The sequence below is a fragment of the Trachypithecus francoisi genome, unplaced genomic scaffold (genome assembly GCF_009764315.1).
Source record: "Trachypithecus francoisi isolate TF-2019V2 unplaced genomic scaffold, Tfra_2.0 Lachesis_group8, whole genome shotgun sequence".
NCBI lineage: Eukaryota > Metazoa > Chordata > Mammalia > Primates > Cercopithecidae > Trachypithecus > Trachypithecus francoisi.
The window spans coordinates 59,578,068-59,650,156 of record NW_022681473.1 but is presented as its reverse complement, the minus strand read 5'-3'; the positions used below and the strand labels follow the sequence as shown (position 1 = coordinate 59,650,156).

Genomic DNA, 72,089 nt, shown 5'->3' with positions numbered 1-72,089 from the left:
CTCCTTTTCTTTCCTATTGTAATGCCTTTACCACTTTGTCCCTGCATTAAGACCTCACACTCTAAGCCAGGCATCATGTCAGTCTTTAAAGAGCAGGGACTTTGCATTACTTATTTCAGCAACCCCAGGGCAAGCTCCAGAAGCACCCTGAATCTAATTGGTAATCAGTAATGTTGGCTGAATAAGTAAACACTCATATGATTAGATTAAAAAATAAATAAGTGTATTAGTGTCTTAAAAGACTGAGAAACACAGGAAGGTGATAAGGCAGAGGCTAAATGTAAGCATAGGAATCATGTAGCAAACAGTGGCATGTCTTTTGAGGGGGTCACTGATTGAGCCTCAATATTCCTCACCTTTAGTGATACTCTAGGTGCTTCATGGCAGAAAGAGATCTGCTGAATCTCTGCCATAAGAGAAGGTGGTGAAATCCTGGATGTGTTCAGTAATAAGAGGGTTCCTTTGGTCCTTAGTAATCACTCTGCACTGCTTCTAGCAGGAAGAAAGTCTCCATCTATGGGATATGATCAGGCCCTCTCTCCTCAATCTCCTTCTTAACAGTGTCCTGAACTCTATGATAGTGGGAGGAAAAGAAGAGGCAAGAACTTACAGAAACTGTAGGGGAGGGAGGACACAGAAAGAGTGGGTCCATGATAATGACCTAATAAAAGAGGAAGATACAGAAATCAAACACTAGGAGGCAGAGCTCCACTCACAACATGGATAATAAAGTAAGCCTGGCACAGGGCAGTGTCCTCCTGGTCTCTGGGCTGTCTTTGATGATGTGCCCTTTAAAGTCTTGGGTCAGCCTGGAGGGAGACTCCAAAACACAGAAAGAACTAGGAAAGGGAGAAAATTCTCAGACTCTGGAAAGTCTGGGAATTTTCATTAAGAGTTTTCTGGAAAATTCAAGAAGATTCCACTACAGCTCTCCCTGCTCAGCCCCAGGAACTCCCTAAGTCTCCAGTTCAATCTCCATGACGACCTCCTGCCCTAGTGTGTGGGTAACAATGATGAAGAGGATTTTCTATTCAGAATGGCTGCACAGCAGTCTCTGAATGTCAAAGGGACATCAAATGCATCCTTTGAGGTCTGTGCAGCTAAAATTTTCCAAAGTTGTGAAACGTGAGTACTAGCTCCGGCAAGACTTGGGTAGAGGTAGCAAATCAGCTGTATCTACATGCACAATACATATGGTGAGGATGCCACCTAGGACCATTCCAAATGGCCCTGTGAATGCCTCAGGCTGACCATGAAGGCTTAAAGACATTGGTAGGTGTCTGTAGGCTCACAGATTAACTCTCGACCCTCCCCTAATCCTTTTCCATCTATATTCTTTTCTCTCCCTTTCCCCCACTCTCATAGAGTCCAGACCACTGATAAGAAGGAGATTAATGAGAGAGGGACAGGTCACATTTCACAGAAGAGCCTCCATGTCCACTAGCATCTAAATGGTAGAAGCCAGGAGGATAAAGTTTGTTTGAGGAGTCAGGCCAAGAGAGAACAACTATTCTAACGCAGAGGGAAATAAGCTTAAGACTACTAAGAAGTGTCAGACCAGAGGTATTGGGGGAGCCACACTAGACAAGCTGAGAAATAACCCCTGTCACAAGGGCTCTGAGAAGGGCAGAATTCAGCTGGTAATAGTCTTCTCCCAACTATAGACCCAGAAACTGACCTCATTTTCCACTGCTAAATTCCTGTGCACCAACTTGTCACTGTTTCTGTCATCTTCATCTGAAAAGAAAGTTTATTCTTGATACTTTCCCAGGGCGGTGATGGTGACTGTGAGCACCACTGGGCAAGCAGGATGTTATTACCAATTGGCAGGTCCCAGAGGACTCATAGACAACCTGGACAAAGCCTAAGTCAGTCCCCAGATTGGCTGGAAAGGCACAGAGCTAAGGATACATACAGCCCACAGGGATGGGTGATTGGGCAGAAAGGCCAAGTAGTGAGTGGTTCCTGCACATAACCACGTGGATCATGTCTGTGCAGTGTTAGTCATTACCCATAAGCCTGTACATCCTGACAGTGTGCTAGGAAACCTCATGCAGTGAGCTGGGAAATTTCACATTGCTCTGTGAGCTCAGACTCCTCATTCTCACAGAACAATCTTGGATCCCAGTAAATTCTTTAGTGGATGCTGTTGTTCAATGTGCTCATTCTTTCAGGTGCTGGGGGTGTCAGCTACTGGAAGTTCATAACTAAGTCACTCCCCTTTGGCCAAAGAGAGAGCCCTCGCCAAATGTTACTTTTCCTTCTCCAGCTCAGTTCACACCCAGTGACTGCTGATATAAGAATACAAAATCTTGACTCCCTTTCTTCAATCTTAAACAACACTGAAGAGTCATCCTAGCTCGAGAGGTCCCACTGGGTTGACTGAGTCATTTGAGACAACTAGATCATAGTTTAATTTCTTCTTCTGCCCCATTTTGCTCCTCTCACTCCCTAACAATCATTGTTCTCCTGTATGTTTCTCGATAAACTTCCTCCATGCAAATCTCTGCTTCAGAGTCTGTTTCTGAAAAAAGACAAATGCTGCCTGCCTCAGGTGAGTTGAGAATTTTGCCTCTTTTCTGTAGGATTGTGACAAACCCGGGGCCTCAACCCCATTGCCATGGTGCATGTGGGACAAATAGGGATTCTCCAACAGTCCATCCCAGGAAGTTCCCAATGAGATGGGCTGAGGCCTTCTCAATCTTATTTTTCCATCACCAAGCAGGTCTTTTCCTTGGTCCCATCTCTGTTAACCAGTAACAGCTTCCCACTGAAGTAACAGAGCTTCTCCACTACGTGGAGTGATGCTTCCCGCTCCCCCTAGTAGCCACATTCTCCTTGGGAATAAATAAGTAGATGGCAGATTGGTAGATTAGGTATCTACCAATTCCAGATAGTCTATTAGATGTTCATAAATATCTATATGATAAAATGGTTTTCGCTAGTCATGGGATGATATATATTAAGTACATAGGACCTCCCCAGTCTGGGGAGTTCAGAAAAGCCCACCCTATTCAAGTTAGTGCCCATAAGAATTGGTTAAAAGTGAAGGGAGGTGTGAGGATAGGCTGAGGATACAAACCTGTGAAGCAGGAGGAAAGGGACCCTGGTATTTTTGAAGACCTGAAAGGATTGCTAAAATTTGCGATTTTAGTACTCAGGAACTGAGCCTAGAGTTTAAGCAGGAACTGGAGCATGCTAGGTCTTTTAGGCCATATTAAAAGGCCATGGAACACCATAAAGAATTTTAAGCAGAGGATTGACACATGATCAAAATCTCATTAACAAAATATCATCCTATGAGAATGGATGAGAAGAGGTCAAGAGTAGATGGTGGGAGACCTGTTAAAAAGCAAATGCAACCATCTCTGGAAAGATGATACTCTTTTTTAACACTCTGAGGAAGTCCACCCTCACCCATTTTTTTCATCAACAATGGTAGTTGTCCTAAAGAGTGTTGGACCCTCCTAGACTCAGCTTTCCTCTGTTTTCTGAGAAAGTAAAAACCTGTTTCTCAAAGGTGAGAATTAAGTGTAAATGTATGAAGGTATATTTATAAGTTGGAAGACACAAACTGGCCCTTCCATTTTGCCTAATATGTTATAACTTTCCCTATACTCTATAGCAGCCCTATAATGACTATAAGAGAAATATTAATATAATGCAAACCACACGTCATTTTAAATTTTTAGTAGCCATCTTTAAAAAGTGAAAGAAAACATGTAAAATTGAATTTAATATGTTATTTTAGTTAGCATATCTAAAATAGAATCACTTTAACATATAACCCATATATTTTTTAAACTCTGAACTTTTTATTGGCCTCCTGCTCCCTAAACAGTACTCTGCCTCTGCTGGCTTAATGTCTTAGAACTTTGGTGTCATTGGTCTCAGACACCACTTTGCCGTCCACTATCTGGCGGGTGGTAGTCTTTTGGATGGTTTGCATGGAGTTGGGGCTGTCCAAGGCAACAACCAAGATTGAAGTCTTTGCTGTCTTCCAGCAGGTGGCGGTAGGTGGCCATCTCAGCCTCCAGCTTGCCCTTGATGTTCAGCAGGGCTTACTACTCCTGGGCCTAGCGCTGCCTCTCTGCTCAGGTCTGTGCCAGCTCCGACTCCAGGTGCAGCAGGATCCCGTTGAGCTGCTCCATCTGCAGGGCATACCGGGCCTCCAACTCCCTCAGGCTGTTCTCTAAGCTGGCTTTCAGATTTCTCATCCAGTCCAGGTCTATCTCCAAAGACTGGACTATATGTCTCAGTTCCATGAGCATCATCTCAGCAGCTCCAACCTTAGCGGACTGCGTGTGGTGCTCCCCTCAACCTGCCAAGACCAGTACTTGCCCAGCTTCTCTCAGTTCTTCCCAGCCAGCTCGTCGTATTGCGCCTAATGTCTGCCATGATCTTGGCGCGGTCCTGAGATTTGGGGGCATCTATCTCCATGGTCAATCCAGATCTGGCAATCTGGGCTTGTAGGCCTTTTACTTCCTCTTCGTGGTTCTTCATGAAGAGCAGCTCCTCCTTGACAGCCTCGGTCTCTGTCTCCAACTGCAGCTGAGTGACATTGGTGTTATCAATGACCTTGTGGAGCCCATGGAAGTCACTCTCCACAGACTGGCACATGACCAGCTCTGTCTCATACTTGATTCTAAAGTCAGGAGCCACAAGATGGGCATTTTTGATTTGCAGAATGATGTGGGCATTGTCCACAGTATTTGCGAAGATCTGAGCCCTTAGATACTCAAAGGTCTTGAAGTAACACCCCCAGTTTCTGACCCAGGGTCCCTGCCTCTCCAGATGCTCCTGGATTTTGCTCTCCAGCTTCCAATTCTCAGTCTCCAGGCTCCTCACTCTGTCTATCTAGGAGGCCAGGCAGTCGTTCAGGCCTTGCATGGTCTCCTTCTCATCCTGGATGCCTCCCATTCCTGCCAGACCCCTGGCCATCCCTGTGGCCAGGCCCCCAGACCTCAAGCCACCTAGAAGCTGGTGGACCAGAACGTGGAGATCAGGGAACCCGAGCCCCCAGCACCTGCATAGACGCTGGCCACACTGCTGACCTGCCGGGTCAGTTGGGCGGTTGGACTCACCCCAGGGACTGGTAGTTGGTACAGAAGGTGGAGCGAGCGGTGAAACTCCTGCTGTGCAGGTAGGAGAGTGAGAGAACAGGACTCAGGCTTTGCTGACAACCACTTTAACATGCAATCAATATTTTAAAGTGTGAAAGAGCTATTTTTTATTATTCATTCTTTTTGTACTAAGCCTTCAAAATCAGTAGTGCACTTTACAATTATAGTATGTTGCAATTTGAACTGGCCACATCTCAAGGGCTCAATAACCACATATGGCTCTTAACTACTGTATTGAACAGCAGAGTTATGGGAAACTAAACACTCCTTTTATTTTCCTTAGGATACAAGTTTAATCTTGGTGTTGGTTGCATGGCACCATGACTCTTGAGTTGGATTGGATGCAGAAATTTTTTTAATTTGTTCAATTTCTGGGTCAGGTCAAAATGACAGTTTTCATTTTCTTTTGCAATACTACCCATCAAAGTTTCTTTGGGGATTTCTTTTATTATGTTTTTAATTGACAGATTAAATTTCAAGTGTTTATTGTGTACAACATGTTTTAAAGTATATATACAGTGTGGAATAGTTAAATCTAGCTAATTAGCATATGCACTACCTCACATAGCTATCACTTGTGTGGTGAGAACACCACTAAATGTTCACTATCTTTTCATTTTTCAAGAATACAATATGTCATCATTAACTATAGTCACCATGCTGTGCAATAGATTTCTCGAACAGCCTCCTCTAATCTAACTGTAATTATTCAACTTTTGATGAACATCTCTCAATACCTCCTTCCCACCTAACTATCCAGACTCTGGTAACCACCTTTCTACTGTCTAAGACTTTATAGAAAACTTTTTCGAGGGGGGACGGAGCAAGATGGCCGAATAGGAACAGCACCAGTCTCCAACTCCCAGCGCGAGTGACACAGAAGACCGGTGATTTCTGCATTTTCAACTAAGGTACTGGGGTCATCTCACTGGGGAGTGCCAGACAATCAGTGCTGGTCAGCTGCTGCAGCCCGACCAATGAGAGCTGAAGCAGGGCGAGGCATCGCCTCACCTAGGAAGCGCAAGGGGGAAGGGAATCCCTTTTCCTAGCCAGAGGAACTGAGACACACAACGCCTGGAAAATCGGGTAACTCCCACGCCAATACTGCGCTTTAAGCAAACGGGCACACCAGGAGATTATACCCACACCTGGCCGGGAGGGTCCCATGCCCACGGAGCCTCCCTCATTGCTGACACAGCAGTCTGCGATCTAACCGCAAGTCAGTAGCGAGGCTGGGGGAGGGGCGCCAGCCATTGCTGAGGCTTAAGTAGGTAAACAAAGCCGCTGGGGAGCTCGAACTGGGTGGAGCTCACAGCAGCTCAAAGAAACCTGGCTGTCTCTGTAGACTCCACCTCTGGGGACAGGGCACAGATAAATAACAACAACAAAAAAGCAGCAGAACCTCTGCAGACGCAAACGACTCTGTCTGACAGCTTTGCAGAGAGCAGTGGATCTCCCAACACCAAGGCTGAGATCTGAGAATGGACAGACTGCCTGCTCAAGTGGGTCCCTGACCCCTGAGTAGCCTAACTGGGAGACATCCCCCACTAGGGGCAGTCTGACACCCCACACCTCACAGGGTGGAGTACATCCCTGAGAGGAAGCTTCCAAAGTAAGAATCAGACAAGTACACTCACTGTTCTATCTTCTGCAAACTCTGCTGCTGATACCCAGGCAAACAGGGTCTGGAGTGGACCTCAAGCAATCTCCAACAAACCTACAGCTGAGGGTCCTGACTGTCAGAAGGAAAACTATCAACAGGAAGGACACCTATACCAAAACCCCATCAGTATGTCACCATCATCAAAGACCAGAGACAGATAAAACCACAAAGATGGGGAAAAAGCAGGGCAGAAAGGCTGGAAATTCAAAAAATAAGAGTGCATCTCCCCTGCAAAGGAGTACAGCCCATCGCCAGCAACGGATCAAAGCTGATCAGAGAATGACTTTGACGAGATGAGAGAAGAAGGCTTCAGTCCATCAAACTTCTCAGAGCTAAAGGAGGATTTACGTACCCAGTGCAAAGAAACTAAAAATCTTGAAAAAAGAGTGGAAGAATTGACAGCTAGACTAATTAATGCAGAGAAGGTCATAAACGAAATGACAGACATGAAAACCATGACACGAGAAATACGTGACAAATCCACAAGCTTCAGTAACCGACTCGATCAACTGGAAGAAAGAGTATCAGCAATTGAGGATCAAATGAATGAAATGAAGCAAGAAGAGAAACCGAAAGAAAAAAGAAGAAAAAGAAATGAACAAAGCCTGCAAGAAGTATGGGATTATGTAAAAAGACCAAATCTACGTCTGATTGGGGTGCCTGAAAGTGAGGGGGAAAATGGAACCAAGTTGGAAAACACTCTTCAGGATATCATCCAGGAGAACTTCCCCAACCTAATAGGGCAGGCCAACATTCAAATTCAGGAAATACAGAGAACGCCACAAAGATACTCCTCCAGAAGAGCAACTCCAAGACACATAATTGCCAGATTCACCAAAGTTGAAATGAAGGAAAAAATCTTAAGGGCAGCCAGAGAGAAAGGTCGGGTTACCCACAAAGGGAAGCCCATCAGACTAACAGCAGATCTCTCGGCAGAAACTCTACAAGCCAGAAGAGAGTGGGGGCCAATATTCAACGTTCTTAAAGAAAAGAATTTTAAACCCAGAATTTCATATCCAGCCAAACTAAGTTTCATCAGTGAAGGACAAATAAAATCCTTTACAGATAAGCAAATGCTTAGAGATTTTGTCACCACCAGGCCTGCCTTACAAGAGACCTGAAGGAACCACTAAACATGGAAAGGAAAAACCAGTACCAGCCATTGCAAAAACATGCCAAAATGTAAAGACCATCGAGGCTAGGAAGAAACTGCATCAACTAACGAGCAAAATAACCAGTTAATATCATAATGGCAGGATCAAGTTCACACATAACAATATTAATCTTAAATGTAAATGGACTAAATGCTCCAATTAAAAGACACAGACTGGCAAACTGGATAAAGAGTCAAGACCCATCAGTCTGCTGTATTCAGGAGACCCATCTCATATGCAGAGACATACATAGGCTCAAAATAAAAGGATGGAGGAAGATCTACCAAGCAAATGGAGAACAAAAAAAAAGCAGGGGTTGCAATCCTAGTCTCTGATAAAACAGACTTTAAACCATCAAAGGTGAAAAGAGACAAAGAAGGCCATTACATAATGGTAAAGGAATCAATTCAACAGGAAGAGCTAACTATCCTAAATACATATGCACCCAATACAGAAGCACTCAGATTCATAAAGCAAGTCCTTAGAGACTTACAAAGAGACTTAGACTCCCATACAATAATAATTGGAGACTTCAACACTCCACTGTCAACATTAGACAGATCAAAGAGACAGAAAGTTAACAAGGATATCCAGGAATTGAACTCATTTCTGCACCAAGCGGACCTAATAGACATCTATAGAACTCTCCACCCCAAATCAACAGAATATACATTCTTCTCAGCACCACATCGCACTTATTCCAAAATTGACCACATAGTTGGAAGTAAAGAACTCCTCAGCAAATGTAAAAGAACAGAAATTATAACAAATTGTCTCTCAGACCACAGTGCAATTAAACTAGAACTCAGGACTAAGAAACTCAATCAAAACCGCTCAACTACATGGAAACTGAACAACCTGCTCCTGAATGACTACTGGGTACATAACGAAATGAAAGCAGAAATAAAGATGTTCTTTGAAACCAATGAGAACAAAGATACAACATACCAGAATCTCTGGGACACATTTAAAGCAGTATGTAGAGGGAAATTTATAGCACTAAATGCCCACAAGAGAAAGCTGGAAAGATCTAAAATTGACACTCTAACATCACAATTAAAAGAACTAGAGAAGCAAGAGCAAACACATTCAACAGCTAGCAGAAGGCAAGAAATAACTAAGATCAGAACAGAACTGAAGGAGATAGAGACACAAAAAAACACTCCAAAAAATCAATGAATCCAGGAGTTGGGTTTTTGAAAAGATCAACAAAATTGACAGACTGCTAGGAGGACTGCTAAAGAAGAAAAGAGAGAGGAATCAAATAGACACAATAAAAATTGATAAAGGGGATATCACCACTGACCCCACAGAAATAGAAATGACCATCAGAGATTACTATAAACACCTCTATGCAAATCAACTCGAAAATCTAGAAGAAATGGATAATTTCCTGGACACTTACACTCTCCCAAGATTAAACCAGGAAGAAGCTGAATCCCTGAATACACCAATAGCAGGCTCTGAAATTGAGGCAACAATTAATAGCCTACCCACCAAAAAAAGTCCAGGATCAGATAGATTTACAGCTGAATTCTACCAGAGGTACAAGGAGGAGCTGGTACCCTTCCTTCTGAAACTATTCCAATCAATAGAAAAAGAGGGAATCCTTCCTAACTCATTTTATGAGGCCAACATCATCCTGATACCAAAGCCTGGCAGAGACACAACAAAAAAAGAGAATTTTAGACCAATATCCCTGATGAACATCGATGCAAAAATCCTCAATAAAATACTGGCAAACCGGATCCAGCAGCACATCAAAAAGCTTATCCACCATGATCAAGTGGGCTTCATCCCTGGGATACAAGGCTGGTTCAACATTCGCAAATCAATAAATGTAATCCAGCATATAAACAGAACCAAAGACAAGAGCCACATGATTATCTCAATAGATGCAGAAAAGGCCTTTGACAAAATTCAACAGCCCTTCATGCTAAAAATGCTCAATAAATTCGGTATTGATGGAACGTACCTCAAAATAATAAGAGCTATTTATGACAAACCACAGCTAATATCATGCTGAATGGGCAAAAACTGGAAAAATTCCTTTGAAAACTGGCACAAGACAGGGATGCCCTCTCTCACCACTCCTGTTCAACATAGTCTTGGAAGTTCTGGCTAGGGCAATCAGGCAAGAGAAAGAAATCAAGGGTATTCAGTTAGGAAAAGAAGAAGTCAAATTGTCCCTGTTTGCAGATGACATGATTGTATATGTAGAAAACCCCATTGTCTCAGCCCAAAATCTCCTTAAGCTGATAAGCAACTTCAGCAAAGTCTCAGGATACAAAATTAATGTGCAAAAATCACAAGCATTCTTATACACCAGTAACAGACAAACAGAGAGCCAAATCAGGAATGAACTTCCATTCACAATTGCTTCAAAGACAATAAAATACCTAGGAATCCAATGCACAAGGGATGTAAAGGACCTCTTCAAGGAGAACTACAAATCACTGCTCAGTGAAATTAAAGAGGACACAAACAAATGGAAGAACATACCATGCTCATGGATAGGAAGAATCAATATCATGAAAATGGCCATACTGCCCAAGGTTATTTATAGATTCAATGCCATCCCCATCAAGCTACCAATGACTTTCTTCACAGAATTGGAAAAAACTGCTTTAAAGTTCATATGGAACCAAAAAAGAGCCCGCATTGCCAAGACAATCCTAAGTCAAAAGTACAAAGCTGGAGACGTCACACTACCTGACTTCAAACTATACTACAAGGCTACAGTAACCAAAACAGCATGGTACTGCTACCAAAAGAGAGATATAGACCAATGGAACAGAACAGAGTCCTCAGAGATAATATCACACATCTGCAGCCATCTGATCTTTGACAAACCTGAAAGAAACAAGAAATGGGGAAAGGATTCCCTATTTAATAAATGGTGCTGGGAAAATTGGCTAGCCATAAGTAGAAAGCTGAAACTGGATCCTTTCCTTACTCCTTATACGAAGATTAATTCAAGATGGATTAGAGACTTAAATGTTAGACCTAAAACCATAAAAACCCTAGAAGAAAACCTAGGTAATACCATTCAGCACATAGGCATGGGCAAGGACTTCATGTCTAAAACACCAAAAGCAACGGCAGCAAAAGCCAAAATTGACAAATGAGATCTGATTAGACTAAAGAGCTTCTGCACAGCAAAAGAAACTACCATCAGAGTGAACAGGCAACCTACAGAATGGGAGAAAATTTTTGCAATCTACTCATCTGACAAAGGGCTAATATCCAGAATCTACAAAGAACTCAAACACATTTACAAGAAAAAAAGAAACAACCCCATCAAAAAGTCGGGAAAGGATATGAACAGACATTTCTCAAAAGAAGACATCCATACAGCCAACAGACACATGAAAAAATGCTCATCATCACTGGCCATCAGAGAAATGCAAATCAAAACCACAATGAGATACCATCTCACACCAGTTAGAACGGCAATCATTAAAAAGTCAGGAAACAACAGGTGTTGGAGAGGATGTGGAGAAATAGGAACACTTTTACACTGTTGGTGGGATTGTAAACTAGTTCAACCATTATGGAAAACAGTATGGCAATTCCTCAAGGATCTAGAACTAGATGTACCATATGACCCAGCCATCCCAGTACTGGGTATATACCCAAAGGATTATAAATTATTCTACTACAAAGACACATGCACACGTATGTTTATTGCAACACTATTCACAATAGCAAAGACTTGGAATCAACCCAAATGCCCATCTGTGACAGACTGGATTAAGAAAATGTGGCACATATACACCATGGAATACAATGCAGCCATAAAAAAAGATGAGTTTGCGTCCTTTGTAGGGACATGGATGCAGCTGGAAACCATCATTCTTAGCAAACTATCACAAGAACAGAAAACCAAACACCGCATGTTCTCACTCATAGGTGGGAACTGAACAATGAGATCACTTGGACTCGGCAAGGGGAACATCACACACTGGGGCCTATCATGGGGAGGGGGAGGGGGGAGGGATTGCATTGGGGAGTTATACATGATAAAAATGATGAATTGATGGGTGCTGACGAGTTGATGGGTGCAGCACACCAACATGGCATCAGTATACATATGTAACAAACCTGCACGTTATGCACATGTGCCCTAGAACTTAAAGTATAATAAAAATAATAAATAAATAAATAAAATAAAAGAATACTAAAAAGAACATGGATATATATATATATATATTATATATAGTGTATGTGTGTATGTACTTACAGACATCACACACAGAAAAGCACAATCTATAACACATATGTAGCAATATCAGCCATGTACTTTTGTGTTCTATTTTACTTATAGTTGTAAGTTTCATTGAAGCACAATCAAAACCTCTATTTGACATGTAAAAACACATAATGAGTCTAATGATGAAACTCCTGAAAAGGTACCAAATGTAAAGTTGATTATAAATAAATGAGTGTTAGAGATTATAGGTATATTGTGCCTATATTTAAATGTCCTATCTGTTATCTGACAACCATTTTTCAAATTTAATAGAGTTGGAGGAATGTGTGGGTATAAGAAAAGCATGTAAATCTAACTATTGGTCTCTGTCCAGTTCATTATAATTATTGAGTAATTGTATTATATTTGATTAGTTCTGTAGCATTTTTTTAAATATTCAAATTTCTTACTTTCTTCACTAATTTGTTTCATTAACAATATAGTTTCATTTTAGACTGTGCTTTCTTCTCATATTTCATCAGCATATCTCTAATCCAGAGTAACAATGTTTACCTATGGTTCAGACATTTTTACACTGAAAATTGGTAATGCTTTTAAATAAAACACAGATATGTTTTTAGAAAAAAAAAAAAGAAAACTTTTTCATATTCTTCATTTGAGTGAGATCATGTGTATTTGTTTTTTTGGTCTTAATATTTCACTTAATATAATGTCCTCCAGACTCATCCATACCATAGCACATGACAGGATTTTGTTTCCCTTTATAGCAGAAAATTAAATCAGTATGTCAAAGAGATAACTATACTCCCATGTTTATTGCAGCACTGTTTCCAATAGCAACGTATGGAATCAACCTAATGCTATCAACAGATGAATGGGAGAAAGAATATATATATATATATTAGACTGGTCTTTCTGACTTCACAACGGGAAGACCTCATTTAGAACAGAGGTGATCAATAAATCCACAGTTAGCTTAGCTTAGCTCCTCACAGAATCTCTACCAGGGATTAGGACTTTTCAGCAACCTATAGCCCAGCCTCTTTGTCTTAGAGTAGACATTACTCTTCCCCTACCCCTACCTTAAACCAGTGAAGTTTTTTTCTTTTTTTTTTTTTGAACCAATGTGGCTATTCAGTAAAGAACTCCAAAATTTCTAGATACCTCCAAATGTGGTAATAGGAGCACCATTCTTTCATATAAGATGTATTTGGAAACTACAACTAGATGTTGTTAACAAAGGATGACGAAAGGTAGAATTGGAATTAGAAACAACTACAGCTTCAGATACACATCCAAATAAAAGCCTATTTATTCTGTTAGTCAGACTATACAGACTCACTTGTGGCCTGATTCCAAAGAAATAAGTCTATTTCTCTAGAGGCATTGGCTTTGTTTCCTGTTAGATATTATATTCTTTTTGCTGGGGCAATGAACAAAAGATAAAAATTGACCCCATGCCCAGTCTGAAGTTTTCTGAGGAGTATTGTGGCTTGAGCAGTGGAAACGGTTTTCTGTCCCAGACAGAGAAGCAGGAAAGAGCACTGAGAGCAAGAGCACTGAGATGGGAAGCCCAGGAGGGAGAAATCAAGGCAGCTGAGATTAATGGCCCTATCTTTTCTGGTGCTTCCATGGCAATCTTCTCTAGGAGGGGTGAATTATAGTTGATAACATAAACTCACTGAGTCTCCTAGTCTACAGCTGTCATAGACAGTAATGAAGGTATAGATTTAATTCAAGAACCTTCATTCTGAAAATCTCAGTTTTGTTTAAATGGGTAGTGTACAGTTCACATTAAGAAAAACTTTTCCCCATGGAAAAGCAGGGATACAGCGGATTTTGGGATATTGGCGATATTGGCAGAATCTGAATCTTCAACTCCAGCTCTGCTGCATTTCTACCAGAAGAATTACTTCTTCCTGCTTATATGGAACACCTGGGTCCCTACAAGACTCTCATCGTCATAATTTTCCTGGTTCCAAAGCAGATCTAGCAGCTCAAGGATGCTGTACTATAATTACTACTTGTGACTGTCTAATGCACCATCAGACTTCCCCACTCTGAGCTTCCAGAAGCTATTTTCCTGTCCAAAGCTCCACTCTGCCACTTCTCTCCCCACAGCCCACCAGGGCTAAGGCTATTTTAGGCATCTGAACCTAGAGCATAGGCCTATTCTTCAGGGAGGCATGGACAGAAAACCCAGAAGATAAAATCCAATATTGGGATAGTGCTGAACAGGAAGAAAGTTGAGGAAACATCTGGGAGACTTGAGGCATTATAAATAAAAACCGTATATATTTGAAAAACAAATATTTCCAGACTTAGGAGAGAGAGAACTTCATTTCAGACTTTAGGTATACTCTTAGAAAAATTATGTTTAAATGAGAATTACATAGTATCCATAAACCGGGGCCATTTTATTATAGCCAGTATACAAGAATGGGCTATAAAGCATAACATATTGCAGACATATCATTTCCCTAATACCTACATCACAGTGGCTTCAAAATTGGAATGGGCAAGTGGAATATTTGTTATTAATGATAAGAGCATGAAAATCCAACTCACTCACTGGACAGGTATAAGATTTGTCCAAATATGTGTGATAGTGAAGGAAAAATGCTTTGGAAAGCCTCTCAGTACCAGCAGTAGGAGTGAGGAAGCTGGAGAGGATGCAGGATGCTGAGACATAATCCTTTCTCTTTCTCACCTCACAAGGCTGGGCTCCAAGAATGAGATGGTGGGAAGACAATTGTGTTGCAGGCAATTGTGCATAACTGGGTGAGATTTTACCTATGTCACTTTGAACTTCTCTCTCTGTTCTCCAAAGGAAACCTTGGGTTGGGTATCAGCCTCACCTCCTCTGGCCAAGCTAGGACTGATCATAAATAATGCCTGAGAATAGAGATGGTTTCGTTACACACTACCTGTTACCTTCCAACTCTACTACCTCTTCCTAGAGAAAAGAAAAGATCCCAGGGAGACTCCTGCTGCAGTCTGATTTGTGTATTGTCTCTGTGCCTGAACCAGAGGCTCTCATTTGGGAAGAGTCTGAATTAGGAAGGATAATAAAGCAAAGAAAGGGGAAATTATGATAGGAAGGAGAGTGGCAGATGAAAGCGATAACACCAAGGAAAGAGACTATCACTCTTTTCTATTAAAAATGCTTCAGAAGCAGCGAGTAATAACCAAACAACTTTTCTCAGATGAAGTGCCAAGTGACACCTGATTTTGAGAGAAGTTGCAGAAGTTCTACCCCAAGAAGAAAAGTTGGACTAAGATAAGAACCCAACAGGACACTCTGGAGAAAATGTGTAATACAGCATTTGTGAACTCTGTTTATTTCATTTGATATTTTATAGGTAAACTGAGAATGAAGATTCTTGACACTGCTTTGAGCAAGGATTGCAAAGCAGTGAAGCCTCTGCACACAGTGTGGTCATGAATCACAAAGATAATTTACTAAGATAGCTGCTTGGACATGGTAGTTTCCTAGTTTATGATTATTGTGTCGTCTCTCTCAAACATACCAGATGGGATTGTTGCTACAATTTGGAGGGACAAGTGGCATTGAAACCTGGTAACCTTAAAGAATGTGATCACTGGAGTGGTATAGCCACGTATCTTCAATGGCTGTCCCTACGTGTTTCAGAAGGAATGCTTGTGGAGAGCCTCGTGGTGCACCCAGATTGAAATGGATATAAATCGGCTATGTTCAACTAAAAGTCCTATGGGGAACCCAATTGCTTGGAATTCCTACGTGATAACCCTCATATAAGCAATAGAACTTCTCAAGAAAATAAACTAGTGACAAAAATAACTAGAGAGACAGAGGAGGACTCAAATTCCATGGATACCTTATACCCCAAGATAAATAAGGTGTGCAATAATGGCCAGCCTATTATTCAGAGCGCAGCAGGGGAAGCAGCATGCTTGGGGAAATAATAATAATAAATAATTCAATGCATATAATTTAATGTGTACATACTCATTATACAAAAACTTTTATTAGTTAATTCGCTCTTCGAAAAAACAATAAAAAATAAATTAACACCATTTTCAAGGTAATAAAGCCAGAATCTATGAGTTTAGCCAAAGTTCACGAAATCTGAGTACACAAATTTAGCCAAATTATTTTATCTGAGAATACAATTCCCATTGTCCAGACTGTCTCAATCCTAATGGTCTTCACTATATAGAGGTTCATTTTGTGCTGGCTCAAAATAAGGCTCTGTGTTAGGTACTATAAGGATACATAATAGTATAAGATTTTATTGCTGTTTCTAATTAGTTATCAAAGAAAATGAGAGATAAGAGATCACTTATAAAATGTTCTACACATTTTGTTCAATACATTTTTATTTTAAATGTATCTGTATAAGAGACAGTAAAAGTAGCCATGCCGAATTTTAAAGATGAATAAAATACTCTCAACCTAAAAGAAGCTTATGACAGTGTCAGAGAAAGAAATACAGCCACACAAGATGCAAGAATAATGATTCCAGTTGGGAAGATCAGGAAAGGAAGACCTACTGTGGGAGGTGGCATTTGAATTAAACCTGGTAGGAAAGACGGGGTTTGGCAAATGGTGATAATGGTAAAAGAAGGCTGATCTGAGAAGCATCAAATAATTGAAAAGAGAGAGAGCAAAATGGGAATAATAATGAGAAATAATGAGCAGTTAGTGGCAGAGAAAACAAAGTTTAAGATAAGTCGAAAGTATGTTAGGGCTATTGTATAGGAGGCCTGTAATAAAAAAAAGTGCTGTAACATATAAAATTTTTTAAACACTGTAGAGATATTAATTTTAATACAAGTCATTCAGCAAAGATAAGCTTCTGTACAAGTAAAAGTAGGATAGTCCAGTTGGGACAGTTGTCAAACAATGCTTGGACAAATGACAAAATTGAAATCTTAATTTACATCCCCAAAACAGACAGATTAAGATTGTTAAATATTCCTTGAAGATACTGAACTATGTGGCATCATTAAGAAGGAAATGCCAAAATAGTAGAATACACTATTCTGTGAAAAACAAACCCTAGAACTTTCAGATCTGGGAAACTGTTGACAGCTTTGTCAGCCACAGCTCAGGAGGGAGGCTGCAGCAAACAGCAACAGAGGGAATGAACAGGATGGCTCATTCGAGCCTATGATGGGCAGTTCAAGGTGACATAGGAACCATGATTATAACGACAAGAAGATGATGAATAAAAGAACATAAAGCACTTCAAACAATACAACTCCCCCCCAACCTAAAAATCCTAAAACTTTGTCAACCTCATTTGCAAACCAAAAACTGAAGAAATTATAAGTAGAGAGAAAGAATGGAAATGCTGCCCTCAGAGAGGTATGGGAGAATTTTAGGAGCCAGGGAATAGCACATCTGTCTCAGGCGCCACGGAAGAGAGTTGGGATGTTCAGGGCAAGGCACTCAACCCCAAGTTGTTCCAGGGTCAACATCTGTACTTAACCCAATCCATGCCTTCATGGCATCCAAGCCAGGCAGCCATCTGCCAGGCTGAATCAGAGACAGGAAAGGAATCTGTGTCATTTGCAGTTCAGAAGACAGGCTGATCTTTTTAAGGGCATTATATAAAGTTTGTTTCTTTAGTGGTCAAACACTTCCATTCTAATACAGCTCCATTTGTCAAAGTCTTGGCAAGATTCTTCGTTGAAGATTAGTTCAGGAAAAATTCCGAAGTAACCATAGAATCCAGAAAAGGGAGGTTTCCTTTCAAGCAACAGAAAACAAAGATTCACAAATAAATGTGTTCATTGTTGCCTGAGATATTGAGAACAGAAGAATCAGAACTCAGGCCAGGATTTAAAAGTGAAATTTCCTTTCCAACATAAAAATAGTTCCTCATTTCCCAATTTTAATTAACAACTCTAAAGGTGGATCTAATCCTTTTTACTCTTATAACCTCTTCAGCAAGTTCTGGATTCCCTGCTTGATCTCCTTGGTTCTCACACCATAAACAATGGGGTTCAGAGCTGGGGGAATGAGGTGGTGCAAGATGTTGATCAGGATGGGGACATCGGGAGGAATTGTCTTCCTGGCCAGGTTAGTGATGACCAGAACCAGCAGGACTGTGCTGAAGTAGAAGATGAGGATGAAGTGGGAACCACACGTGCTCAAGGCCTTGGCCATAGCACCCTCAGCCTTGATCCTCAGCACAACTTTCAGTATAAAAGAATAGGAGATAACAATAAGGATAAGGTAAGAGCCCAACAGAGTCCAGCCTGCCACAAACTGGTACAGCTGATTGAAAGTGATGTCATCACAAGAGAGTTTGGACACAGACAGGCTAGTGCAGATGCAGTTCTTGATTATGTTTCCCACACAGTATCTGAGCCTAGCAGAAAGCATGGGAACAGGAAGAGAAACAAAGGCATTCCGGGCTATAACAAAGACCACAGCCCTAGCCACAAACTGGTCAGTGATGATAGATGGGTATCTCAATGGATGGCAGATGGCCACATAATGGTCATAGGCCATGACCATGAATGTGCAGGACTCCATGGTCAAAAAACTGTTCATGATGAACATCTGGAGGAAGCAGGCTGGAAAGCTGATTGACCTGAGTTCAAACCAGAAGATGGCCAGGACCTTGGGGATGACGGTGAGGCAGAGCAGGATGTCCAGCAGGGAGAGGAGGCTGAGCAGGTAGTACAGGGGCTGGTGCAGAGAGGCCTCCAGCTGGATGGTGATCAGGAGGGTGGTGTTAGCCCCCATGGCCAGGAGGAAGAGAAGGCTGAGGGTCAGGGACAGCGAGTGCTGCCAACTCTGGAAGTTGGGGAAGCAGATGAGGAGGAATTCAGAGACTGAAGCAGTGGAGTCATTGCTGGGTGATGCCATGTAAAGTTTCCTGATCAATCTGGAGACCCAGGGTACCTTAAAATGTAGGAGAGAAGTACAGAAACATAAAAAGTATGTGTTCTAAACATAATAGAGTGTGAGTTTCCACTGAGGCCCTGTATCTGTCCCAACAAAGTTTTTAAAATCACTGTCTTTGTCTTCCCTTATATTTAACCAAGTATGTATCATATGCCAGCCACAGTGTTTTATATTCTTTATCTCATTTCATCCTTTTAAAAAATACTAAGGAGTAATTAATATTGTTATCTTAATGTTACAGGTAACAAAATAGAGATAAAGGAAAATTGTAAGAAGAATCTTCTACCACCACACAGTTTAAAAACCAGCAATCACAAGTATCATCTATTGTCATGCATTTATATGATTTCAGTACACTTTACTAATTTTCACTTTACAATGATTTTCATTCATTCATTCATTCATTTCCCAACCCACTTATTCCAGTTCAGGGTTACAGGTGGTCCAAGCTTATCCCGGCAGCTTTGGGTTGCTTCCCAAAAGCTCAGGGAACCTGGACGACATTGCATTACAGGGAGCACTCACACACACAACCACTCAGTCACACTGGGAAAATTTAGACTTCAGCTGTACATCATTGGGATGTAGAAGGAAACTATTTGAGTCCCTGGAAAAAGTCCAGTCTGACATGGAGAGAATATCCAAACACCACACAGACAGTGGCCCCCGCCGGAAATCCATTTTTTTCCTATCAATGTTATAATGACACAACATTGTGTGAAATGACATTACATGAGGACCTGCTCTCATCAAATGAGCTGCAGTTCACTCATTTGATGGAATAGAAGTCAGGGAGTGAGTTTTAGGCAAGTAGATATATGCAGGAATCCACTTACCTGGTAAGTAAAATTACCTGTTCTTCCTTGTGACCAGGATCCAATTATCCTTAGCATATGTAATTTATATTCTGTAAACTCATCTGCTTTGATTATAGCTGTTTCTTTTGTGGGGTATCATTTGTTTTCCCTGACTCTAAGAAGGGTAACAGCAATGACTGTCACAGCCAAATAGACCGAAAGTAGCCAGGGAGTCATGGCAGGATAAGAGAGGGAGCCTAGCTTTGGGAGGCCAAGGCAGGCAGATCATGAGGTCAGGAGTTCAAGATCAGCCTGGCCAACACCGTGAAACCCCGTCTCTACTAAAAATACAGAAATTAGCTGGGTGTGGTGGTGCATGCCTGTAATCCCAGCTACTTGGGAGACTGAGGCAGAATTGTTTGAACCAGACCCAGTGGGTGGAGGTTGCAGTGAGCCCACTGTACTCCAGCCTAGAGACAGAGCGAGACTCCATCTCAAAAAAAAAGAGAAAAAAGAATAATGAGAGGGAGCCTAGGAAGCGTGTAATCAGCATAGCTACAATGACTGATCCTTCACCCCTGTCCCATTTGGCAGGTCTTCTCTAAGAGGATTGAGGTGTCCATGAGAAGACATTAGAAGACTCTAGCTGCCAGAGAAGATAATGGAAGTATTTATTTAATCCAAGAACTTTCACCTTGAATATTCCAGATTTTCTAAACATAAATTATACAATATACATTTTAAAAAATCTACCCATTGTAGTCCTTTGAAACAAATCAAGAATTCAGGAGTTAAAACCGGAGTAGGCAAAATTATGTATCAGATCTGCCCTGCATTTTTTTTTTTTTTTTACCTTTACTGTCCTACTTCAAGGGTGTATCAACTGCTAACTTTGTGTTATAATCTTTATTATTATTATTATTATTACACTTTAAGTTCTAGGGTACATGTGCACAACATGCAGGTGTGTTACATATGTATACATGGGCCATGTTGGTGTGCTGCACCCATCAACTCGTCAGCACCCATCAATTCGTCATTTACATCAGGTATAACTCCCAATGCAAACCCTCCCCCCTCCCCCCTCCCCATGATAGGCCCTGGTGTGTGATGTTCCCCTTCCCGAGTCCAAGTGATCTCATTGTTCAGTTCCCACCTATGAGTGAGAACATGCAGTGTTTGGTTTTCTGTTCTTGTGATAGTTCGCTAAGAATGATGGTTTCCAGCTGCATCCATGTCCCTACAAAGGACGCAAACTCATCCTTTTCTATGGCTGCATAGTATTCCATGGTGTATATGTGCCACATTTTCTTAATCCAGTCTGTCACAGATGGGCATTTGGGTTGATTCCAAGTCTTTGCTATTGTGAATAGTGCCGCAATAAACATACGTGTGCATGTGTCTTTATAGCAGCATGATTTATGATCCTTTGGGTATATACCCAGTAATGGAATGGCTGGGTCATACGGTACGTCTAGTTCTAGATCCTTGAGGAATCGCCATATTGTTTTCCATAATGGCTGAACTAGTTTACAATCCCACCAACAGTGTAAAAGTGTTCCTATTTCTCCACATCCTCTCCAGCACTTGTTGTTTCCTGACTTTTTAATGATTGCCATTCTAACTGGTGTGAGATGGTATCTCATTGGGGTTTGATTTGCATTTCTCCAATGGCCAGTGATGATGAGCATTTTTTCATGTGTCTGTTGGCTGTAAGAATGTCTTCTTTTGAGAAATGTCTGTTCATATTCTTTGCCCACTTTTTGATGGGTTTGTTTCTTTTTTTCTTGTAAATGTGTTTGAGTTCTTTGTAGATTCTGGATATTAGCCCTTTGTCAGATGAGTAGATTGCAAAAATTTTCTCCCATTCTGTAGGTTGCCTGTTCACTCTGATGGTAGTTTCTTTTGCTGTGCAGAAGGTCCTTAGTTTAATTAGATCCCATTTGTCAATTTTAGCTTTTGCTGCCGTTCCTTTTGGTGTTTTAGACATGAAGTCCTTGCCAATGCCTATGTCCTGAATGGTATTACCTAGGTTTTCCTCTAGAGTTTTTATGGTATTAGGTCTAACATTTAAGTCTCTAATCCATCTTGAATTAATTTTCATATAAGGAGTAAGGAAAGGATCCAGTTTCAGCTTTCTACTTATGGCTAGCCAATTTTCCCAGCACCATTTATTAAATAGGGAATCCTTTCCCCATTTCTTGTTTCTTTCAGGTTTGTCAAAGATCAGATGGCTGCAGATGTGTGATATTATCTCTGAGGACTCTGTTCTGTTCCATTGGTCTATATCTCTGTTTTGGCATCAGTACCATGCTGTTTTGGTTACTGTAGCATTGTAGAATAGTTTGAAGTCAGGTAGCGTGATGCCTCCAGCTTTGTTCTTTTGACTTAGCATTGTCTTGGCAATGCGGGGTCTTTTTTGGTTCCATATGAACTTTAAAGCAATTTTTTCCAATTCTGTGAAGAAAGTCATTGGTAGCTTGATGGGGATGGCATTGAATCTATAAATAACCTTGGGCAGTATGGCCATTTTCACGATATTGAGTCTTCCTATCCATGAGCATGGTATGTTCTTCCATTTGTTTGTGTCCTCTTTGAATTCACTGAGCAGTGGTTTGTAGTTCTCCTTGAAGAGGTCCTTTACATCCCTTGTGCATTGGATTCCTAGGTATTTTATTGTCTTTGAAGCAATTGTGAATGGAAGTTCATTCCTGATTTGGCTCTCTGTTTGTCTGTTACTGGTGTATAAGAGTGCTTGTGATTTTTGCACATTAATTTTGTATCCTGAGATTTTGCTGAAGTTGCTTATCAGCTTAAGGAGATTTTGGGCTGAGACAATGTAGTTTTCTACATATACAATCACGTCATCTTCAAACAGGGACAATTTGACTTCCTCTTTTCTTAACTGAATACCCTTGATTTCTTTCTCTTGCCTGATTGCCCTAGCCAGAACTTCCAACACTATGTTGAATAGGAGTGGTGAGAGAGGGCATCCCTGTCTTGTGCCAGCTTTCAAAGGGAATTTTTCCAGTTTTTGCCCATTCAGTATGATATTGGCTGTGGGTTTGTCATAAATAGCTCTTATTATTTTGAGGTACATTCCATCAATACCGAATTTATTGAGCGTTTTTAGCATGAAGGGCTGTTGAATTTTGTCAAAGGCCTTTTCTGCATCTATTGAGATAATCATGTGGTTTTTGTCTTTGGTTCTGTTTATATGCTGCATTACGTTTATTGACTTGCGAATGTTGAACCAGCCTTGCATCCCAGGGATGAAGCCCACTTGATCATGGTGGATAAGCTTTTTGATGTGCTGCTGGATCCGGTTTGCCAGTATTTTATTGAGGATTTTTGCATCGATGTTCATCAGGGATATTGGTCTAAAATTCTCTTTTTTTGTTGTGTCTCTGCCAGGCTTTGGTATCAGGATGATGTTGGCCTCATCAAATGAGTTAGGGAGGATTCCCCCTTTTTCTATTGATTGGAATAGTTTCAGAATGAATGGTACCAGCTCCTCCTTGTACCTCTGGTAGAATTCAGCTGTGAATCCATCTGGACCTGGACTTTTTTTGGTGGGTAGGCTATTAATTATTGCCTCAATTTCAGAGCCTGCTATTGGTCTATTCAGGGATTCAGCTTCTTCCTGGTTTAGTCTTGGAAGAGTGTAAGTATCCAGGAAATTATCCATTTCTTCTAGATTTTCTAGTTGGTTTGCGTAGAGGTGTTTATAGTATTCTCTGATGGTAGTTTGTTTTTCTGTGGGGTGTGTGGTGATATCTCCTTTATCATATTTTTATTGCGTCTATCTGATTCCTCTCTCTTTTCTTCTTTATTAGTCTTCCTAGCGGTCTGTCAATTTTGTTGATCTTTTCAAAAACCCAACTCCTGGATTCATTGATTTTTTTGGAGGGTTTTTTGTGTCTCTATCTCCTTCAGTTCTGCTCTGATCTTAGTTATTTCTTGCCTTCTGCTAGCTGTTGAATGTGTTTGCTCTTGCTTCTCTAGTTCTTTTAATTGTGATGTTAGAGTGTCCATTTTAGATCTTTCCTGCTTTCTCTTGTGGGCATTTAGTGCTATAAATTTCCCTCTACACACTGCTTTAAATGTGTCCCAGAGATTCTGGTATGTTGTATCTTTGTTCTCATTGGTTTCAAAGAACATCTTTATTTCTGCCTTCATTTCGTTATGTACCCAGTTGTCATTCAGGAGCAGGTTGTTCAGTTTCCATGTAGTTGAGAGGTTTTGATTGAGTTTCTTAGTCCTGAGTTCTAGTTTGATTGCACTGTGGTCTGAGAGACAGTTTGTTATAATTTCGGTTCTTGCACATTTGCTGAGGAGTGCTTTACTTCCAATTATGTGGTCAATTTTGGAATAAGTGCGATGTGGTGCTGAGAAGAATGTATATTCTGTTGATTTGAGGTGGAGAGTTCTATAGATGTCTATTAGGTCCGCTTGCTGCAGAGATGAGTTCAATTCCTGGATATCCTTGTTAACTTTCTGTCTCATTGATCTGTCTAATGTTGACAGTGGGATGTTGAAGTCTCCCATTATTATTGTATGGGAGTCTAAGTCTCTTTGTAAGTCTCTAAGGACTTGCTTTATGAATCTGGGTGCTTCTGTATTGGGTGCATATATATTTAGGAGAGTTAGCTCTTCCTGTTGAATTGATCCCTTTACCATTATGCAATGGCCTTCTTTGTCTCTTTTCATCTTTGATGGTTTAAAGTCTGTTTTATCAGAGACTAGGATTGCAACCCCTGCTTTTTTTTGTTCTCCATTTGCTTGCTAGATCTTCCTCCATCCCTTTATTTTGAGCCTATGTATGTCTCTGCATGTGAGATGGGTTTCCTGAATACAGCAGACTGATGGGTCTTGACTCTTTATCCAGTTTGCCAGTCTGTGTCTTTTAATTGGACCATTTAGTCCATTTACATTTAAGGTTAATATTGTTATGTGTGAACTTGGTCCTGCCATTATGATATTAACTGGTTATTTTGCTCGTTAGTTGATGCAGTTTCTTCCTAGCCTCGATGGTCTTTACATTTTGGCATGTTTTTGCAATGGCTGGTACTGGTTTTTCCTTTCCATGCTTAGTGGTTCCTTCAGGGTCTCTTGTAAGGCAGGCCTGGTGGTGACAAAATCTCTAAGCATTTGCTTATCTGTAAAGGATTTTATTTGTCCTTCACTGATGAAACTTAGTTTGGCTGGATATGAAATTCTGGGTTTAAAATTCTTTTCTTTAAGAATGTTGAATATTGGCCCCCACTCTCTTCTGGCTTGTAGAGTTTCTGCCGAGAGATCTGCTGTTAGTCTGATGGGCTTCCCTTTGTGGGTAACCTGACCTTTCTCTCTGGCTGCCCTTAAGATTTTTTCCTTCATTTCGACTTTGGTGAATCTGGCAATTATGTGTCTTGGAGTTCCTCTTCTCGAGGAGTATCTTTGTGGCATTCTCTGTATTTCCTGAATTTGAATGTTGACCTGCCCTATTAGGTTGGGGAAGTTCTCCTGGATGATATCCTGAAGAGTGTTCTCCAACTTGGTTCCATTTTCCCCCTCACTTTCAGGCACCCCAATCAGATGTAGATTTGGTCTTTTTACATAATCCCATACTTCTTGCAGGTTTTGTTCATTTCTTTTTCTTCTTTTTTCTTTTGGTTTCTGTTCTCACTTCATTTCATTCACTTGATCCTCAATCGCTGATACTCTTTCTTCCAGTTGATGGAGTCGGTTACTGAAGCTTGTGCATTTGTCACATATTTCTCCTGTCATGGTTTTCATGTCTGTCATCTCGTTTATGACCTTCTCTGCATTAATTAGTCTAGCTGTCAATTCTTCTACTCTTTTTTCAAGATTTTTAGTTTCTTTGCGCTTGGTATGTAATTCCTCCTTTAGCTCTGAGAAGTTTGATGGACTGAAGCCTTCTTCTCTCATCTCGTCAAAGTCATTCTCTGACCGGCTTTGATCCGTTGCTGGTGATGAGCTGCACTCCTTTGCAGGGGAGATGCGCTCTTACTTTTTGAATTTCCAGCTTTTCTGCCCTGCTTTTTCCCCATCTTTGTGGTTTTATCTGCCTCTGGTCTTTGATGATGGTGACGTACTGATGGGGTTTTGTTGTAGGTGTCCTTCCTGTTTGATAGTTTTCCTTCTAACAGTCAGGACCCTCAGCTGTAGGTCTGTTGGAGATTGCTTGAGGTCCACTCCAGACCCTGTTTGCCTGGGTATCAGCAGCAGAGGCTGCAGAAGATAGAATATTGCTGAACAGCGAGTGTATCTGTCTGATTCTTACTTTGGAAGCTTCCTCTCAGGGGTGTACTCCGCAGTGTGAGGTGTGGGGTGTCAGTCTGCCCCTAGTGGGTGATGTCTCCCAGCTAGGCTACTCAGGGGTCAGTGACTCACTTGAGCAGGCCGTCTGTCCCTTCTCTGATCTCAGCCTCCGTTTTGGGGGATCCACTGCTCTCTTCAAAGCCATTCGACAGAGTCGCTTGCGTCTGCAGAGGTGTCTGCTGCTTTTTTTGTTGTTGTTATTGTTGTTGTTGTTTAGCTGTGCCCTGTCCCCAGAGGTGGAGTCTACAGAGACAGGCAGGCTTCCTTGATCTGCTGTGAGCTCCACCCAGTTCCAGCTTCCCAGCGGCTTTGTTTACCTACTTAAGCCTCAACAATGGCGGGCGCCCCTCCCCCAGCCTCGCTGCTGCCTTGCAGTTAGAGCGCAGACTGCTCTGTTAGCAATGAGGGAGGCTCCGTGGGTGTGGGACCCTCCCGGCCAGGTGTGGGATATAATCTCCTGGTGTGCCAGTTTGCTTAAAGTGCAGTATTGTGGTGGGAATTACCCGATTTTCCAGGTGTTGTGTGTCTCAGTTCTCCTGGCTAGGAAAAGGGATTCCCTTCCCCCTTGTACTTCCCAGGTGAGGCGATGCCTCGCCCTGCTTCAGCTCTCGCTGGTCGGGCTGCAGCGGCTGACCAGCACCAATTGTCGGGCACTCCCTAGTGAGATGAACCCAGTACCTCAGTTGAAAATGCAGAAATCACCAGCCTTCTGTGTCGCTGGTGCTGGGAGTTGGAGACTGGAGCTGTTCCTATTCGGCCATCTTGCTTCGCCCCCTGCCCTGCATTTCAATATCTGATTAGGAAAATTACTCAGTGTGAATTTGAGAAATAAGATTGAACTAATTCACCTTATCTGTAAAGCCTTCTCCTTTCCAATAATCTCAAGTATAGCTACTCTGAATGGCTTGATCTATTTGAACAAGTGAGAAAACAGTGTTTTCTTAGTTCCTGGTCAGAATGCTAAAGACAGCAGTACATCACATAGATTAAGCAAAAATCACTATCTTTTGAGAACTTACCTAATTAATAGAGAAAATTGACTTGCAAACATTTATAATGCAGTACAGTTGTGGCTCTAATAATGACAATCATAAAATTAGGAGGCAATATTTCTGATAATGAAGCAGGTCTAAAAGTTAGCCTCAAGCAGAAACAAATGACAATTCTGGCTCTTATACTGATTGTGTAAACCTAAAAGCTATTTCAATTCCATATTGTTTTCTCACAAATGAAATAGAAAAAATAATATGTAACTTTAGGTGCTATTGTGGGAAGGAAAAGGGGCTGTCATATTCTGAAGTTCTGTTAGGTCAAAAGATGCAACAAGCTAAGAGCATCAAAGAACAAAAAAAAAAATGAGTTAACAGTTCCTGGGTGAGAATAAGGACTGTCCTTTTAGGCAAAGGTAAAAACAAAAAACCTGCCTCCATGGATGTTAATTAATGACTAGTAATGAAGCACTAGGGGCTACTGGATCCCAAGTTCTTTGGGGAAAAGGAGGCGGGAGAGTAGAGTATCAAAAGATGTTTAAAGGGAAGCAGTGGCAGCCTTGAGAGGATCCTTAGAAGTCTGTCTGATAGTAGGCATTGTCACATACACTGTAGGGAATCAGAATATTTGAAAAGGAACATGATATGCAATAGATGGTGTCTTAGACCACTTTAAGTGATAAAATAAAATACCATAAACTGGGTGGCTTATAAACAACAAGCATTCAAATTTCATAGTTCTGGAAGCTAAGAAGCATAAGATCAAAGTGCCAGCAGATTCAGTGTCTGGCTAGAGCTCATTTCTTAGTTCAGAGGTGGCACCTTCTCATTGTGTCCCAACATGGTGGAAGGGGCTAGTTAGCTCTCTACCATCTCTTTTATAGAGGTACCATTCTCAATCATGAGCCCTCATAACCTAATTACCTCACAAAGGTTCCACTTTCTAATACCATCACCTTGGAAGTGGGAGGGAGGTTAGGATTTCAACACAAGAATTTTCTGAGGACACAGACATTGAGATCATAGCAGATAGGTCAAAGGGGAATCACAGAAGGTAGGGAGGCTTTTTGGAGAGTCTGAAATAGTTCAAAGGACAAGTGATTAAGATCTGAACAGAAGTAATAACCATGTAAATGGAGAAGAAAGGATAATTTTGAGGGGTGAGGAGGGCTACAAGAAACTTTAGTGTAAGAAAGGTTAAGGGGACGGACAAAGGCTGGAGTCAGGTATGCCTCCCAGATTTTTTAGCGAATACAGGAAGACATATGTTCTTTTTGAGCTTCCTGTAGCACTGATAGATTCTTCCAGGTAATAATGTACTTTTAGCTTTCATAGTTACTTTGTAATTCCTTAACAGCTGGAATGATTTTTCCTCCCTCTCAATTTTTCTCAGTGAAACTGAGAACTCCTAATCTGAGAAATGAAGAATTGTTGGCCATCTGGGGCATTGTTTTGGCTCTTCGGTATGCCAACTCAATCAGTTCATACTCATAGACTGATTATTCACAAAGGAGTGGTCATTGTGGTTATTCATTCTAGGTGTCAATGAGCAAAACATGGTCTCTGACCATAAGTCATTAACAGTTTGGAAAAGTCAGACAGATTCTGAACTAACCAAAATGGTAATGGAAGATCTGAGCCCAGCTATGATTGCCTAGAAGGAGTAGTCACCTAGGTTCATAGATTAATTCAGACTAGGGAAGAAAAGAATATTATGACCTAGCTAGGCAAGAGGCTTGGCCTCATAGCTATGATGTAGTTAGGGGTCTTTGAGCCTACAGAAGTTTTGAGTCTGCAAGCCATAAAATGACTTAGCCTCAGCTCTGAGGGAAATCACAGCCATTGGTCAGTAATGCTTGTGCCAGAACCTAAGTACTGTGGCAAGGTTGCCATATACTACACTAGGCCTTATTGAAAGAGTTCTATCTCATTTTCACACCAGGCTCCTGGATTCCCTCTCCACTCATCAGCTTCCTCTTCCTCATAATTTCCTTGGCCTCACCTTGAGACTCACCAGCTTCAGAAGGCTGTACTGCTGCTATTTCTTGCTGTTTTCTACAAGAGCTGCAGAGGCTGATTTTATGAACCCTGACTCCACTAGTCCCTTCCCTCCACACTGCTCACAAGAGTTAGTGCCATTATTAGGCACCTGGTCCTAAGGCCTTATGGTCCATGTCCCAGGAGAGTATGTTGTGAAAGGTGTTCAGCATTGGGAGTAGAGTGAGGATGAACGAGTTCAAAGGCACTTGGGAAGTCTAATTAACGAAAATGGCATTATCTAGGTAAAATAAGCCAGACACAGAAAGAAAAATATTGCAAAATCTCACATTATGTGTGAAATCTTAAAAAGTCAAATTCATAGAAGCAAAGAGTAGATTGGTGGTTACCAAGGAGCAGGGAGAGAGGGAAATGGAGAGATGTTTGTCAAAGGGTATAAAATTTCTATTAAAAGTATGACTAGATCTAGAGATCTAATGTGAAGTGTGGGGATGGGAACAATATTTTATCATATGCTTAAAATTTGCTAAGACAATAGATCTTAAGAGTTCCCACTACAAAAAAGGTAACCATGTGAAGCAATGGATGTGTTAATTAGTGTAACTGTAGTATTCAGTGTGATACACTCTATGTGTATCAAAACATCACTTTGTACACTTTATATATAATTTTATTTTAAAAATAAGAAAGGAAAGGTAGGAAGAAAGGAGGGAAGAGAAAGAAAAAGAAAAAGAAATCCTAGTAAAAGAAAAGCATAAGGAAACTGAGTGATGGGAATTCTTTTAGGATAATTTCTCTCAATACACTAGTGACAAAGAAACTGAATCAGGCTATCGTCAGCACTATAACTCTAGAGGGAAGTACTAGAGGAACATTCCCACCAATAAAAGGAGCATGGACCATGGCCAATTGAGGGGAACAGAGAGTGCTTTTCCTGTGAACCTTTCTCATGCAGTGGGAGCATCAGTGGTCTGGACCCCACAAATCCCTGGGAGTGGCCCTCTTCGTGCTCGTGGTGTCATGTCCAAGATTTTATCTTCATTGCTTTTCTGTGTCTAAATTTTTTGTTTCCTAAGTGTGGTTTCAGACAATGCAATTGTTAACAATACTCACTTTCCATAGAGCAATGCCTAGCATTGCTTCCTTGAAGAAACAAATGGAATGGTCACAAGAACAGTCACCACTCATGCACAATAGGACCTAGAATATAGGCTCTCCTGAAGAATATTTAGGATCATGTGGGCTTTGGGCACAAGAATCTTGGAGAGAGAAGAACAAGTGAAGTCTTTTTCTAGGACTCACGGTTTCCTCCCCACAACTGCTGAAAAGGAGACATTCAGGCAGAAATGTAGATGGAATATAATCCTACTCCTTACATACAGTAACTCTGGCCCCATTTCTATCTTGCTATGTAGATGTCTGAGGTAAAACTACAAGGACAATGGAAGCATCAAATAAAGTTAATAGACATGCTAAATGAAGAAAACTATTTCATGAGTGAATAACCGCTCAAGGAAATATATATTGCTAAGAGCATGCAGTTTAAACTGTGCAAAATATTCTTATCCTCAGAATTTCTTATAAATAAATAATTGCTCTCTACTCTCATATCATGGGAATGTTGGGAAGAGAAAACGTGACGGTTTTGTTTGAATGTTTGTTTTACACTTGTTTTACCACTTTCTGGCCGCCTCTGCTCGGGCAATGTTAGAGACTCTCAGAACCACAATTTCCTCATATGAAATATAAGGATAATGAACCTTCCAATACGTGGTAGTTGTAAGGATAAAATTAAATTTACTTTTTCATTTAACAAACATTAATCTTGACTCTATAATCTACTAAGCCCTATACTACATGTTATAAATGCAGTACAACAAAGAATCATTCCTGCCATTAGAGAGGGAGACCAAAATGTAACATATAATTACACCAAGGATTGCATTATCCTGTATTTATATCCTGTATATATCCTGTATGTATTTATCATAATAAATCTTCATTGAGATACTGATGGGCCATGTTATTCTGATTATTACTTGTTATTTCATCTAATTCTAATATTAACCAAATGAGAGATATATTATTATAATCCACAATTTACTGATGTAGAATCTAAGTAAGGCATACTGTGAGTTGAATTGTACCCCTAATAAAGATATGTTGAAGTCCTAACCCCTAATATCTATTAATGTAACCTTATTTGGAAACAGGGTCTTTGCAGATGTAATAAAGTTGAAAGTCACCAGTTAACACAAAGACTGATACATTTCCAGTTCAACCACATCTTGAGAGTATATACAAAGATCCCATCAGACTCTACCTTTGATTTTTCTTTCCTCATGCCAGGAAATTGCCAAATTTTTGCCCCATTTCATACTAATTTCTTCTAGATTGGCAAAAGTCTTCAGAACAAATGAAGCTATAAATCCAGGGTTTCTCTCTCTCGGTTTTTACCTGCTTCTAAATTTTGATTTTTTCCTTCTTAACTCTTTAGTGCTTTTACAAATATGTTTATGCTTGATTAATTCAAGCACCTTTTATAGTGACAATTTAGCTGGATAAAAATCTGATAATTGACACGTAGTTTACACACACACACACACACACACACAAATACATTATATATTTCCACAGACTTCTGATGTCTACTGCTGTTAAGAAGTATATTATCTGTCAAACTGCTGCTCCTCTGTAGTTAATGTACTATTTATCCGGCTCTATTCAGAACTTTTTGTCTTTGGGGTTTTGAATGCTAGTAAATGAGTCTAGATTTATTTTAAAAGTTATTTTGTTTATGATTGATTAAGCTCTCTGAATCTGAAGATAATTCAGCCATTATCCCTTTGAATGTTTCTCCTCCTCCCTATTTTCTACATTATTCTGTGCAAATCCAGTTCCACCTATATTGAGTCTTCTTTTTAAATTCTCTTTATCTTTTAATCTCTATTTCACATTTCATTCTCTTCCAAGCTGTATTGGTTTCAGATTCAGCTCTTCAACTTTAGCTCCATTTTATTAGTTCTAAACTAAATGATACCAATCTTTTGTAATCTGTCTTAATGTCAGTGCCTACATTTTTTTTAGATATCCTAGAAGGCATAGTTGCTTTAAAAAAAAAAAAAAAAAAAAAACCTGGTTTTCCAATAAATTAGGACTTCTTTCTCATGCTTTTTTATTCCATCTTAATTTATTTAACCATTTTAAACATAGCTTTGTTATAACTTGTGACTGATAATCCTGTTTTCCAAAATTCTGATATCTAATTCTACTGACTCTTGCTCATGCCGACTGTAATTTTGAAATGCTAGTTCATGATCAACAAAGCTATTTCTGTTAGGTCTCTTAGGATCACCCTAAATACACTGCTATGGTTTGAACATTTGGGTCCTCTTCAAATGTACATTGAAACTTAATCCTTACCTAATACAACAGTATAAGAGGTATAGCCTTTGGGAGGTGATTAGGGCATGAGAGATATTCCCTCATTAGGATTTGTGCTTTTACAAAAGAGCTAGAGGAAACTAGCTAGGTCCTTTTTGCCTCCTTTTGCAGTTTCACCATGTTAGAACAGTGTTAAAATTATCATCTTAAAAGCAGAGACCAGGCTCTCATCAGACATTGAAACTGCCAGTATCTTGATCTTGGACTTCCCACCCTTCAGAAGTGTGAGAAAGAAATTTTTATTCTTTGTAGATTACCCAGCCTCAGGTAGTTTGTTATAGCAGCATGAACAATCTAAGACAGGCATTTCATATTAATTTCTCCCCTTGGGATTCCCCCAGACCATATATTATAAATACCAAATCATACCTACCTGAGAGATTTTTTTATTTTTTCTAATGCCTAGTTCAAGACAGAAATGTATGTGTTTGTGTGTGCATGTGAATGTGTGTGTGGTTTCTTTTGTCTCCCCTTCACTAAAAGTACAGCCCTTCAAGATCCCTGCTACTATGAGTATCTGGGTGCCTTAATTTTATCTCCTCTCCCTGTGAGTATTCAAATTCTTATTTTCTGTGTGTATATAACCACTTAAAATGTGTTTGTGTTTTAAGCTGTGTTACTATAAAAGATTCAAAAAGTTAAAATGCAAACCCCTTTGTGTAGAAACCAATAAATGCTCCTATCACAGTCATACATTCAAAGTCTATCAGTCTTATTACATCTCTCATCACTTTTTGATCACTGACTAGCAAATGACTTTCTTGAAAACATAATTGTGTTTCTGAGAGATTATATATATATATTATATATATATATATATACACATATATATATATTTTTAACAGCTGGAGATTTTTTTATGCTTCTTAGTCTGCCATGAGAAGGAAGTCAGGAACGCTCTTTATATGGAGAACAGCAGTCATATACTAATGTGATGGGTGGAATAAACCTTCAGTTTGAGACATTAGAAAATGTTAATAAATAATAAATTTTTGCATTTTACATCCTTGTTAGCTCTGTTCATGTAATTTTTCTCTCTTTCTCTGAATCAAGCTGGACAGGCAATGAATCTAGATACCTGTACTTTATCTGCCTCCATTCAAAACATGTCCCGAGATTATCCAGAACATTCAGTTTATCCTGAAAGTACAATCATGTGGCAAATGACACATGATGGCATTTTAATCAAGGACAACATTATGAGATCTTTGGGATGTTGCTTTTACGGCTAGAAACTTGTGACCAGTGGTGTCTTTGTCTGAATTTTGCTTGTGCCCACTCGGCTCGTTCTGCCCATTTGGCCTGGCAGGTTACACTCAACTCATGCTACTGGCCTGGATCCCACACCTCCAAGGGAGACTGGAGTCAGGCATGGAGCAGTGAAGGGTGGGTGTGAACGAGTGCGGGGTCTGGCCACGGCATTCAGACATGCTGGCTGCTGCCACAGGCAGACAGATCCAGGTGCCAGGATGGGCACCAGCTCTCTGTGTGGCTGCAGCTGGACTAGGCACGCTGCAAGCAGCTTCCCTGGCTGGCACCAAGGAACATGGTGGTGCCCAGAATCTTGGAGACACCAGGAACCACAGGGTGCCAAGAGGGAGTCACAGCCCTCACCCAGGGAGCTCGAAGGTCTGGGCTCCCCAAAGGGCTATAGCTCCTCTCTTTGCCTGCAATGTGGTGAGCAAGGAGCATGTTTCAGCCCTGTTTCTGTTACAGCAACTCTTTTAGTCTTGCCATTCAGCAGGTCCCGAGGTCTTGTCCTGTGACCAGCAAGAATGAAGTATACAGACAAGTGGAGGGTGAGCAAGAGGAAGAGGAGCTTTATTGAGCAATAGAACAGCTCAGAGAAGACCTGAAGTGGGTAGTTCCTATCTGTAACCAGGGTGTCCTCACAGGTGTTTAGCTCGTAGCAGAGAGGGTAGCTCCTTTCTGCACACAGGTCATGCCAACAAATTGTCAGTTGTCAGCAGAGAAAGTAGTTCCTCTCTGGAGCTGGTCGTCCCAGCAAGTGTTCAGCTATCAGCAGAGAGGGTAGCTCCTCAGCTGGTCATTTTGTTGTCTGCAGCTCTCAGCAGAGAGGAAGCCCTAGAGTGGGTGGCTCCCCTCTGCAGGCAGGTCATCCCATTGTCTGCTGTTCTTAGGGGAGTGGGTAGCTCCTCTCTGCAGCTGGTCATCCCATCATCTCTCGATCCTCTTCTCTGCTCTGGCTGAACCAGGGACTTTTATGGGCCTTAGAGGAGAGGAAGTGTGCATGACTGGTCCATGGCAGCTGGGGGCAAGCCCAGAAAAGGCACCACAAGTCCTCACTCCAGTCCATCTGCCTCCTGCCACCATCCATGGCACTCAGGCTGATTGCACCAAGGGACACTTTCAGGCCTGTGCCGAGCCACCCTCAGCACCTCCTTCAGCTTTCCCCCAATACTTCTCAGTGCCCAAAGTCCAGGGGAGCCAAGGTGGCAGGGCCTGTGCATGTACACACCAGCTGGGCTGTGATAGCACCCAAGCTCAGTCCCAACTCTGCTCTGAGATCTGAGTGGGTGCTGGGAGTATGGAGAGGCCACGCAGCAGGAGCAGGCACCTCTGAGCCTGCAAGGGCAGAGGGTAGCCTTCCTCAACCCCCAAGAGTGCAGAGAGGCCCAGGTCTACAGCCCCAACTTGGGTGGCTGCATCTGTGCCTGGGGGTGTGAGACTCCTGCCCAAGAGCACAGGGAGGTCCAGGTCCACAACCCTGATTTGAGTGACTGCAGTCACGCCTGGGAGGGTGGGGCTACTGCCTGCTCCTGGCTTCCATCAGCTCTGTGGAGAATGCAGCCCCAGCCACATCCCCTCACAGCCTGTGACAGGGGCTCCAGGTCCTTGCTGGGCTCAGGCTGGCATTGGAGGCAGGGGTGACACCTCCACAAGCTCCCACTGTGGTCCTGGTGGTCATGGGCAGCCCAGAACTCCCTCTTGTCCAGCTCGTGGCCCTGCAGGGGGAGGGAGTTGTGGGGTTTTCTCCAGGAGCAGATCATGGGCCTCAGGCCCATCTGTTGGGAGTGTCAGACCTGGCATTCACCCTGACATGGGGTGGAATCTGGGGACACTGCCCCAGGTGGCCCTGCATAAAGCCTCTTCCTGAGGTGCAGGAACCCAGTGCCCTCAGCAGGGTGGGCATGGCACCCCGTATTTTGCTTGGGCCCACTTGGCTGTGCAGTCCAGGAACCTAGGGATCAACCCACTTTGTCTTCTGCTTCTGGCACATGTGTGCACCATCAGAGAGCATAATAATGAAACAAAACACCTGTGGCTGATGCCCAAGCACATTGTCTGGGAGTTTGGAAATCACTCCTCCCCACTCATCATAGCTTGTGTCCACGTGCACCATCAGAGAGCCTAAAGACAGGCCAGCATTGTCTGTCACCACTGGCACCCACCTATATGTGCTACCTGGGGACCTGAGGACTTGCCTTCCCAGCCTCTCACCAACACTCCCAGCACCCTGTGCATGCCACCTGGAAGCAGAGGGATGCACTGCAATCACTGCTACCACTGCCAACATAATGCATGCTACCCAGAAGCCCAAGGATCAGCACAAACTGGATCAGCACAAACATCAGCACAGTACTGCGACTATCAGTACCAAAACAAGCTGCCTGAAGGTTTAAGAATCAGCCCATTTCAACTTGCTAACACTAGAGTCCATGTATGCTGCCTACTGGCCCAAAGACAGGAAAACTCAGCCCGCTGCTGCCACCACTGATGCTCAAAGCCCAGCACATCTGACATCACTGTCCTCAGCAAAGCCTGAAGTCTATAATAACAACCACAGCCTAAGCCACTAAGAAGAACCACCAAAACTAAGAACACTATGATATAGTTTGGATCTGTGTCCCCCCTTCCCCCCCACCCCAATCTCATGTTGAATTGTAATCCTTAATGTTAAAGGTAGGGCCTGGTGGGAGGTGATTGACTCATAGGGGTGCTTTCCATGAATGGTTTAACACCATCCTCCACGTCCTGTTCTCATGATAGTCAATAGTTATCTTAAGAAGATCTGTTTGTTTAAAAGTATGTAGCACCTTCTCCCTCTTTCTTGGTCATGCTCTTGCCATGCAAGATACCTGCTCCTTCTTTGCCTTCCTCCATAAGTAAAAGCTCCCTGAGTCCTCACCAGAAGCAGATGCTGTTATGCTTCCTGTACAGCCTGTGTAACTATGAGCTAATTGGTACCAAAGAATGGGGCATTTTGATAAAGATACCTGAAAATGTGGAAGCAACATTGGAACTGGGTAATGGGCAGATGTTGGAAGAGTATGGAGGGCTCAAGGAGACAAGAAGATGAGGAAAGTTTGGACCTTCCTAGAGATTTGTTAAATTTTTGTGAGCAAAATGCTGATAGTGCTATGGATAATGAAGACCAGGCTGAGGAGGTCTCAGATGGAAAAGAGAAATTTATTGGGAACTGGAGTAAAGGTCACCTTTGTTACACTCTGGCAAAGAGCTTTGTTGGATTGTGCTCCTGCCCAGCAATCTGTGGAAATTTGGTCTTGAGAGAGATGACTTAGGGTGTGTGGCAGAAAAATTTCTAAGCAGCAAAGCAAAGATGCAGCCTATGCTCATATTCATGGGGGGAAAAAACAAAACAAAACAAAACAAACAAACAAAAAACCTGAAACTGGAACTTATATCTAAAAGGGAAGCAAAGCATGAAAGTTTGAAAAATTTGCAGCCTGGCCATGTGGTAGAAAAGGAAAGCCCATTTTCAGGGAGGTGTTCAAGCAGGCTGCAGAAATATGCATAAGTAAAAAGAAACCAAGTGCTAATACCCAAGACAATGGGGAAAAAATCTCAAAGGCATTTCAGAGACCTTCACAGATGCACCTTCCATCACAAGTTCAGAAGCCTAGGAGGGAAGAATGGTTTTGTGAGTCAGGCTCAGGGCCCTGCTGCCCTGCACAACCTTGGAACACTGCTTTCTGCATCCCAGCTGCTCCAGCTCCATTCCTGGTTCAAAGTGACTCAGGTATAGCTTAGGCCACTGCTTCAGAGAATGCAATATGGGGTTGGAGCCTCACACAGTTCCTACTGGGACACTGCCTAGTGGAGCTGTGAGAACAGGGCCACCATCCTGCAGATTCTGGTATTGTAAGGCCACCAGCAGCTTGAATCGTGTGCCTGGAAAAGCCATAGGCACTCAATGCTAGCCTGTGAGAATAGTGGGGGCTGAACCCTCCAAAGCCACAGGGGCAGAGCTGTTCAAGACCTTGGGAGCCCGCCTCTTGCATCAGTGTGCCCTGGATGTGGAACATGGAGTCAAAGGAGATTATTCTGAAGCTATAAGACTTAATGACTTCCCTGCTGGGTTTCAGACTTGCATGGGGCCTGTAGCTCTTTTCTTTTGGCCAATTTCTTAATGCCTGTACCCCTGTTGTATGATGGAAGTAACTCATTTTTTATTTTACAGGTTCATAGATGCAAGGGACTATCCTTGTCTTATATGTGACTTTGGACTTTCAAGTTAATGCTGGAAGGAGTAAAGACTTTGGGGGACTGTTGGGAAGGCATAGTTGTATTTTGCCATGTGAGGACATGAGATTTGAAAGGGGCCAGGGATGGAATGCTAGGGTGTGACGTGTGTCCCCACCTAAATTTCATGTCAAATTGTAATCTCCAATGTTGGAGGAGGGACCTAGTGAGAGGTGATTGAATTTTGAGGGTGGTTTCTCATGAATGGTTTAACACCATCCCCCTGGGTGCTGTTCCCATGATAGTGAATATTATCATGAGATCAGGTTGTTTAAAAGTGTATAGCAACTCTCACTCTCTCTCAGTCCTGCTCCTGCCATGTAAGATGCCTGCTCCTGTATTGCCTTCCTCCATGAGTAAAATCTCCCTGAAGCCCCACCAGAAGCAGATGTTGCCATGCTTCCTATACAGCCTGTGGAACCATGAGCCAATTAAATGTATTTTTAAAATAAATTACCCAGTCTTAGGCATTTCTTTCTAGCAGTGTAAGAATGGACTAATAAGCACTGATTACAACTGAAGAACTCCTAGGTAGACTACACTACTGTAAGCACCCAAAATCAAAGCTAAAGTGCCCTACACAACTAACACTGTAGATACATGCACACACACACAAAAAAAGTCTTTCCTTACGAAAGTGAATCTTAAAAAGAAATGAAAACAGAGACTGTTACACCAAATGTGCAGATACCAATGTAAGGCAGCAAGAAATGTGAAAAAGCAAGAAAACATGACAGCTCCAAAGTAACACAGTAATTCTACAGCAACGGATTCCAATGAAAAAGAAATTTATGAAATGCCTGAAAAAGAATTTAAAATAACATTATTAAAGAAGTTCAGTGAGATACAAGAGAACACAGATAAATAATACAAAGAAACCAAAAAAGCAATTCAGAACCTGAATGAGAAATTCAACAAAGGGATAGATATCATTAAAAAAAGAAACAGAAAACTTGGAACTGAATAATTCAATAAAATAAATAAAAAACACAATAGAGTTTCAACAATAGACTAGGTTAAGCAGAAGAAATAACTTCAGAACTTGAAGACAGGCTTTTGAAAATAATTCCATCAGACAAAAAGAAAAAAATTTAGTCTATGGCCATACCACCCTGAATGCACCCAATTTCACTGGATCTTGGAAGATAAGCAGGATCATGCCTGGTTAGTACTTGGATGAGAGACATCCTGGGAATATTGGGTGCTGTAGGCAAAAAAAAAAAAAAAAAAAAAAAATACTCTGAAAGATGAAGAAACCCTATGTGATACATGTGACACCAGTAAATGGTCAAATATTCAAATTTTAGGTGTTCTAGAAAGAGAAGAGAGATGACATAAGCAAGTGGAAATAAAACCTGTTTAACAAAATAACTGCCGACAACTCCCCAAGTTTTACAAAAGATTTAGACATCCAGATATAGGAAGCTCAAATATCCTCAAATAAATAAAAGCCAAAAAAGTTTTCTCCAAGGTATACTACTAAAAGTTAAACTACAAGTTAAACTACTAAAAGTTCAAAAAAAAAAAAGAGAGACTTCTAAAAATAGCAAGAGAAAACATAAAGCCACATCTAAGGGAGCATATATCAGATTAAGGGTGGATTTCTGAGCAGAAATCTTACAAGTCAGGAGAGAATAGAATGCTATGTTCAAAATGCTGAAACAAAAAATCTGCTAACCAAGAATACTACATTCAGGAAGGCTATCCTTCAAAAATAAAGCAGAAATAAAGTCTTTCCCACACAATTAAAAGCTTATGGAATTCACCACCACTAGACTAGCCCTACAATAAATGCTTAAGGGAATCCTATATCCGAAAGTGAAAGAACCTTATCTACCATTATGAAAACACATGAAAGTACAAAACTCACTAGCAGAACAGACACAAATAAGAAAGAGAAAGAATTCAAATGTCATCACTACAGAAAACCATCAAGTCTCAGTAATAAACATGAAAAGAGAAATAAAGGAGGAAAGGATATACAAAACAACCAGGAAACAGTTAACCAAATGGCAGGAATAAGTTCTCAGATGTCAGTAATAACTTTTAATGTAAACAAATTAAATTTCCACTTAAAAGATGTAGACTGGCTGATAAGATATTTTAATGACCCTACCATGTGCTGCCTGCAAGAAACTCACTTCACCTATACAATAGATATAGACTGAAAGTGAAGAGATAGAAAAAGATATTTCATGCAAATTGAAACCAAAGGTGGACAGGAATAACCTTACTTATGTCAGATTAAACAGACTTTAAGTCATAAATATTATAGTAAAAAGAGACAGAGAAGATCATTACATGATGACAAAGGGATCAATTCAGCAAGCAAACATAACAATTACATATATTATATATATATATATACACACACATATATATATACAATGCCAATACAATAACAGGCAGAGCATTAGACAGCATTAGACAGATTATTTAGACTGAAAGTCAACAAAGAAAAACTGAGTTTAAAATCTACTTTAGACTACATTGAAATAACACAAAACATTTTATCCAACAGCTGTAGAATATACATTCATCTCATCCGCACAAAGAACATTGTCCAAAATAGAATACATATTTGGCAACAAAACAAGTTTTAACAAATTTATAAATCTTCTCAGATCACAGTAGAATAAAACTAAAACTTTGGAAACTGTACAAATAAGTGGAAATTAAACAAGCTCCTAAATGATCATTGAGTTAATGAAGAAATTGAGAATAAAATTTTTAAAATTATTGAAACAAACAAAAATGAAAACAGAATATACCAAAAACTATGTGCTACAGCAAAAGCAATGCTAGGAGAAAAGTTTATAGCAATAAATGCCTATATCAAAAAAGTAGAATGATTTCATGTAAACAGTCTAATAATGCACCTCAAGAAATTAGAGTAGCAAAAACAAACAAAATCCAAAACTAGTAGAAGAAAAAAATAAAAGTCAGAATAGAACTTTAAAAAGTCTCAAAAAGACAAAACAAAGTGAAAATTTGATTTTTTGAAAAGATAAACAAAATTGATAAACTTCTAACTAGATGAACCAAAAGAAAAAGAGAGAAGATGCAAATAAAATAAGAAACAAAAAGGAAGATAGTACAATAGATACCATAGAAATACAAAATATTATCAGTGACTACTGGGAACTACATACTAACAAACTGGAAAACCTAGAGGAAATGGACAAATTCCTGGACATATACAACCTAATGAGATTGAATAAGGAAGAAACAGAAAACCTGAAAATACCAATAGTGAGTAATGAGATTGAATCAGTAATAAAAAGCCTGCCAACAAAGAAAAGCACAAGGCCAGAAAGTGTTATTGCCTTATACTACCAAATTTGTAAAGAAGAAATAACACCAATTCTTCTGAAACTATTTAAAAAAATTAAAGAGGAGGGAATTATTGTTAACTCATTCCGAAAGGCTACTACTACCCTGACACCAAAAACAAACAAGGACACAACAGAAAATAAAACACAAGCCAATATTCTTGATGAACATAGATGTAAAAATCCTCCACAAAATACTAGCAAATCAAATCCACCAATACACCAAAAAGATAATACATCATAATCAAGTGGAATTTATCCCAGGAATACAAAAATGGTTCAATGCATGCAAATCAATAAATGTGATACATCATATATTAATCCATTTTCTCATGCTGCTGATAAAGACATATCTGAAACTGGGCAATTTACAAAAGAAATAGGTTTAATTGGACTTACAATTCCACATGGCTGGGGAAGCCTCACAATCATGGCAGAAGACAAGAAGGAGCAACTTATATCTTGCATGGATGGTGGCAGGAAAAGAGAGGAGCTTGTGCAGGGAAACTCCAGTTTTTTTTTTTTAATTAATTTTTTTTTATTATTATACTTTAAGTTCTAGGGTACATGTGCATAACGTGCAGGTTTGTTACATATGTATACTTATGCCATGCTGGTGTGCTGCACCCATCAACTCATCAGCACCCATCAATTCATCATTGATATCATGCATACCTTCCCAATGCAATCCCTCCCTCCTCCCCCCTCCCCATGATAGGCACCAGTGTGTGATGTTCCCCTTCCCGAGTCCGAGTGATCTCATTGTTCAGTTCCCACCTATGAGTGAGAACATGCAGTGTTTGGTTTTCTGTTCTTGTGATAGTTTGCTAAGAATGATGGTTTCCAGCTGCATCCATGTCCCTACAAAGGACGCAAACTCATCCTTTTTCTCAAAGAATTTAGGCACATTATTCAATTCATCACTCTGTGAATTCAAGGAGAAATGAGACCTTGATCCTTCTCTTGGCTCTATCTACAGACAAACCAGCATTTACTTTTCCAGGAGTAAGCACAGGTTTAAGGAAAGTCTCTCAACCTCTTTCTTAAATGGGACACAGTCTTAATTCTAGTATAAGTACACTGGTAAATATAAGAGATCTAGTGACTGTTTCAGAAAATATATCAAGGTTTATTTTTTCCAAGAGGGTTGACTCATGTAGGTCTCCTTCCCCACCACATACTAACAACAGCATCTCTTGACAGACCACAAGAATTCTGCATAAACTCAAAAGCTAAGCAGAAAATACATTGTTTTCAATCAAATACCAGGATCTTGACATAATCACAGCAGAATGTCAAGGCAGATTTCAAATATATGTTTGAACAGTCCTAAGCTAGGAACTGAATTTCTTTGGCTATTAAGGCTCTTTTTTTGTTTCATATGAATTTTAAAATAGTTTTTTCTAGTTCTGTAAAGAATGTCATTGGTAATTTGACTGGAATAGCATTGAATCTGTAAATTGCTTTGGGCAGTATAGTGATTTTAATGATATTGATTGTTCCTATCCATGAGCATGGGATGTCTGTCCATTAGTTTGTGTCTCCTCTGATTTATTTGAGCAGTGTTTGGTAATTCTCACAGTAGAGTTCTTTCACCTCCCTGAATAGCTGTATTCCTTAGTATTTTGCTTTTTGTGTGGCACTTGTGAGTGGGATTGCCTTTCTAATTTGGATCTCAGTTTGGTTTTTGTTGTTATGTAGGAATGCTAGTGATTTTTGTACATTAATTTTGTATCCTACAACTTTACTAATGTTATTTATCAGCTGAAGGAGCTTTTGGGCCTGGACTATGAGGTTTTCTATGTATAGAATCATGTCATCTGCAAACAGAGATAGCTTGACTTCCTGTCTTCTTATTTGGATGGACTTTATTTCTTTCTCTTGCCTGATTGCTCTGGCTAGGACTTCCAATACTATGTTGAATAGAAGTGGTGAGAGAAGTCATCCTTGCCTTGTGCCAGATTTTTAGGAGAATGCTTCCATCTTTTACCCATTTTTGGAGGTCAAAAGTTAAGAGAATATTTTACAATTCCTTTGATTAAAGAAGACTCATAGAAATCCAGCCTGATAAAAAGTGAGATGATGTGTATAGCAGTCCTTCTCAAGTCTGACGGCCTTAAGATAAGCATCATTAAGTAGAAAAAGAGTGGCATGGAGAAAGGGAGAAGACAATAAAGAAAAGAAAAGTATGGAAATTATGTCTAAGAAAATCCTTTGAGTGTGATCACTAGCACATTGAAGTGACCAGACATAGATAGATCAAAAACCTATTAGGCCTTTCAGGGGGTTTATTGCCAAAGAAAGACGAACTTGACTTTTATTTTTATTTTTTTATTGTATTTTATTTTTTTATTATACTTTAAGTTCTAGGGTACATGTGCATAACGTGCAGGTTTGTAACATATGTATACTTATGCCATGTTGGTGTGCTGCACCCATCATCTCATCAGCACCCATCAATTCATCATTTATATCATGTATAACTCCCCAATGCAATCCCTCCCTCCTCCCCCTCCCCATGATAGGCCCCAGTGTGTGATGTTCCCCTTCCCGAGTCCAAGTGATCTCATTGTTCAGTTCCCACCTATGAGTGAGAACATGTGGTGTTTGGTTTTCTGTTCCTGTGATAGTTTGCTAAGAATGATGGTTTCCAGCTGCATCACTGTCCCTACAAAGGATGCAAACTCATCCTTTTTTATGGCTGCATAGTATTCCATGGAGTATATGTGACACATTTTCTTAATCCAGTCTGTCACAGATGGGCATTTGGGTTGATTCCAAATCTTTGCTATTGTGAATAGTGTCGCAATAAACATACATGTGCATGTGTCTTTGTAGTAGAATAATTTATAATCCTTTGGGTATATACCCAGTAGTGGGATGGCTGGGTCATATGGTACATTTAGTTCTAGATCCTTGAGGAATTGCCATACTGTTTTCCATAATGGTTGAACTAGTTTACAATCCCACCAACAGTGTAAAAGTGTTCCTATTTCTCCACATCCTCTCCAACACCTTTGGTTTCCTGACTTCTTAATGATTCCCATTCTAACTGGTGTGAGATGGTATCTCATTGTGGTTTTGATTTGCATTTCTCTGATGGCGAGTGATGATGAGCATTTTTTCATGTGTCTGTTGGCTGTATGAATGTCTTCTTTTGAGAAATGTCTGTTCATATCCTTTGCCCACTTTTTGATGGGGTTGTTTGTTTTTTTCTTGTATATTTGTTTGAGTTCTTTGTAGATTCTGGATATTAGCCCTTTGTCAGATGAGTAGGTTGCAAAAATTTTCTCCCATTCTGTAGGTTGTCTGTTCACTCTGATGGTAATTTCTTTTGCTGTGCAGAAGCTCTTTAGTTTAATTAGATCCCATTTGTCAATTTTGGCTTTTGCTGCCGTTGCTTTTGGTGTTTTAGACATGAAGTCCTTGCCCATGCCTATGTCCTGAATGGTACTACCTAGATTTTCTTCTAGGGTTTTTATGGTTTTAGGTCTAACATTTAAGTCTCTAATCCATCTTGAATTAATCTTCGTATAAGGAGTAAGGAAAGGATCCAGTTTCAGCTTTCTACTTATGGCTAGCTAATTTTCCCAGCACCATTTATTAAATAGGGAATCCTTTTCCCATTTCTTGTTTCTCTCAGGTTTGTTAAAGATCAGATGGCTGTAGATGTGTGGTATTATTTCTGAGGATTCTGTTCTGTTCCATTGGTCTGTATCTCTGTTTTGGTAACAGTACCATGCTGTTTTGGTTACTGTAGCCTTGTAGTATAGTTTGAAGTCAGGTAGCGTGATGCCTCCAGCTTTGTCCTTTTGACTTAGGATTGTCTTGGCAATGCGGGCTCTTTTTTGGTTCCATATGAACTTTAAAGCCGTTTTTTCCAATTCTGTGAAGAAAGTCATTGGTAGCTTGATGGGGATGGCATTGAATCTATAAATAACCTTGGGCAGTATGGCCATTTTCACGATATTGATTCTTCCTATGCATGAGCATGGTATGTTCTTCCATTTGTTTGTGTCCTCTTTTATTTCACTGAGCAGTGGTTTGTAGTTCTCCTTGAAGAGGTCCTTGACATCCCTTGTAAGTTGGATTCCTAGGTATTTTATTGTCTTTGAAGCAATTGTGAATGGAAGTTCATTCCTGATTTGGCTCTCTGTTTGTCTGTTACTGGTGTATAAGAATGCTTGTGATTTTTGCACATTAATTTTGTATCCTGAGACTTTGCTGAAGTTGCTTATCAGCCTAAGGAGATTTTGGGCTGAGACAATGGGGTTTTCTAAATATACAATCATGTCATCTGCAAACAGGGACAATTTGACTTCTTCTTTTCCTAACTGAATACCCTTGATTTCTTTCTCTTGCCTGATTGCCCTAGCCAGAACTTCCAACACTATGTTGAACAGGAGTGGTGAGAGAGGGCATCCCTGTGTTGTGCCAGTTTTCAAAGGGAATTTTTCCAGTTTTTGCCCATTCAGTATGATATTGGCTGTGGGTTTGTCATAAATAGCTCTTATTATTTTGAGTAACGTTCCATCAATACCGAATTTATTGAGCGTTTTTAGCCTGAAGGGCTGTTGAATTTTGTCAAAGGCCTTTTCTGCATCTATTGAGATAATCATGTGGTTTTTGTCTTTGTTTCTGTTTATATGCTGGATTACGTTTATTGATTTGCATATGTTGAACCAGCCTTGCATCCCAGGGATGAAGCCCACTTGATCATGGTGGATAAGCTTTTTGATGTGCTGCTGAATCCGGTTTGCCAGTATTTTATTGAGGATTTTTGCATCGATGTTCATCAGGGATATTGGTCTAAAATTCTCTTTATTTGTTGTGTCTCTGCCAGGCTTTGGTATCAGGATGATGTTGGCCTCATCAAATGAGTTAGGGAGGATTTCCTCTTTCTCTATTGATTGGAATAGTTTCAGAAGGAATGGTACCAGCTCCTCCTTGTACCTCTGGTAGAATTCAGCTGTGAATCCATCTGGTCCTGGACTTTTTTTGGTGGGTAGGCTATTAATTATTGCCTCAATTTCAGAGCCTGCTATTGGTCTATTCAGGGATTCAACTTCTTCCTTGTTTAGTCTTGGAAGAGTGTAAGTGTCCTGGAAATTATCCATTTCTTCTCGATTTTCTAGTTTATTTGCGTAGAGGTGTTTATAGTATTCTCTGATGGTAGTTTGTATTTCTGTGGGGTGTGTGGTGATATCCCCTTTATCATTTTTTTATTGCGTCTATTTGATTCTTCTCTCTTTTCTTCTTCATTAGTCTTCCTAGCGGTCTGTCAGTTTTGTTGATCTTTTCAAAAACCCAACTCCTGGATTCATTCATTTTTTGGAGGTATTTTTGTGTCTCTATCTCCTTCAGTTCTGCTCTGATCTTAGTTATTTCTTGCCTTCTGCTAGCTTTTGAATGTGTTTGCTCTTGCCTCTCTAATTCTTTTAATTGTGATGTAAGAGTGTCAATTTTAGATCTTTCCAGCTTTCTCTTGTGGGCATTTAGTGCTATAAATTTCCCTCTACACACTGCTTGAAATGTGTCCCAGAGATTCTGGTATGTTGTATCTTTGTTCTTGTTGGTTTCAAAGAACATCTTTATTTCTGCCTTCATTTCCTTATGTACCCAGTAGTCATTCAGGAGCAGGTTGTTCAGTTTCCATGTAGTTGAGAGGTTTTGATTGAGTTTCTTAGTCCTGAGTTCTAGTTTGATTGCACTGTGGTCTGAGAGACAGTTTGTTATAATTTCTGTTCTTGTACATTTGCTGAGGAGTGCTTTACTTCCAATTATGTGGTCAATTTTTGAATAAGTGCGATGTGGTGCTGAGAAGAATGTATATTCTGTTGATTTGGAGTGGAGAGTTCTATACATGTCTATTAGCTCCGCTTGCTGCAGAGATGAGTTCAACTCCTGTATATCCTTGTCAACTTTTTGTCTCATTGATTTGTCTAGTGTTGACAGTGGGGTGTTGAAGTCTCCCATTATTATTGTATGGGAGTCTAAGTCCCTTTGTAAGTCTCTAAGGACTTGCTTTATGAATCTGGGTGCTCCTGTATTGGGTGCATATATATTTAGGATAGTTAGCTCTTCCCGTTCAATTGATCCCTTTACCATTAGGTAATGGCCTTCTTTGTCTCTTTTCATCTTTGATGATTTAAAGTCTGTTTTATCAGAGACTAGGATTGCAATCCCTACCTTTTTTTGTTCTCCATTTGCTTGGTAGATCTTCCTCCATTCCTGTATTTTGAGCCTATTTATGTCTCTGCATGTGAGATGGGTCTCCTGTATACAGCAGACTGATGGTTCTTGATTCTTTATCGAGTTTGCCAGTCTGTGTCTTTTAATTGGAGCATTTAGTCCATTTACATTTAAGGTTAATATTGTTATGTGTGAACTTGATCCTGTCATTATGATATTAACTGATTATTTTGCTCATTAGTTGATGCAGCAGTTTCTTCCTAGGCTCAATGGTCTTTACAATTTGGTGTGTTTTTGCAATGGCTGGTACCGTTTGTTCCTTTCCATGTTTAGTGGTTCCTTCAGGGTCTCTTGTAAGGCAGGCCTGGTGGTGACAAAATCTCTAAGCATTTGCTTATCTGTAAAGGATTTTATTTCTCCTTCACTTATGAAACTTAGTTTGGCTAGATATGAAATTCTGGGTTTAAAATTCTTTTCTTTAAGAATGTTGAATATTGTCCCCCACTCTCTTCTGGTTTGTAGAGTTTCTGCCAAGAGATCTGCTGTTAGTCTGATGGGCTTCCCTTTGTGGGTAACCCGACCTTTCTCTCTGGCTGCCCTTAAGATTTTTTCCTTCATTTCAACTTTGGTGAATCTGGCAATTATGTGTCTTGGAGTTGCACTTCTGGAGGAGTATCTTTGTGGTGTTCTCTGTTTTTCCTGAATTTGAATGTTGGCCTGCCCTACTAGGTTGGGGAAGTTCTCCTGGATGATATCCTGAAGAGTGTTTTCCAACTTGGTTCCATTTGCTCCCTCACTTTCAGGCACCCCAATCAGACGTAGATTTGGTCTTTTTACATAATCCCATACTTCTTGCAGGCTTTGTTCATTTCTTTTTCTTCTTTTTTCTTTTGGTTTCTGTTCTCACTTCATTTCATTCATTTGATCCTCAATCGCTGATACTCTTTCTTCCAGTTGATCGAGTCGGTTACTGAAGCTTGTGCATTTGTCACATATTTCTCCTGTCATGGTTTTCATCTCTGTCATTTCGTTTATGACCTTCTCTGCATTAATTATTCTGGTTATTAATTCTTCCACTCTTTTTCAAGATTTTTAGTTTCTTTGCACTTGGTACGTAATTCCTCCTTTAGCTCTGAGAAGTTTGGCGGTCTGAAACCTTCTTCTCTCATCTCGTCAAAGTCATTCTCCGTCCAGCTTTGATCCTTTGCTGGCAATGACCTGCATTCCTTTGGAGGAGGAGATGCCCTCTTATTTTTTGAATTTCCAGCTTTTCTGCCCTGCTTTTTCCCCATCTTTGTGGTTTTATCTGCCTCTGGTCTTTGATGATGGTGACGTACTGATGGGGTTTTGGTGTAGGTGTCCTTCCTGTTTGATAGTTTTCCTTCTAACAGTCAGGACCCTCAGCTGTAGGTCTGTTGGAGATTGCTTGAGGTCCACTCCAGACCCTGTTTGCCTGGGTGTCAGCAGCAGAGGTTGCAGAAGATAGAATACTGCTGAACAGCGAGTGTACCTGTCTGATTCTTGCTTTGGAAGCTTCCTCTCAGGGGTGTACTCCACCATGTGGGGTGTGGGGTGTCTGTCTGCCCCTAGTCGAGGATGTCTCCCAGTTAGGCTACTCAGGGGTCAGGGACCCACTTGAGCAGGCAGTCTGTCCCTTCTCAGATCTCAACCTCCGTGTTGGAGATCCACTGCTCTCTTCAAAGCTGTCAGACAGAGTCGTTTGCAGCTGCACAGGTTTCTGCTGCTTTTTGTTGTTGTTGTCGTTGTTTAGCTGTGCCCTGTCCCCAGAGGCAGAGTCTACAGAGACTTGCAGACCTCCCTGAGCTGCTGTGAGCTCCACCCAGTTCAATCTTCCCAGGGCATTGTTTACCTACTTTAGCCTCAACAATGGTGGGCGCCCCTCCCCCAGCCTTGCTGCTGCCTTGCAGTTAGATCACAGACTGCTGTGCTAGCAATGAAGAAGGTTCCGTGGGCATGGGACCCTCCTGGCCAGGTGTGGGATATAATCTCCTGGTGTGCCACTTTCCTTAAAGCGCAGTATTGGGGTGGAAGTTACCTGATTTTCCAGGTGTTGTGTGTCTCAGTCCCCCTGGCTAGGAAAAGGGATTCCCTTCCCCCTTGCGCTTCCCAGGTGAGGCGATGTTTCGCCCTGCTTCAGCTCTCACTGGTCAGACTGCAGCAGCTGGCCAGTACCGATTGTCCAGCACTCCCTAGTGAGACAAACCCAGTACTTCAGTTGAAAATGCAGAAATCACCTGTCTTCTGTGTCGCTCACGCTGGGAGTTGGAGGCTGGAGCTGTTCCTATTTGGCCATCTTGCTCCGACCCCCAAACTTGACTTTTAAGGAAAATTTTTGATTTGGAATTTAAAAATATATTGATCCTAGGCAAATTACAATTAGAAAGGAGAAATAAGTTCTATTGTTTTACAGCACTAAAGGATGATAATAGTCAACAATAATACATTGTATATTTTCAAATAGCTAGAAGAAAGAATATTGCATGTACCCAACACAAAGAAATGACAAGTATTTGAGAAGATGGATATGCTAATTACCCTGATCTGCTCACTACCTGCTGTATATAGCTTCATAAATATATATAATTATTATGTACCAATTTAAAAATGCACAATTAAATAAAAATTTATTGGCCGGGCGCGGTGGCTCAAGCCTGTAATCCCAGCACTTTGGGAGGCCGAGACGGGCGGATCACGAGGTCAGGAGATCGAGACCATCCTGGCTAACACGGTGAAACCCCGTCTCTACTAAAAATACAAAAACTAGCCGGGTGAGGTGGCGGGCGCCTGTAGTCCCAGCTACTCGGGAGGCTGAGGCAGGAGAATGGCGTAAACCCGGGAGGCGGAGCTTGCAGTGAGCTGAGATCCGGCCACTGCACTCCAGTCCGGGCGACAGAGCGAGACTCCGCCTCAAAAAAAAAAAATAAATAAAATAAAAAAAAAAAAAAATAAAAATTTATTTAAAGTACTGATACTAATATTTTGTAAGTAGAAAGTAGGTTCAAATGCAGTGTCACTCAAAAGAAGTCACATTGTTTGATGCATGCTTCATGTAGTATAATGGGAACATTAATAAAGGCACATTTACGATAATGGGAATATTAATAAGGGCACAAACCCCCAAAGGCAGATGGCATTAAAGAAACAATAAAAAGCAGTTGTCAGGGCATTGAAAGCAAGGATCAGGGAGGGCGGAGCAAGATGGTCGAATAGGAACAGTTTGCTCTGCTTCACCGTCATCCCCAAGGTCCTGGCCATCTTCTGGTTTGACCTCAGGTTGATCAGTTTCCCTGCTTGCTTATTCCAGATGTTCATCATGAACAGTTTCCTCCCCATGGAGTCCTGCACGTTTATGGTCATGGCCATCTGCCACCCACGTTTATGGTTATGTGGCCATCTGCCACCCACTGCGGTACCCATCCATCATCACTAATCAATTTGTGGCCAAAGCTAGTGTCTTCATTGTGGTGAAGAATGCCCTTCTTACTGCACCCATTCCTATCCTCACTTCCCTGCTCCATTACTGTGGGAAAAACGTCATTGAGAACTGCATCTGTGCCAATCTGTGTCCAAGAGCCTGTGTCCAGGCTCTCCTGTGATAATTTCACCCTTAACAGAATCTACCAATTTGTGGCTGGTTGGACCTTGCTAGGCTTGGATTTCATCCTCATCTTCCTCTCTTACACCTTCATTCTAAGAGCCGTGCTTAGATTCAAAGCAGAGGGAGTGGCAGTGAAGGCCCTGAGCACATGTGGCTCCCACTTCATCCTCATTCTTTTCTTCAGCACCATACTGCTGGTTTTGGTGTTGATAAATGTGGCCAGAAAGAAGGTCCCCATGGACATCCTGATCCTGCTCAATGTCCTTCATTACCTTATTCCTCCTGCATTGAACCCTATTGTGTATGGGGTTCGGACCAAAGAGATAAAACAAGGAATTCAGAAACTACTGCAGAGAGGGAGGTGAATATGTAAAACATTTCTGATACCTCTTGTTCTTCCTCTTCAGTGATTTTACTTATGTAGTGAAGTAGAGAAATGTCAGTGAGTATTTATTGCAGACACTGAGACTCCCTTCATTACTGAACCAGATTCCTTTCTTTACTTTCCTTGCCTGGTTCAGGTGGAGGTAGGCAAGAGGAAGAAAATTGTATTTATTGAGTCGCTGCTTTGAACCTCGGCAATTACATTTAAGTAATTTAATCTTCAGCGAATCTCTGCAGGCATTGTTACTTTCATTTCACATATTAGAAAAAAGAGATGCTTTTAGGAAGGGAAATGACCAAAGATCACATATGTTGGAAGCAAAAAGAATAAAACCTAGGCTCTTTCTACATAGTTGAAATGTCTCCTCAATTGCAATTGAAGCTGAAGACCAGCCTTTGCCTTCCTTTGACCTGTATTTTGTCTTTCTGGCTGTCCACCGGTATTTTCTGACTATTCTTACTTCTTTGAGACCCAAGGGACTTCTCAGAGAAGGCAGAATCTTGCCTGACAAAACTTCTGCTGGACAACAAGAAAGGAGCTTGACAACAATATAAAGCAATGCCAGCTTTCTATTCTATCCTACGTAGCCTCATCACCTTAGAGAGAGTCTTGAAAGTGAGGATGGATGCAGACAGGGAGAAGGGACTCAAAGAGGGTAGAAAACAGGAAAACTGACTAGGACATTGTGCTAACCATTTTCCCTATATGTTTAAGCTACACATTTAGTGAACTGAATATCAAGTCTTATTTGATCTGTTGACCGCCCAAGTACTGTAGTTGAAAGTGGGAAGATATGGCATAGTGTCAGGTTTCTGGATAATAATGGTTCCAGTTAGGTGAATAAAGAACCTACACTGTTTATTTACAGATAATTTAATGTAAACAATCATTTAAATGGGTATTGGAGTCAATGATGAAAAAAAGGAGGCTCAAGTAGCAGAGAGATAGTATCTATGGGAAGAAAATTCCACTTGGAAAGAGGTTAGGTCATTAGAACCTAAAAGATTAGGAAGTGGCCCATAGACCTGGATCTCAGATATCTGAGGAAGGATGCTGTTCCTAATTGGTACTCGTGCCATAGGACCTCAGAGGGTGTGGCCCTCAGAGCTGGGACTAAAATCTTTGAGGATGGGACACTACCTTGATGTCGCTGGTATTTTTGAGAGAGTTCCATGAGGCTGATTTTGGGAGTTAAACAAAAACCAGAACCAATCAATCAACCAATCTGGAGACTAGAATCAATTTCACTTCAAGGATAAAGAGTTGCTGCTAAGGAAGATTGACAAGACAGGAAGAGACAGAAAGAGCAAGTGTCCCTCTCCATGTTTCAACCTTCTAATGTTTTGTTGCTCTCTGTAGGTAGAAACTCAGAGACAGCTGGCAAAGAAGGATTTGACTCCCAGCGCCAGCATGACAGTACAGTATGGATGGCAGGCTTGGTACTGAGAGGTAAGTGTTAGTAACTGGCACAGCTCCAATCTTCCGTGGGTCTGAAAGCTTGTGACAACGGAGGAGCACCAATAACATCACCCTGCAGTGCACTGTTCCTACCAGGGAACTAGAGTCAGAATCAAGTCCGCTAGTGCGGGTGGGTGGAGAAACATGACATCATGTTTAGAGTCAGCATTCATAGCTATGAAGGAATTGACATGAAGCTGGTAAGAGGAGTAAGATCAACTGCCCCACGTTGTAGGGATTAGATAAAGTAACTGCAACCCAATGTGGGTGTGGGCTCTAGGGGGAGAGTTTCTTCCAGTCACTCAACAACAGCAGGAAAGAAAAATTATACCCATTGGTTTACAGGAAGGGGCTCTTAGTACCTTCAGGCTTGGCTCTCATTGTTTCAAGCCAGAGCCACAGGTGCAACTCAGTATCTGTCATTTTTTTTTTTAAGAAGAGAATTCTCTAATAGAACTTCTCTCCATCTCACCTTTGCTAGGAGAGTTTTATCTCTCACTGCTTTTCTATTGTCCCTCAGAGGATATAAAGGCCAACTTCATTACTGATTTTCTAAAATAATGCTCATAATAAAAATCAAACTTCTTGTATTTTCAGCACTTGCAATATACCAATGTCTATGAATAATAATATTTAATTTTCATAAGAGCCTTCTATACATGATTATAAAAGTGAGTTTTTAAAAAGGAATCTAATAGGATATAATTCATAGGAATATAATGCTTCTATAATCAGGTGATATTTTCAAGCATTTGGTCAACTCCATTGATCTTTCCAGGAATTCCTTCCCCGCATCTGCCATGGTTTCACACAGAATGCAAGCCCAGAATGAACACAAAGAGGAATCTATGCTATTTGGGCCAAAACTCAGATATTAGTTCCTAAACCAGGCTTCTGTAGATCAATGCAAATGGCCAACACAATTATGAGACTCTTGACTCAAACTGGGTGTACATAAGGATAGGAACTACCAACTTTGTTGTAGGGATTTGTAAAGGATGCAGTGACTAAGACAGCAGTGGAACAACAGTGGTCACTCCTCACAGTAACTAGCACAGCTCTCACATATTGAGGGGCTCAGTAAACATTTCTTTACTTATGATATTGAATTAGCTAAGTGAAGAGTTGAAAAATCATGTCTAATTTTAACCTCTAGTTTCCCAGTAGTAGAGTCCTAAATGTAACAAATGGATAAGCCACATACTTCAAGTTGGCTCTCTGCTCTGGTTCTAAGTACAGAGGTTTAGAGGATCACAGATTTCTCATAAAATTGTCGCGCTCACTGCAAGTGGTGAAGTAACTGGTCTCAAGGTCCTAGATAGGCTTTGAAGTAAATCCTCATACAGATGATAAAGGAGCAAGATAACCAAAGAATCAGACTTTGAAGGGCAGACCCAAATCTGCTGTGAAGTTCCCATAGCAAAATGTTAAAACATGTCCTCTCTGTAAAGGTTTTCGAGCACTGTCTTGAGTGGATATAATGAAGTAGTATAAATTAAAGGCATTTTAAATGGATGGGATACAGATGTTTTGTCAATTTTTTAAACTGAGAAAATCTATAAAGATTTCCTTTGCTGATACAATCTGAATATGTTCCAACTGCATTGGAAGAGGGTGCATTCAGAACATGAGAAGAGAGACAGGAGTAGCTTTCCAAAGGTCACTCCCCTCACTCCCTGGTTTGCAGGTTAGTCACATTTGAATGAGGAACACAGCCTCTTGAGAAGGAAGATCTGATATCATTGAACATTGCCATTCAATACCATAGCTGACTTAAATCAAGGCCAGTGGAAAGAAAGAATAACAAGTCCACTGGAATTAAGTTGGAGGAAGAAGGGACCCTATGTTGGTAGCCAAGGCTCAAAACAAAGACCTAAGTATTGCTGAGGGAACAATACTAAATTTTCCATTTGTCACAGAAAGGTTTCTAGTGCCTAGCCATCCTGATACTTTATTATGCTTTGGTGTATATTACAGGCAGTGAGAGTTCTGAGATATCAGAGACCAAGTTTAGGGCATCAAGACTGTGCAACTCTAGAACCTAAACAGCAACCTCTGAAGTTATGCAAACTCTTCATAGTTGACAAGTCAACATTGCCCCGTTGTGGCTATTTGTAGGAATAGCAGTACTGTAGTGAATGCCGGTTCTCAATCTCAGGTGTTTGAAAGAGAATGGGGAAGTCTGTTTAGAAAACTAAAGAGCTTCTGTACAGCAAAAGAAACTACCATCAGAGTGAACAGGCAACCTACAGAATGGGAGAATATTTTTGCAATCTACTCATCTGACAAAGGGCTAATATCCAGAACCTACAAAGAACTCAAACACATTTACAAGAAACAAACAGACAACCCCATCAAAAAGTGGGCAAAGGTTATGAATAGACATTTCTCAAAAGAAGACATTCATACAGCCAATAGACACATGAAAAAATGCTCATCATCACTGGCCATCAGAGAAATGCAAATCAAAACCACAATGAGATACCATCTCACACCAGTTAGAATGGCAATCATTAAAAAGTCAGGAAACTACAGGTGCTGGAGAGGATGTGGAGAAATAGGAGCACTTTTACACTGTTGGTGGGATTGTAAACTAGTTCAACCATTATGGAAAACAGTATGGCGATTTCTCAAGGAGCTAGAACTAGAAGTACCATATGACCCAGCCATCCCATTACTGGGTATACACCCAAAGGATTATAAATCAGGCTGCTATAAAGACACATGCACACGTATGTTTATTGTGGCACTATTCACAATAGCAAAGACTTGGAATCAACCCAAATGCCCATCAGTAACAGACTGGATTAAGAAAATGTGGCACATATGCACCATGGAATACTATGCAGCCATCAAAAAGGATGAATTCATGTCCTTTGTAGGGACATGGATGCAGCTGGAAACCATCATTCTTAGCAAGCTATCACAAGAACAGAAAACCAAACACCACATGTTCTCACTCATAGGTGGGAACTGAACAATGAGATCACTTGGACTTGGGAAGGGGAACATCACATACCGGGGCCTATCATGGGGAGGGGGGAGGGGGTAGGGATTGCATTGGGAGTTATACCTGATATAAATGATGAATTGATGGGTGCTGACGAGATGATGGGTGCAGCACACCAACATGGCACAAGTACACATATGTAACAAACCTGCACATTATGCACATGTACCCTAGAACTTAAAGTATAATACAATAAAATAAAACAAAATAAAATAAAATAAAATAAAAAAAGAAAACTCCTGTACTTCCTGCTCATAGGGCACATAGGGACTTGAGAGATTAATTTAACAAATAAAAGAGACATACCAATTTACACGATGATTTTCTTTCCTTCAGCAACATTTAAAAGTCAATATCAAATCACTGATATGAGTCAGGTATTCATAAGCCTAGTGAATATCCTTGGTATTTCATACCATATTACATTATCAGCATTTGGCTGAGTACTGTACATAATAACAACATTTCTTCATGTATTCAACTAAAAATTAGTTATTGAGTTCTTTATGTGTGATTAGCACTATGAACATACAGGAAAACTATCTTTTAGAGAGATTATTGTCAAAATAGCCCATGAATTATAATTCCAATTTTGCAGATGAGGCAACTGAGTAAAATGATAATTTATACATAGTCGTTTAATGAATAGGGACCAGAGTCAAAATTGAGAGTTAAGGCATTTTGCTACATAAACCCATTTTTTCCTACTTCAGGGTCTAGGGATTGAGGTATATTTTTAATCTTTCACTGAATAGATTTGTAGTTTCCTAAGTTTTTCCTGCTCCAGATTATAGATATCAAAGGCAGAGTACACCAAAAACTCATCAAGCATTGAATTAGTCAATGCAAGTAAAGTTAGTTACTATAACAATGATAGCACAGTGGCCAACACAATAAAAGTTTACTTCTCATCCACATCTCATTCCAATGCATGAGGGCTTTGCTCCATATCAACATTTAGGGACCCGTGCTTTTTTTATTACATGGATCCTCCATGTTCTGCGTTCTTAGAGACCTTCACTGGTGCTTCTGAATCTGGCTGGCAAGCCAGAAAGGAAAGAATATGTAGGATGCTTTAGGGCCCCAAACTAGGAGAGACATCATTTTCTCTATCATTTAATAGGCCACACTCCTCACATAGATCCAGCTGCTTGTAAAGGAGCCTTGATCATAAATTTTCATTTCTATTTTTCCTACATATACAATATGCTTACCTCCTCACCAAGGGAGACCACCCAAGCTCTCATCTGATCACTCTATGCAGCAAAAAATCCAAGACCTACAGATGTGTGTGGCCTTCTCCATCAGATCCCATTGTGATTTCTCTTTCACCAATGATGTTCCATCTCTCTATTAATGGTGGAGCAGATGATTTCCAACTGGAAATGAGGCATAGAATTCAGTTGGCAGTAACTTAATAGTAATGTTAGACTACTTTAGGAACAGATATTGCAATATTTCTACTTACTGAGAGTGGGACAAGTTTCTTGATTACACATTGTTTATGTTCTCTAGGAGGAACTCTCCTGATCATTGTTTTCTTTTTCATTTTTTTAAAATTTTTAAATTTTTAATTTTTTATTATACTTTAAGTTCTAGGGTACATGTGCATAATGTGCAGATTTGTTACATAAGTATACTTGTGCCATGTTGGTGTGCTGCACCCATCAACTCGTCAGCACCCATCAACTCATCATTTACATCAGGTATAACTCCCAATGCAATCGCTCCCCCATCCCCCCTCCCCGTGATAGGACCCAGTATGTGATATTCCCCTTCCCGAGTCCAAGTGATCTCATTGTTGAGTTCCCACCTACGAGTGAGAACATGCGGTGTTTGGTTTTCTGTTCTTGCGATAGTTTGCTGAGAATGATGGTTTCCAGCTGCATCACTGTCCCTACAAAGGACGCAAACTCATCCTTTTTGATGGCTGCATAGTATTCCATGGTGCATATGTGCCACATTTTCTTAATCCAGTCTGTCACTGATGGACATTTGGGTTGATTCCAAGTCTTTGCTATTGTGAATAGTGCCGCAATAAACATACGTGTGCATGTGTCTTTATAGCAGCATGATTTGTAATCCTTTGGGTATATACCCAGTAATGGGATGGCTGGGTCATAGGGTACTTCTAGTTCTAGATTCTTGAGGAATCGCCATACTGTTTTCCATAATGGTTGAACTAGTTTACAATCCCACCAACAGTGTAAAAGTCTTCCTATTTCTCCACATCCTCTCCAGCACCTGTAGTTTCCTGACTTTTTAATGATTGCCATTCTAACTGGTGTGAGATGGTATCTCATTGTGGTTTTGATTTGCATTTCTCTGATGGCCAGTGATGATGAGCACTTTTTCATGTGTCTGTTCACTGTATGAATGTCTTCTTTTGAGAAATGTCTATTCATAACCTTTGCCCACTTTTTGATGGGGTTGTCTGTTTGTTTCTTGTAAATGTGTTTGAGTTCTTTGTAGGTTCTGGATATTAGCCCTTTGTCAGATGAGTAGATTGCAAAAATATTCTCCCATTCTGTAGGTTGCCTGTTCACTCTGATGGTAGTTTCTTTAGCTGTGCAAAAGCTCTTTAGTTTAATTAGATCCCATTTGTCAATTTTGGCTTGTGTTACCATTGCTTTTGGTGTTTTAGACAAGAAGTCCTTGCCCATGCCTATGTCCTGAATGGTATTACCTAGGTTTTCTTCTAGGGTTTTTATGGTATTAGGTCTAACATTTAAGTCTCTAATCCATCTTGAATTAATTTTCGTATAAGGGGTAAGGAAGGATCCAGTTTCAGCTTTCTACTTATGGCTAGCCAATTTTCCCAGCACCATGTATTAAATAGGGAATCCTTTCCTCATTTCTTGTTTTTGTCAGGTTTGTCAAAGATCAGATGGCTGTAGATGTGTGGTATTATTTCTGAGGACTCTGTTCTGTTCCATTGGTCTATTTCTCTGTTGTGGTACCAGTACCATGCTGTTTTGGTTACTGTAGCCTTGTAGTATAGTTTGAAGTCAGGTAGCGTGACGCCTCCAGCTTTGTTCTTTTGACTTAGGATTGTCTTGGCAATGCGGGCTCTTTTTTGGTTCCATATGAACTTTAAAGCCGTTTTTTCCAGTTCTGTGAAGAAACTCATTGGTAGCTTGATGGGGATGGCATTGAATCTATAAATGACCTTGGGCAGTATGGCCATTTTCACGATATTGATTCTTCCTATGCATGAGCATGGTATGTTCTTCGATTTGTTAGTGTCCTCTTTTATTTCACTGAGCAGTGGTTTGTAGTTCTTCTTGAAGAGGTCCTTTACATCCCTTATAAGTTGGAGTCCTAGGCATTTTATTGTCTTTGAAGCAATTGTGAATGGAAGTTCATTCCTGATTTGGCTCTCTGTTTGTCTGTTACTGGTGTATAAGAATGCTTGTGATTTTTGCACATTAATTTTGTATCCTGAGACTTTGCTGAAGTTGCTTATCAGCTTAAGGAGATTTTGGGCTGAGACAATGGGGTTTTCTAAATATACAATCATGTCATCTGCAAACAGGGATAGTTTGACTTCTTCTTTTCCTAACTGAATACCCTTGATTTCTTTCTCTTTCCTGATTGCCCTAGCCAGAACTTCCAACACTATGTTGAATAGGAGTGGTGAGAGAGGGCATCACTGTCTTGTGCCAGTTTTCAAAGGGAATTTTTCCAGTTTTTGCCCATTCAGTATGATATTGGCTGTGAGTTTGCCATAAATAGCTCTTATTATTTTGAGATACGTTCCATCAATACCGAATTTATTGAGCGTTTTTAGCATGAAGGGCTGTTGAATTTTGTCAAAGGCCTTTTCTGCATCTATTGAGATAATCATGTGGTTTTTGTCTTTGGTTCTGTTTATATGCTGGATTACTTTTATTGATTTGCATATGTTGAACCAGCCTTGCATCCCAGGGATGAAGCCCACTTGATCATGGTGGATAAGCTTTTTGATGTGCTGCTGGATCCGGTTTGCCAGTATTTTATTGAGGATTTTTGCATCGATGTTCATCAGGGATATTGGTCTAAAATTCTCTTTATTTGTTGTGTCTCTGCCAGGCTTTGGTATCAGGATGATGTTGGCCTCATCAAATGAGTTAGGGAGGATTCCCTCTTTTTCTATTGATTGGAATAGTTTCAGAAGGAATGGTACCAGCTCCTCCTTGTACCTCTGGTAGAATTCAGCTGTAAATTCATCTGGTCGTGGACTTTTTTTGGTGGGTAGGCTATTAATTGTTGCTTCAATTTCAGAGCCTGCTATTGGTGTATTCAGGGATTCATCTTCTTCCTGGTTTAGTCTTGGGAGAGTGTAAGTGTCCAGGAAATTATCCATTTTTCTAGATTTTCTAGTTTATTTGCGTAGAGGTGTTTATAGTATTCTCTGATGGTAGTTTGTATTTCTGTAGGGTGGGTGTTGATATCCCCTTTATCATTTTTTATTTCGTCTATTGGATTCTTCTCTCTTTTCTTCTTTATTAGTCTTGCTAGCGGTCAATTTTGTTGATCTTTTCAAAAAATCAACTCCTGGATTCATTGATTTTTTGGAGGTATTTTTGTGTCTCTATCTCCTTCAGTTCTGCTCTGATCCTAGTTATTTCTTGCCTTCTGCTAGCTTTTGAATGTGTTTGCTCTTGCTTCTCTACTTCTTTTAATTGTGATGTTAGAGTGTCAATTTTTGCTTTTGCTGCCGTTGCTTTTGGTGTTTTAGACATGAAGTCCTTGCCCATGCCTATGTCCTGAATGGTATTACCTAGGTTTTCTTCTAGGGTTTTTATGGTATTAGGTCTAACATTTAAGTCTCTAATCCATCTTGAATTAATTTTCGTATAAGGAGTAAGGAAAGGATCATTCATACAGCCAACAGACACATGAAAAAATGCTCATCATCACTCGCCATCAGAGAAATGCAAATCAAAACCACAATGAGATACCATCTCACACCAGTTAGAATGGGAATCATTAAGAAGTCAGGAAACCAAAGGTGTTGGAGAGGATGTAGAGAAATAGGAACACTTTTACACTGTTGGTGGGATTGTAAACTAGTTCAACCATTATGGAAAACAGTATGGCGATTCCTCAAGGATCTAGAACTAGATGTACCATATGACCCAGCCATCCCACTACTGGGTATATATCCAAAGGATTATAAATTACTCTACTACAAAGACACATGCACACGTATGTTTATTGCGGCACTATTCACAATAGCAAAGACTTGGAATCAACCCAAATGTCCATCTGTGACAGACTGGATTAAGAAAATGTGGCACATATACCCCATGGAATACTATGCAGCCATAAAAAAGGATGAGTTTGCGTCCTTTGTAGGGACGTGGATGCAGCTGGAAACCATCATTCTTAGCAAACTATCACAAAAAGAGAAAACCAAACACCGCATGTTCTCACTCATAGGTGGGAACTGAACAATGAGATCACTTGGACTCAGGAAGGGAAACATCACACACTGGGGCCTATCATGGGGATGGGGGAGGAGGGAGGGATTGCACTGGGGAGTTATACGTGATATAAACGTTATGCACATGTACCCTAGAACTTAAAGTATAATTAAAAAAAAAAAGAAAATTTAGAGTCTACTCTCTTCTGCTGCTCAAAAGGACTCATTGTCTGTGTTAGGTCAAGACTGTTTATGTCAGGAGCACTGTATGTTATGATCCTTCTTTGTTCACCCCATAACTTTCTGACTTATCTCCATCATAGAAATCCTGTCAGCATCTTAATGGCTTGTTTTAAAGAACTGTATCTCATTACATTTCAAGATTATAAGCTAGCATGGATGCTTCACAATGCAGTGTGATAAATACAAGCTTTGCGGGCAAAGTTTGTTGAAATTCTGTCCATTTCACATTCTGGGAATAAAATCTTGCTAGGCTTCTGAAACTCTTTAAGTCTTAACTTCCTTATTTCATAGTAGAATAAATAATATTAATCTTACATACTTACTACAAATTTTAACTAATGTATGTAAAGTCGATATATAGGTTACTTTATAAAGTATAGTGTATAAATTATAGTTATCTTTTTAACATAACTAATAAAAGATGACTATGAGATCTTAGTCATCTTTTATTACATTGATGCAAAAGTAATTGTGATTTTTGCCATTGAAAGTAATGACAAATATTAATAGCAATATTATTAATGTTTAAAAAAGAAAACTATAGTTCGTTCCTTTCTTCTTTGTCTTCTTGACTCTGCTCTGTTTCAAACTTTTGATATGTTTACCTCTCATCATGATGTTATAACAATTCAGTGTCTCTGACACCTCATGTTAACAGGAACTATTGAATGAACAGCTGTCTGTTTAACCTTCTCCATGGGATCCACCCCTCAAGTATTAAAATAAAAAACTTGCAACTGGTTATATTTATGTCTGTATGTTTATCTTAAAAGACAGATGTAGTCTGAAACAACTATATTTTTCTTTGTTGGGGTGGTGGTTCATGTACATGTACATGTGAAGATTTCTTAAAGTCTAGAATGACTCAGTTCTTGTGGATTATGCATCTGCAGATCACTCAGTATGTCTTTTTTTATGAATAAATAATGTTTGGGAATTATCACCCCAAACTCTCAGTATAACAGTTATAAATTCTGAAATTCCAGGTGGGCATATATCTCTCAGCCTTTGTCTTTCTTCAAGAGTCAACTTAAAATAATAATGACATTTTTATTGAGACTTCCAGGAGAATCTCACACTCTTACAAAAAAAAAATCACCTTTCAGTGCTTAATATTCCACATACTGAGAAAGTTAATTCTCTTTCTTAGATACTCCCCTTCTGTTACAAGCATCAGCTCATTTCTTGTTTTATAGCTGAGAAGTTGGGGAACAGGTACGTGTTTGCGGAAGGCACCGATGGCTTTAATAGAAGCAGTGTGAATAAAGCAGTGAGACTGAAACTGTACTGCAGAAGGTGAAGCAGAGGAGCAGAGATACAAGCCTGAATATAATCTGCTTCTTTTTTATGCTGCGTGTCTTGTGAGACTAGAGCAAAAGCCTACATCTGCTTATTAAGCGCTAATTATTAAAGTAAATAAGAGATCACTCTGTGATTCTTAGAAGAAAAGCTGAAGACACTTTATTCCCAAAAACCTAAAAGTGAAGCTCTATTTAGTTCTCTAACCAGAAAGCAGGGGACAATTAGCAAAGAGCTGATGCTGTTGAACGAATACTTATTCATCCACATTCAATCTAAGCAACCTATCTTCTGTGAAGTTGTGCTTGAATTCTGTAAGACAGCATAATGTGTCCCCTTTTCTTTCCTTTTGTGATGTCTTTACCACTTTGTCATTGCATTTATGACTTTGCACTTTAAAAAACAGAGACTATGCCTTGCTTATTGCAGCAGCCCCAGGGCAAGCTCCAGAAGCGCCTAGAATCCAGTCGGTAATCAGTAATGTTGGTTGAATAAATATTTATATAATTAGGTTAAATAATAAATAAATAAGTGTATGAGTGTCTTAAGAGGCTGAAGATCATGGAAGTTTGATAAGGTAGAGACTGAATTTAAGTAAAGGAATAATGTAGCACTGTGTTGCCATCTGAGGAGATTACTGATTGTCAATAGTCCTCACCTTAAGTGATGCTCTGGGTGCTTCATGGCAGAAAGATCTCCACTGATTCATCACTATCCTGCATTCAAAGAAGTGATAAAGAAATCCTAGGTGTGTCATAAATCAGGGGATTCCTGTGGTCACTGGTAGTCACTTCTGCTCCTAGCAGGCAGGGAGGCCTCTATGGGATGTGACATGTCTATCTCTCTCTTTAATCTCCTTATCAGCAGTGACTTGGACTCTGATAGTTGGGAGGAAAGGAGGCAAGGACTTAGGCAGAAAAAGAGCAGTGAAGGGCGCAGAAATAGTGGGTCCGTGATAAAGACCTCATAAGAGAGGAAGATACAGAAATCAAGCACTAAGAGGCAGAGCTTCACTGCACAAATTGGAGACACATAGATAATCAATATAGTAAGCCTGGCAAAGGGCACCGTCCTTCTGGTCTCTGGGTTTTCTTTGAGGATGTGTCCTTTAAAGTCTTGGGTCAGCCTGGAGGGAGACTCAGCAACACAGAGAGAACTAGGAAAGGGAGAAAATTCCCAGACTCAGGAAGGTTCTGTTATAACCCTCCCTGCTCATCTCCAGGAACACGCTGAATCCTCTGTTCAGCCTCCACAATGGTCTTCTGCCTTAGCTTATGCACAACAATGATGAAGAGGATTTTCTACTCAGAAGGGCTGCACAGCAGTCTGAATGCCAGAGAGGGAGAGGGAGAGGACATCAAATGCATCCCTCGAGGTCTGTACAGCTAAAGTTTCCCAAAGATGTGAAACATGAATACTAGCTTTGGCAAGACATTAGTAAACTGTATCTACATGCATGATGTTTGATGGTGAGGATGCCACCTAGGACCATGCTAAATGGTCCTGTGAATGCCTCAGGCTAATCACGAAGGCTTAAAGAGATTGGTAGGCACCTGTAGGCACACAAGTTAACTTGCAGCAATGAGTCTCCCCCTAATCTCTCTCTGTCTGTGTTCTTTCTTATCTATCTTTTATCCCCACTGTCATAGAGTCCAGGCCACTGTTAAGAAGGAGATTAAGGATAGAGAAATAGGTCACCTTTCATAGAAGAGCCTCCCTGCCCACTAGCATCTAAATGGTAGAAACTAGGAGAGGCTTCATTTTGAGAAGTCAGGCCTGGAGAGAACAACTACTCTAATTCAGGGGGAAATAAAGTCTATGAAGAAGTGTCAGACCAGAGGTATTAAGAAACTCAGAGCCACACTAGCCAAGCCAAAAAATAACTCCTGTCACAAGGACAATGAGAAGGGTAGGAGTCAGCTGGCTATAGTCTTCCCCCACCATAAGCACCAAAACTGACCTCATTTTTCACACCTGAATTCCTGTGCACCAGGGGTCACTGGTTCTGTCATCATCACCCCGAAAGGAAAGGTCATTCTTGATACCTTCCCAAAGCAGTGATGGTGACTGTGAGCAAGGCACTGGGCAGGCAGAATGTTATTACCAACTGGCAGGTCCCAGAGGTCTCACAGACACACCTGGGCAAAGCCAAAAGTAGCCCCTAGATTGACTAGAGGAACACAGAGCTAAAGTGACAGCCCACAGGGATGAGTGATTGGACAGAGAGGCCAAGCAGGAAGAGTGCTCCTACACCTAACCAGGTGGCCCATATCTGTTCAGCATTGTTCACTACCCCTAAGCCTATACATGCTGATGGTGATAGGAAACCTTGTGCAGTGAGCTGGGAAATTTCACATTGTTCTGTGAGCTCAGACTTGTCATTCTCACAGAACAATCTTAGACCCCAGGAAATTCTTTAGTGAATGCTGTGGTCCAATGTGCTGTTCCTCCAGGTGAAGGGAGTGTTGGCTTCTGGAAGCTGATAACTAACTCACTCTCCTTTGGCTAAAGAAAGCAGTCTCATCCAAGGTTATCTTTCCTTCCCCAAGCACCTCATAGCCAATGACTGATGATATAAGAATAAAAAGTCCTGGCCCCCTTTCTTCATCATAAACAACACTGAAAAGTCATTCTAGCTCAAGAGTCCCATTTGGTTAGCTAATGCACCTGAGACAACTCGATCATAGTTTCATTTCTTCTTTGGCCCCATTTCACTCCTCTCACTCCATGACAGTCATTATTACCATGTATATGTCACAAAAAACTTCCTGCATGCAAATCTCTGCTTCAGAGTCTGTTTCTGGAGAAGCCAACCTAAGACAAATGCTGCCTGCCTCAGGTGAGTTGAGCACTTTGTTTCTCCTCTATAGGACAGTGACAAACCCAAGGGCCTCAACCCAATTGCCATGGTACATGTAGGACAAATGAGGCTCCTCCAACAGTCCATCTGAGGAAGTTGCCAATGAGATGAACTGAGGCCTCCTTTATCATATTTTCCCATCATAAATAGACCCTTCTCTTATTTCCATCTCTGATTGAAGCAGCTTCCCACTTCACCCAGTGTCCACATTCTCTTTGGGAACAATGCCTCAAGTGCACAGTCCTTCCATTCATCCAGTCAACAAGTATCTCATTCACAGCTTGTGGGGCACCCTATTTATCCATTTATTCAATAAATATTAAATATATAGTAATTCCATGTACTCTACTAGATGTTGGAAAAAAACAAATGATATGATAAAATGGTTCTCATGGCTCTTGGGATGATATATGTTAAGTATATGATCATAGAATTAATTACAATTATAAGTGTTATATATTAAAACTATAATGTTTTAAAAGCATATAATAAAAGGACCTCTCCAGTATGGGGAGTTCAGGAAATCCCTCTCCAATTTAAGTTAGTGACCAGAAGACTTGGGTCTTAAAGTGGGTTAATTTAAGTTAGTGACCAGAAGACTTGGGTCTTAAAGACCTGGGTTAAAGTGAAGGGCGATATGGAGATAGGCTGCGTGCACAAAACACGAGCAGAAGAAAAGGGACTCTGATATTTTCAAAGATCTGAAAGAATTTTTAAAATTGGAGACTGTAGTACTCAGGACTGAGCCTGGAGTGTAAGCAAGAACCCAAATATACTGGGTCTTTTGGGCCATGTTTAAGGGCCATGGAAATCCATGAAAGACTTTAAGCAGAGGATTGAGATATGATCAAAATCTCATCAACAAAATGACATCTTATGAAAATGGAGAGGCCAAGGCTAAGCATAGATGGCAGGAGATCTTTGGGGAAGAAAATTCAGTGATCTCTACAGAGGTTCAAGGTTGTGTCATGAGAATGGGTAGATGAGGTAGGTATCTTTGGGAATAAAGAAACTGAGAATATGAAAAGATAGACTGTTCAATGGATTATCCACATAAATACTGATGTCTCCCACCAGGGTCATGGGTGGCAAATAAATAAATAAATAAATAAATAAAAAATAACAGAGAAGATTTTGACCATGTCATCATTTGATGAAGGCAAGTAGAGGAGAGATAATAGTAACCAGGAGTGGTAGAGGATGATATGAATGAATGGCATGAACCTCAAAGAAACACCAGTCTTCGCTGATTTGTTTGTCTACTTTTACAGGAAAGAACTGAAAATTGTATTTCAGAACAAAGACACTGAACTCACCACCATGCCCAAGGTAGAAGAGATCTGAAAAAATAAATGATCCCCACTTATTAAGAAGCATAACATTGCATCAGACATAAAATAGGATTAATTATAACACCAGCTTCATTTGCATTTTGTGAACATTAAATGAAAGAGTGTATCTGCAAAGTTTTTACTTCAAGGATTCAAGGTACCATGTAGTAAGAGCTGAACACACAAGAGCTACCTTTGTTATCAAGATTTCTCACTAATACAATATATTCAGGATAGAATTCTTCATAGCTAGTTTGCCCAGAGCACTTAGAGACCTCTGAGCCCTTATAGCAGTGATTCTGTCTTATAATAGTAACTATGCCCTCCAATGCCCCTGCACAACATCCAAAATACTGCCATTTGAAATTACAACTTTTGCAAAGACTAAGTTAAGGTGATGTTTCCGGTGATGATGGTAGTAAAGAAAATAGTGTTAATAGTGATTGTTACAGCAATGTTTTTTCATTTCTTTAACAAAAATATGTTGAATGTCTGCTGTCATAAAAGTATACATAGTCATTTATTCAAAAGCACATACTACGTTAATATGACTAAAGAAGAAATACGCTAGTAACACAGTTCATTAAAATAATGAAACTTATTTATTAACACATGTTTATTCACAGCATATTATATACCAAGAACTATTTTAAGAATACAGTAGAAATCACTATCTAGTAGGAATGCAGACAGAGATTATTTATCCAACAAAAAACATTATAATTATAAATTATAATAATAAAAGAAACACATAGTACTCTGAGATCAGAAAACAAATGATTTAATGTAATTAAAAGAATCTTTTCTAAGGAGATGAGGTTTGAACTGAGGTTCAAAATGAATAGAAACAGCAAGAACAAGGGCAGGGAAAAGCATTTCTATTAGGAGGAGCCTGGACAACCCACCTGGAGGGAGTATAAACATTTGAGGAAATAAAGAAAAGCATTTACGTATATTAGGAATATATAACACTCAAGCAATACTAATATATTTCAAGGATATGCAAATACATAAGAGCATAACACAAACACATTAATGGTAGGAACTGGGAAGGAAATGAACAAGAGAGTAAGAAATGAAGACAGAAAATAAATAAACAGAACAAGAATCAGAACAACAATCGTTGCATGCAATAAACTTACAAGTATGATTAACTCAAAGTCTTGCAGCTGAGACTAAAAATGAAGAAATAAAACTACAGATATCATAGAGGGTCATTCATCTCAAAAATAGAATGAAAAAGTACTGGAAATAGAGAAAAAACCTTAATCTGCAATTCTAGTCATATGGAACATGAATATTTTAAAGCATTTCTCTCATAAATTTGAATTCAGGATTATCTCCATAGTTAGCCACCCTTCTTTCGCTGAAGCTAAGTAGGTGGTAGAGAGGCCAGTCTCTTCCCATGGACTGGCTGTGAATGAGCTCTGTGGTGGTGGGAGGTGCCCCATATTTTCCTATGTCCAGCTCATCTCTTTCTGATCTCCTAAAACACTTGACTTCAGATCCATCATATTACCTGATGCATTTATCTTACCAACACAAATAATAAACTTTCAGAAGAAAAAGGTATCAGAAAGATTTCCTGCTTATTGATCAGTTGAGATACCCCAGCCCTTCTAATCATTTTCCATCCCAATATATAAATACCATAGGCCTCAGAAGAGATTTCCTAACTTACAAACCCCTAGGATAACTTTCCCTGCTTTCTTTTTACTCTCTCCACATGACCTGGGCTATGGGGCTTTCACCTAGTGAGGTAGGGCCACCCGGGCCCCTGAAGTCCAGCTGATGATAACTACACTCAGGTAGGCTCAATCCACTTGGGGCTCAGAATCACCAACAGCCGCTCCCGGATCTGCTTGGTCTTTATGCCATAGACAAAGGGATCCAGTGCCTGCGGAAAGGGCAAGCAGAGATTGGCAAGGATGACCTTGGCAGCAGAAGCTGTGGATGGTCCAAAGTGCTGCATGACCACAGAAAGAAAGCCAGGTCCATAGAAGAAGAGGATGACACAGACATGGGCTATACATGTGCCGCCTGCTTTAGCACGTGCCTCAGGTGAAGGAAAATGCATTGCAATCCTCACAATCTGCCCATAAGAATAGGCAATAAAGGCCACATCCCCCACACCAAGAAGGATTGCCATGGCAAAGGCATAGAGGTTGTCCACAGTGGTGGCCCCACAGGCCAGCTTCACCACTGCCATATGCTCACAGTAGGTATAGGTGTGTGAGAGCCACAGTACGGCAGCCTATGAGCCAATCTTGGAAAGGAGATGGTCAATCCCATCCCTCGCAACACCACCAGGCCTCCAATCTTGGCAACAACAACAGGTGTAAGGATGGTTGCATAACGCATGGCCACAGAGCAGTCCAGGGCTATGGCCACTAGCACCCCTGACTCCATGGCAGAGAATGCATGGGTGAAGAACATCTGGGAAAGACAGGAGTAGGAGCTGATGGCTGTAGCACCAAACCAGAAAATAGCCAGCATCTTAGGCAGTGTGGAGAGAGAGAGGACCAAGTCGATAAAGGAGAGCATGGCAAGAAAAAGAAACATGGGCTGGTGAAGGCCTATGTTCTGTCCCAATGAGAAAAAGTAGGACACCATTCCCAGTCAATGACAGGAAAAACATAAAGCAAAAGGGAAGTGAGACCCAAATGTGGGCGGCAGTCAATCCTGGGATGCCATCCAGGAAGAAAGTATGTGGGAAGAGAACAGAATTATTGGGAAAAACCGTGGTTATCATCTCACACGGAAGTACAAAGTGACATTGCAGAGAAAGGCAGGCTGATAAAATTCAGTGATGTAGCAGTTGGGAGCTCAGGACATATGCTCTCACTGACACCATCACCACCACATCACTCTCCCCTACAGTTCTCAGAAAAGAGTAAAAAATAATTTTCAGTTTAGTCAATATTTCTGCAAGGTCTTCAAACACAGAAGAGGCAAGTTAGTGGGAAATGCATTGGGTGAGATTTGTCCAGTGGCAAATGCATTAGACAGGAAGTTCAGAAACCAGTTTCTAGTATTAGATATTCTACAATATGTGTGACCTGGGGAAATTCACATAAACAGGTTTAAGTAGATACCCAGGGCTTGTTGTTGAATAACAATTATCCCATTAAGCTCATATCCCCAAGTTTTGAATTCAGGTGCTTGATTCAATCAATGCTGACCTCAAATAGTTCTCCAGTCTTATCCCACTAAGCCTCATCTAAAATTGCCAAAAATTCTAACATCTGAAAAATCCCTTAATTTAGAGACATTCTACTCTTTCAAACTTCATTTGACTATCAAGTTTACATATAACATATGTTACAAGAATAACATATGGTCCCTGATAATTTCAACACTGATCAGGCTCTTCTTTGGATATTCCTGTCCACTTCACTTGGTCCTCTACCAGATATCTCAATGGTTGTCTGCTTTACCACCTCCTGTATTTTCTGCTCCTTCAGGTTGGTGTTGTACAGAGATAGACACAAAGCTCAGAGTTGTGGTGACCTGGATAAACAAAAGCTCTGGTAATAACAATAATGTGAAAGCCAAAAAATTCTATACCACAGTCACCTTACTGAGATCATGAGAAACTTTGGCAGATGTGCCCTCCAGTTCTTCTTTTCAGGTTATTACATTAAGAGTGTACAACATTATTCATCATTATTCATGTCCCTAACATATATTACATTCAACATATTCATTTTATTTACTAGAAAACTGATGTCTGGAAAAAGTAAATTTCCCAGGGCTATAGCTCCCTATAGTGACAGAATCAGACTGCAGCTTACATCCACTGACTTCCAAGCTAGGAAGCCATCCTCCTATCACCATGTTAGCAGTGGCTATTTCAGAGCCAAGGAAGAAACTCCAGGGCCCCATGGCCAAAGGTAGGAAGTACAGAGTGATCAGATAATAGGGCAGACAAGGAATGATTTAGAGATCATGTGAATCCCCCAATATCCCCAATACTTCAAGTACCACAATCCTCTCAAGTGAGAGACAAACACAGGACTCACATATACCTGGGACTAGGGCCAGGGAGGGCTTTGGAATGTGAGACAAGTGATTCACATTCTAGGCATAAAAGGTGCAGCCTTAATAACAGCAAGAAGAGGTCTCTAAGTGTGAGGGAAAGGAGCAGAAGTCAGCCTGGAACATAGTCTAAGAAAGAAGAAACACTACAGATCTAAAACAGCCAAGGAAATTTTGCTTTTCTCTCCAAGAGAACACATAGTTATTGCCCATACCTTCAACCACAGCTGCTGAGAAGACTGCAATGACAACAGACGGTGAGAGGGCTGGGAAGATGGGAAATCTACATGGACCTATAGTTCTTGTGTCATGGAATAAACTCCACGATAGAAGTCAAGATCCTGGTTTGAGGTACTATTTCTGCCATATGTCTGCCTGTGACTTTCAGCAAAGCATCTAACCATTTTCAAGCCATAGTTGTCTTCACATGTGAAAGGAGTAAACTAAAATCTGCCTCACAGGATCATTGTGAGAACTGAAGGAGATGTACAATACGTGAAAATGCTTTGTCAAATGCTGAAAATATTATTATTATTATCTTCACTGAATTGTAAGCAATAAATGGCACACAGGGAGCAGTTTAGTTAAGAACAAGAGAAATTTTTGAAATTCACAGACAATGGATTTGACTTGGCAAAGGTGACCAGATAGATGCATCCCATGGGTGGATAACGTGTAGTAGTTAACAGGAGAAACCCAGTCAAAAACACTATATCCTCTCTCATGTTTCTCCCTTCATTCTTCCAAATAACACATTCTTTCTCTCAGCAACCCCAGGGTGTGGTGTTGGGAGGAGGAGGGAGA

The 72,089-nt window shown here is 40.5% G+C and overlaps 2 protein-coding genes and 2 pseudogenes across 2 annotated transcripts; 1 reads left to right on the top strand and 3 right to left on the bottom strand.

The window, feature by feature from the left end:
* Positions 1 to 3,859: 3,859 nt before the first annotated feature.
* On the bottom strand, positions 3,860 to 5,545 carry LOC117081306 (annotated as a pseudogene).
* Positions 5,546 to 17,884: 12,339 nt separating this feature from the next.
* On the bottom strand, positions 17,885 to 19,213 carry LOC117081040 (olfactory receptor 56A4). The gene has a single exon (XM_033206617.1). It carries the CDS (start codon positions 19,013 to 19,015, stop codon positions 18,074 to 18,076), a length of 942 nt encoding a protein of 313 aa, XP_033062508.1. The 5' UTR covers positions 19,016 to 19,213; the 3' UTR covers positions 17,885 to 18,073.
* Positions 19,214 to 35,533: 16,320 nt separating this feature from the next.
* LOC117081305 (olfactory receptor 56A1-like) lies at positions 35,534 to 51,619 on the top strand. The gene is given in 4 exon segments (XM_033207127.1): positions 35,534 to 35,768; positions 50,812 to 51,038; positions 51,040 to 51,228; positions 51,230 to 51,619. Coding segments are annotated over 4 exon segments (1,041 nt in total).
* A 17,432-nt stretch (positions 51,620 to 69,051) lies between these two features.
* Positions 69,052 to 69,999, bottom strand: LOC117081304 (annotated as a pseudogene).
* Between the last annotated feature and the right edge of the window lie 2,090 nt (positions 70,000 to 72,089).

Bases quoted from the DNA above. Each gene is read 5' to 3' on its own strand.
- LOC117081040 (XM_033206617.1), bottom strand. From the start codon at position 19,015: ATGGCATCACCCAGCAATGACTCCACTGCTTCAGTCTCTGAATTCCTC.